Genomic DNA, 71,403 nt, shown 5'->3' on the forward strand with positions numbered 1-71,403 from the left:
TAGTCCCAGCACTTTGGGAGGTCAAGGCGAGCGGATCACCTGAGGTCAGGAGTTCAAGATCAGCCTGGCCAACATGGTGAAATCCCATCTCTACTAAAAATACATAAATTAGCTGAACGTGGTGATGCACGCCTGTAATTCCAGCTACTCAGGAGGCTGAGGCACAAGAATTGCTTGAAGCTGGGAGGCAGATGTTCCAGTGAGCCAAGATTGCATTATTGCACTGTCAGCCTGGGCGACAGAGGCTCTGTCTTAAAAACAAAAACATGGCCGGGCGCGGTGGCTCACGCCTGTAATCCCAGTACTCTGGGAGGCCGAGGCGGGTGGATCACGAGGTCAAGAGATCGAGACCATCCTGGTCAACATGGTGAAACCCCGTCTCTACTAAAAATACAAAAAATCAGCTGGGCATGGTGGCACATGCCTATAATCCCAGCTACTCAGGAGGCTGAGGCAGGAGAATTGCCTGAACCCAGGACGTGGAGGTTGCAGTGAGCCGAGATTGCGCCATTGCACTCCAGCCTGGGTAACAAGAGTGAAACTCCGTCTCAAAAAAAAAAAAAAAAAAAAAAAAAAAAAAACCCCACTACAACAGTGCCTAGAGAACAATATGTTTAATAATATTTAAATAATGGTTGTATGAAATTGAGGCAGCAAGGAAGCTGAAGGAGAATAGCTCTAGGGGACGGAGGTGGATGAGCATGCATGGGGGAGAGGCTATTCTGTGACCAGGTTGGGTCTGGAGCCTCTCCACTGTCCAGAATGCCTCCAAGCCCCTACAGCTTCTCCCATATACCGAGGCCTTGGAGATGTAATGCAGAAGTGAAGTGAGCAGGCTGAGGATGAGGGCAGGTGTCTGGAATACGTTCAGGAGTGGGAGAGGAGTAACATAGCTTACAGCCTAGGCAGAGCCGCAGAGGCTACAGATTTCATTTCTAGCCCTCAACTTATAAGACCTCAGGGACAGATACTGACTCCAGCTTGGATGTGCCCTTACCCTAAGGCCACTCACACTTTTTTTTTTTTTGTAATACAGGTAATCCATGTTTATTACAGAAAAATGCCACATTACTCTTTATTGGATGCTAGGGTCAGCTCCGGCCCCTTTCTCTCCAAGCACAGGGGCACGCAGGCAAGGGGCTCCATCCCCCAGCCAGGATGCAGTGGAAGCCTGGCTCCACTACCAGTCTCCTAGAGCCAGCACCCTTCTTGGTGCCTGGGGCTCAGGTCTGTTCAAACTCCTGCTCACAGTAGCCTACATTGAGGGGCTGGGCCTGGACACCTCGCCTGCAAGAGGATATGAAGAAATGGCAAGATGAGCCCCCCAGAAGGGGTCAGTCTTAGGCCTCAGCAACACTTTCTACACCACTCGTCTCTCCTTCCCCATTTCGGTGACTCTCAAACTGTCACTATACACCAAATGTACCTGGGAACCCCAATTCCGGAGATTCTCACTTGGAGTAGGGCAAAGTATTGGCAAGAATCTGCAAGTTGAACAGGTGCCTCAGGTGATTTTGATACAGATCTTGGAGATCCAGGAACATTGGGAACACCTCTCTGTTTCTAACCTGCCTATCTCTGTACCCTGACCCCGAACAACTCAATCCCTTTAGAAAATAGGTGGATGCCTGAAAGGCAGCCGATGCGCTTGGCCTACTTAGCCCTCTGTTGCTGACTCTAAAACGCTGTAAACGTGGTGGCATCGGGGCACTTAGGTGCTGTCCTGTCCATGAATATGGACATGAACTCCTGTCCCTGGGTCTCACACTATAACCTGACCAATCTCCTAAGGACACCTCTTGGCATGCTTCCCTTATTATCCAAGTAAGCAACATGCTTAGAGAACCAGCCAGAAGTTACCCAGTGAATGACATAGTTGAGGCTTAGACACCACCATGCTTGACTCTCAGCCCAGCACTGCTCTGCACTAGGCTGTGTCCCCTAAGTTCTCAAGGCCTAGCCAACGAAGGAATCAGGGATATGATTCTCTTACACAGGCACATTCCTGACAGAAGCAAAGGTGTCATGAGATCCTGTAAGTCAGCCTGGTTCAAATCCTGCTTTTTAGTGACTTTGGGCAAGGTACTGAACTTCTCTGGGCTTCAGCTGTCTATCTCTAAAATGGGGATAAAAATGCACCTATCTTATAAGGTTGTGGAGAAGACTAAATAAGACGATATGTGTAGCTGAGCACAGTGTTTACCACAAAATACAGTTGTCCCTCAGGATCGGCAGGGGATTTGTTTCAGGAACCCCCATGGATACCAAAACCGAAGGATGTTCAAGTCCTTTATGTAAAAATGACATAGTATTCGCATATAACCAATGTACCATTTCCCATATACTTGAAATGATCTTAGATTACTAATACCTAATATAATATAAATGCTATGTAAATGGTTGTTATATGGTATTTTTAAATTTTTATTTTTTTTATTGTATTTTTTTTTCTGAATACTTTTTATTGTTGTTGGTTGAATTCATAGATGAGGGCCAACTGTAAGCCTCTATAAGGGTTAGCTATTGTTATTATTCTCTTCCTCTCTCTAAGGGGTTCCCCGCCCTGGTTCTGCCCTACCATACCTTACGAAGGCCCCACAGCCTGCTTACCTCAGCAACTCACAGCGAAAGTGTGACAAACGTTCATGGGCAAACGTCAGGTCAGATGTCAACTCGTTGCTCCACAGCCTTTCGGCAACAGCCCCTGCCCTGGGCCTGGAGGAAAGGGGGCATGTGCCAGATTAGGCCCTGTATTCCCTGCAAAGGTGCTGGACATCCACAGGCTACCACCTCTTGTCTAGGCGCCCTGGACTAGCTCAGGCCAAAGGAAGTGATCAATACCTTGTTATCAGCCACAGCCAGGCTGGATGGCTCCCAGACAGTTCAGGGGCTCAGCTCCACCTTCATTAAAATGTGGGTAGCAATCCCCACTCTCTTCCTCTCCCAAAGATAGGGATAATAAGAATAAGCCTTAAAGGTATCATTAACCACTAATGACAGTGGCAGCAACAGATGTCCTTAAAATGTAAACTTTGCACACCTAACCATACTTGATAAGGCTGCAGTGGAAACAGCAGAGGGAAATCTTATTGCAAGAACCATGGATGCTTGTGCTGGACCCTGAGCAAGTCACCTGTGTTCTCCAGGCCTCATTATCTCTCTGGGAAGTGAGGTTAACAATCCCTATCCCACACACCTAACAGGTGGCTGGAGGGATATATATGGAAGTCATGTGGGGAGTGAATATTGCACACAAATCTTCAGAAGCCTTTTGCACTGCCTGCTCTCTCTCAGGCCTGAAAGGAGGGTACTAGTCTGGACGTGGCTAGGTGGGATTGAGTTTGTAAGGGAAAACCCCTGCTCTCAGGCCCAACCCTCCACCTGCCCCAGAAAACTCTTACCAGAGCCTGGGGACCAGGTTTGTGTTGTCCACATATTCTCCCCACATACAGGCCTCTCCACCAATCACCAGAGCCTTCTGCTCAGGGGTACCTGGGGGAAAACAAGCAACAACAGTCTGGTGATGGTGGGGTAATTCTAGGGTCCCCCTCAACCACCTTCCCAATGTGGCCCTCACCCCAGCTAAGTTGTTTCATTTCCTAACCTGAAATGTCTGGCCCAGACCTTCCTGCCTCAAATCCTGTGCCCCAGCCTAGCTTCCTCTGGTCAGCAAGAAGAGCTCCCTGCTTTCACCTTCAAATGCCAGGGGTTCCACTAGGTAGAACTCTTTCCAGTCAGGGCCGTAGGATATACGGTTCAGGTACCAGGGAGCAGAGAGAAGGGCCCGGAAGCTGGCCTTGGTGATCAGTCCCAGCTCCTTCGTATAGTTCACTGGAGTCTCTTCTCGCCACACCTGTATGATTGTGTCCGGCCGAATCTGTTATAAAAGGACAAATGGCAGTAAAGACACAAACCTGAGGAGATTCCTGGGCCTTATTCATACACAGGCAACATGGGACAACAGGTGTGTCCTCCCTCTGTTCCCCGGCAGCAAACTCTGTCTCTGTGACTCCTGACCACTGAGCTCACATCTCAGGACAAAGGCCAAGGAATCCAGGGCCCTAAGAGGCCTCCCTGCGGCTCTCCTCTCCCTGCTCCTCAGCAGCCTCCCTGTCCACACAGAGCTAGTAATACCCGCTGTGAGCTGAGGGAGGCAAACAGTGGGACCCACAAGCTGCCATGTCCAAAAGTCTCCAGATGTTTCTGGGATGGGACAAGGTTCCTGCAGAGTCCTTGGATGTGACAGGAGACTGGGATCTTACTGATAAAGGAGAAGGTAGCCTTGCTCCCACAGACCCAGCAGACCTTAATCTATGATTTAGGAAGAAAAAGCCAGCCTATCCAAGTAACCTAGCAGCAGAAATAGTTATTAATCAAGTTTGTAGTGAGGGAAGATAGAGACCCTGACACATAAATCCAGGGCTGATACCACTGCGGCATTTGTTTTTTTTTGAGACAGGGTGTCTCACTGTCTCACTCTGTTGGCCAGGCTGGAATGTGGTGGCACGTCTTGGCTCACAGCAACCTCTGCCTCCTGGGCTCAAGCAATCCCCCAACCTCAGCCTCCTGATTTTTGTAATATTTTTTTTGTAGAGATGAGGGCTTCGCTCTGTTGCCCAGGCTGCTCTTGAACTGTTAGGCTCAAGCAATCCACCTGCCTTGGCCTCCCAAAGTGCTTGGATTACAGGTGTGAGCCACCGCACAGAGCACTCTGTGGCCTTTCTAGAGAGAAAAGGAGAGTGCTCTGACCATTACAGCCCAATCCAAACCAGGAGGATGGGTCTCTGTAGAGGCAGGGAGGAGCTGGGGAGACCAGAGGGAGGTACCACTGACAGCTTCTTCTCTTCTCTGCCCCGGCTCACCTTTACTTTATTATCAAACACCTCCTGCCACACCACATAGCCCTTGCCATAAGAGGAGATGATGTCCAGCAGCCTGGAGAGGAGAGGAGCGTCTAGTAAGTGTCTGCTTAGCTCAGATGGGCTCTAGACTGTTTGTGCCAGTGCTCTAGGGCTTCAGCCTGGCCAGGGGCCTATTCCTCACTGAGCAGTGTCTTCCCCGGGTTGGAAACTGACCACTCCAAACTTGAAGGATGGGACAAAGGACAAGGGAACCCTGCAGGGGCCAGAAAGTGGCTAAGCAGGGCCTGACACTGGTATGGAAAGGGAGGACCCCACAGGAGGTTACCCCCAAGGGACCCCACCCCCCTCCTTCCTTCCTCACGTCTGGATGTAGAAGGACTCCAGCTGCCTGAAGTCTTCACCGAAGCCTTTCTTCTTCATAAAGTCCTGGATATCTGGGTTGGACTTCCTGAATCCCAAGAGAAAATGAAGATTGATCTTTCAACATACTGAAAGCCCAATGCCTGGGGATTAGTCACCTGGCCCTTATAACTTCCTCTTTTTATCTGAAAAACCAAATAAGCAAGGATATCAGAAGCCCTACATGTGGAAAATGTGGCCAAGTAAAGTTATGTGAAGTGGGCTGTTGACACAGGCTGAGAAAGGCTGGGTCTGGACCTGAAGAGTTTTAAGTTCAAACTCCCAAGGAGAACACGTTAATCTACTCTGGACCGCAACATGTGGATCCAAGGTTTTAACTTAAAGCTCCAGCACGCTGGATTCTGGCTTTCCTATCTGCTCTTGCAGGTGGATTAGAAGCCTTGCTGTCTATCACCTGCTGTAGAGTCCTTGCGTTACAATGTCCACATTTTGCTCACATTGCTCTTCTTCTGGAATATTGTCCCCTGCTCACGTCTCTAAAAAGCCAAGCGATTTTCCCAGATTCAGATCTAGCATCCTCTTCTCAAAGAAGCCGCTCTTACCTCTTTTGAACTCACTAGAACTAAGGGGTTTGGATTTTACAGCTGAAAACTAATTAGACACTGTCATCTATTAGTCTTGAATTCTGTGTCTTGACTCTTCAACCAGACACTTTTAAGCCTTCATACACCAGGATTATTTCTCTCTATTCTGAACTTTTCCAAGACAGTTCTGTTTCCAGAGCTGGTTTTTCTATCAATACCTCAAGAATATGAGAGTATGAAGGAAGAGGTTCACAGTGAAAGCCTTGCTCAAATCACGTAGGCTCTCTATGTAGATGGGCAGAGGAAGGCCTAAGACCTGAGCAGTGTGAACCCATACAGACCACTGAGAGCAGTAGCTGAGCTAGGCAGCCCCTCGGGTGCTAGCCTCTATTCTGGGTAAGCAACTGATCAGGCCACAATGGGAAGATCAAAGGGCTCATACCAGCAGGTGAAATCAACCTCATCTCCTCCAAGATGAAGATAAAAATCTGGGAAGACAGAGCTGACCTCCAAGAAGAATGTGCTCATGAACTCATAGGTAGTGTTGAGACTGGGATTCACTGGTCCAAAGGTGCCAGAGGGCTCAGACCCAGAGTAGCAAGGAGTCAATAATCCAGGGATACCTAGGCCAACAGAGAACCCCACATGAATGTCACAAATACATAAACCCCCATGCATAGTCCTACAAGTAAGGACATAAGTCACATAAAGTAAGACAAATGTATTCATAAACATCACACACATTTAGGTAGGCACACTCAGGCACTCACAGACACTGGTAGTCACCACCATTTAGTCACAATAAAAAGATACAAATACATCACAATCAGAGGCAGAGGCTGAGTTCCAGCCAGACAAATGTCAGCATACACACTCTTGCCTTGACACACTGCTTCTAGCAGGCGCCACCCTTGCTCCCAAGGCTGCTCTCCTCACAAGCCTTTCGACAGAAGGAGAGCCTAATCTAGCCAAATTGGCAAAATCTTTCTTCTCTATCTCCTCCTGTACATGCGGTCAACCATTACCCAGAATCTTCTTACATTTCCTTAGGGGCATCTCCCTTGGCCCAGAGTCTTTACTTCCTGATGCTGAGGCCACAGGGTATCTCCAGGGTTTTTTGTGTTGTTGTTTGTTGGTTTTTGAGATGGGGTCTTGCTCTGTCATCCAGGCTAGAGTACAGTGGCATAATCTTGGCTCACTGCAACCTCCCAGGTTCAAGTGATTCTCCTGCCTCGGCCTCCTGTAGCTGGGATTACAGGTGCCCACCTCCACACCTACGTAATTTTTGTATTTTCAGTAGAGATGGGTTTCAACATGTTGGCCAGGATGGTCTCAAACTCCTGACCTCAGGTGATCCACCCGCCTTGGCCTCCCAAAGTGCTGGGATTACAGGTGTAAGCCACTGTACCCGGCCAATATCTTCAGTTTTCTATCAGGCCAGTAGCCCTTTTCAAGCAGTGTTTAACCAGCGTTGAGGGTTCACACTGGAGGGCTGAGGCTATACAGAAGAAAGGGGGCAGGGGTAGTGACTGTCTGATTCCAATGTCGGCAGGCTTGCCTTGGGCTTCTTCCTTTTAGATTCTACCCTGGTGGTCAAATTCCTCAGCATCCACTCTAGGGTACAACTACCTGCAACGGCATCTGAGAAAAATGTGCCCTTACATATCTAATAGTACATATTTTGGTACTAAGAAGCGGCCTCTCTTGCCCAAAGTGAGTTCTTCCTATGTAAATTCCCAGGCGGAAGAAGTCGATGGAAAGCATTCTTCCAAGGACCAAGGCTGGGATATGCCACTTGATCCATAAGCCAGTGCCCTGAAGCTCTGAGCATAAAGCCAAGTCCCTTCAGTCTCAGACATTATTCTTACCTGGTCCCCAGGACAAAGTGTGGCCGGGAGTGTCAAACTCTGCAAGCACACGGATACCCCGGAGCCGTGCGTATTCAATGACCTCCTTCACGTCCTGTGCTGTATAGATGTGGGTGACAGGGTTGTAGGACCCCTGAAAGGCACAAGACACCCTTCAGTTCACATTTCCTGAAAGCTAGCTGAGTAGAAGATACTCAAAATGCCCACAAGACTCCCCAGATATCAGAAAACCTGCCCATAGCCCTTTGGAATCAAGGACTATCTTCAAAACACTTGATAATAATTTCCCAGAAGTTCTCACATCTGTTTTATCTGAGTATCATAATGCCAGTGAGATAATCATGGTGCATATTATGTCCATTTAACAGAAGGTACATAAATAAAAAGGGAATGAAGCTAGAATAGATTATCTCCTAAAGGTCACAAGGCAAAATTATTGGCAAAGTTTTGGACTTGAACTCAAGTCTCCTGACTCCAAATCCAGTGTTCTTCCCCTATGTTAGTCTAAAACTGGCTGGTTAGGATGAGAGACCCTGTCCTTGCCAGCAGGGCCACAGCCAGCCTCAGACATTGACTCATAAACTTGGCCTGGGTGAAATGGGGACATACCTTTCTGGTGAGCTCTGGAAAAGTGAAGCTCTCATATGGGAAGGAAGGATCATCTACCAGATGCCAGTGGAACACGTTCAATTTATTGTACGCCATGACATCCTGTAGGTTGAAGTGCACACTGTGAACCCATCGGTCTCTCACGTTTCAGTCTCAAACTTGGAATGCTGGGTAGGCTCTCAGGCTGCTCCACACACCCCTATAGGCTTGATCTGCCTCAGCTCTCAATTAAGTGTTTGTGGAGACTCTCTATCAAACCTTCCCATCAGGGAGGGATGGCATGGAGGACCCAGCACATTTCTACTTTTCCCAGGACACACCCAAAGATGGATGACAAAAGTGGTCTTTCCTCTTATTGAAATAAATTCTGGCCACATTAAGAGGAGGGCTGCAGCTACTGTGGCACTCTGGAATCTTCTAAAAGCCTGAAGATCAACACTTCCTCTTGCCATTTGTCCTGGTGTTAACCCCAACTGTGAGACCTCCTGGCAACTTAGTAGCCTCTTCTCATAATCTCAGAGGCCAAGGCTGGCAGATGTGTCTCCTCCTTTGGCTCCATCACAGGAGCAAAGGAAAAGACAGACACAGGAACTGGATGGGGAACTGTCAGATTAGGCTGTATATTAAACTCAAGAGAGTTGGAAACCTCCCCAGGTAAGGCTTTTTTTTTTTTCTTTTTTTTTTTTTTTTTAACAGAGTCTTGCTCTGTTACCCAGGCTGGAGTGCAGTGACATAACCTTGGCTCACTGCAACCTCCACTTCCCAGGTTCAAGTGATTCTCGTGCCTCAGGCTCTTTTATTTATTTATTTTTGAGACAGGTTCTCTGTTGTCCTGGCTGGAGTGCAGTGACGCAATCACAGTTCATGCCTCCTTGACCTCCCCCCAGCTCAGGTGATCCTCCCATATCAGCCTGCTGAGTAGCTGGGGCTACAGGCTCACACCACCACGCCTGACTAATTTTTTGTATTGTTAGTAGAGAAGGGGTTTCACTGTGTTGGCCAGGCTGGTCTCAAACTCCTGAGCTCCAGCAATCCACCTGTCTCGGCCTCCCAGACTGCTAAGATTACAGGTGTGAGCCACTGCACCCGGCCCCAAGGTAAGGCTTTGAACATCTCTCTCCTATGACCTTGACCTAACTAAAGTTAGCTCTGCAGGCCAGGTGACTCACGCCTGTAATCCTACCATGCTGGGAAGCAAAGGTGGGCAGATTGCTTGAGCCCAGGAGTTTAAGACCAGCCTGGGCAACATCACAAAACTCCAGCTCCACAAAAAATACAAAAAAAAAAAAAAAAAAAAAAATTGAGACCTTCTCTCAAAATAAATAAAGTTAATTTTGCCAATGAAGCCAATTTCCCTAAACATCTATATCCCTGGAAACAGTATGAACATTGATCTATAGTAGTCTGTAGGGTAGATTTAAGTTACTCTTTGTTATTTTTTGAGGCTTAGAGCAGGTCATCTTCTACATTGTTTCCCAGGAGCTCATAGAGTTACTTACTTTTTTTTTTTTTTTTTTGAGACCAAGTCTCACTCTTTCCCCGAGGAGGTTGGAGTGCAGTGGTGTGATCTCCACTCACTGCAACCTCCATCTCCTGGATTCAAGTGATTCTCCTGCCTCAGCCTCCTGAGTAGCTGGGATTACAAACATGTGCCACCATGCCCAGCCAATTTTTGCATTTTTAGTAGAGATGGGGTTTCGCCATGTTGGCCAGGCTGGTCTTGGACTTCTGACCTCAGGCGATCCACCTGCCTTGGCCTCCCAAAGTGCTGGGATCAGAGGCATGAGCCACCACGCCCAGTCCACACATTCTCTAACTCTTTAAGAATTTGAAACTTGGTCTGTCTGCTGCTCCGTCGCCCCAGAACTCTAAGTATGAAGAAGGCGTTAAGGCCTGGGTACCAGAGTGTCCAGGATGCTAGAGAGTGGCAGGTAATGGCGAGACGTATCCAACAGCAAGCCTCGGTGAGGAAAGCGGGGAAAGTCCTCGATCTCAGTCTTGTTGATAAAGAACTGTGCAGAACAAACATGAACATGTCAGATTCAAAGGGAATTACCATGGGGGCACAGGGAGATGAAGACAACTCTCCGAGGATTCTTAAAAAGCCAATCTGTAACTGTTCTCAGGGTCACTATCTCCCCAAATATTCCCACCTCTATCAATGACCATTAGCAGCCACCTTCCCAGAGAGCAACTGTCCAATGCCAGCCTAATACAGCGGTCCCATATACCACCCAGCCTACAATTTCTAGATTTTCCTGTTAACATAGTTTATTTTCTTCAAAGCAGTGGAGCCTTAATGTCATTATTAAATAATGACTCAGGGGGACAAAACTGCAGTGATTCCAAATAGACTAAATCTACCAAACCAGTTTTCCGCCCACATGTCCTCTTACGTTTCTACTGGGGCTATCTCAAACCACCAGGATCCTAAGGCAAAACAAGATTTTTCTAGGATTCTCAACATTGGGATAAAACCCCTAGGATGAAAAAGGAGCCCCTTTTGAAGATCCATACTTACTGTGCCCTCAGCAGATTTCCAAACAAGCTGGCTAAAAGTCTCCAGACCTAGGAATAAGTAGAGAGGCGGAGCAAAGACTCAGGGAGGGGAAAAAAGAGATTTATCTATTTGGAAGGTTCTCAGCGTGGCAGAGCATAACGTTTTGGTACACAGTGAAAATGGATGTAGTGTAGGCTTGACGATTCTCAACGCTGATGAAAAAGGGATACTGGCTGGACGCTGTAGCTCACACCTGTAATCCCAACACTTCAGGAAGCCAAGGCGGGCAGATCATGAGGTCAGGAGTTTGAGAACAGCATGACCAACATGGTGAAACCCCATCTCTACTAAAAATACAAAAATTAGCTGGGCGTGGTGGTGCGCACCTGTAGTCCCAGCTACTCCAAAGGCTGAGGCAGGAGAATCGCTTGAACCCGGGAGGCAGAGGTTGCAGTGAGCCGAGATCGATAGCACCACTGCACTCCAGCCTGGGCAACAGAGTGAGGCGCCATCTCAAAAAAAAAAAAAAAAAAGGAGAGAGAGAGAGAAAAGAAAGGGGAATATATTAGGAAGCCAGTATCCATCTTTACTCTGTATTTTATTTTTGGAGATGTCAGAGCAAGGGTTTTAGTGTTCCTTCTCACAATATATTAAACTTAAAAACCCACACACCTCTTATCTATATTGCCTGTGCTTTAACAAGAATATTGAGAGGCCAAGATGTATACTCATGAGGACAGACACAGGGACAAGTAGCCTGCAAGAGCTGGGCTTTCCATGGATAACCCTTATTAGGAACTAAGAGAGCTCAGAAAAGAGGTCCTAGATTAAATTACGAGAAAGTAATCATAAGCTTGGGTTTCCAAGGAGCCTGGGTTCATGGCTGGACATAGCATATAAAAATACCATCTACTCTTCCTCTTCAGAGACTGAGAAGAGTCCCAGCTCTAGGGAGCTGGGATGTGGTTGGCAGCAACTGCCCTGGAAGGACTGCCCTAGTCCACTGACACTGTCTTCTCAAGTCCGGCAAGGCCCACACACAGGCATGTTGCGTCTGGAGCATTGTATGTTCTCAACAGCTGGGGCCCCTCTTCTGGAAACCCTGCAGAAGCCCCGTGAAGAATTATCAGAGTCCCCAGTTTCAAAGTGAAAGAATCCATGAGACCTCAGTGGTCACTCAGCACCTGATCTGAGCAGACTGTGAGTGTACTCTTTTGGCTTCTTCCCACTCTGACTCTGACACCCAGCATTCTGGAGTCCCAGCTCCTCCTTTACCCCTAGTCTGACTCACCATCAGCACCTGCAAGAAAGGTGCAAGAAGGCAGGAAGGGGAGGCAGCATACTATTGTTCCAAGCACAGAAGTAGGGGAAGGGAATGAAGACAATCTAAAGCAAGGTGTGGAATTCTGAGAGAATTTCCCTCATCATTCACCAGCAGAGGGTTTACCAAAAGTGGGAGAGGTACTTGGCTAAGTCTGCATCTAGGCACCAAATACCTTCTCAGTAAACCCAGAGGAAGGGCAAGGCCCAATAATTTAGCCGGTAAACTCATTTTCTCCAGAAATAATGTAGTTCTAAATATTTCACGACTATTTGTCTTTTTTTGCATGTATCTATTTCTTTTGAAAGATTAAAAACCCCTTCTGGCCGGGTGTGGTGGCTCATGCCTGTAATCCCAGCACTTTCGGAGGCCGAGGTGGGTGGATCACGAGGTCAGGAGTTCAAGGCCAGCCTGGCCAAGATGGTGAAACCCGTCTCACTCAAAAAAAAAAAAAAATATATATATATATATATATATAATTAGCCAGGCGTGGTGGCGGGCACCTGTAATCCCAGCTACTTGGGAGGCTGAGGCAGAGAATTGCTTGAACCTGGGAGGTGGAGGGTGCAGTGGGCCGAGACTGTGCCACTGCACTCCAGCCTGGGTGACAGAGTGACTCTGTCTCAAAAAAAAAAAAAAACACCTTTCCAGTTACATGTCTTTAGCAAGAGCTGGACAGGCAGTGACTGTGATGGCATCATTCCCCCTGCCCCCCAGCTACCTGTTCCCCTGCTGGCACGTACAGCATCAGCCGGCAAACTCACCCACTGCTTCCCAGGGCCCCTGATTAGGGCAGCAGCTGTACAGGGTGAAACCTGTCAACTTCCAGGGACGGCTGCACGGAGATGGGAAAACACACCAATTGTTCCCATAAATAAAGCTTCCTGGCTGGGTGCAGTGGCACACACCTGTAATCCCAGAACCTTGGGAGGCTGAGATGAGTGGACCACTTGAAGCCAGAAGTTTAAGATCAGCCTGGACAACATGGTGAAACCACATCTTTACTAAAAATACAAAAATTAGTTGGGCATGGTGACAGGCACTGTAGTCCCAGCTACTAGGGAGGCTGAGGGGAGAAGATCGCTTGAGCCCAGGGGGCAGAGGTTGCAGTGAGCAGGGATGGGGCCACTGCATTCCACCAACCCCAACCTTCTCACATCATCCTTTCTCTCTCTCTCTTCATCAGCCTCAATTTGTTACCTCGGAGAGCTCCCCAGACAGTCTCAGAGAGGAGTAAACACTGGTCATCATTTATGCTCAGGGTATCTGAAATGACAGAAATAAAATCATTCGGTTGGTTAAGGTTTTCTATTCTCAGATTATAGACCAGGTATTCTACATAAATCTCTGGATTAAAAAACAGCAAGATAACATATTTTAAAAAAAAATCTTTCAATGAAATGTTCCCAGAGCAAGACAGCTGTAGGATGGCCTGGTGTGGTGCCGCAGTGGGAGGGTGGTCACCACAGTGACTCTGTAGACCCTGGAAGATGATGTACAGCAAGGGTCAGGCTGGAGCGGAGTTCTGTACAAAGCACCATCTACCTTGCCGGTCAGTTTCCACAGCAGAAAGATGAAAGAAGTCTTCTCCTGGCAAAGGGAAAAGGGATGCCTGCTGGGTGAGTGCAGCAAGTGATGCTCCCAACACCTTTGTAATCACCCTCTTTTCCCCTTGCTCTATGCTTCAGCTACCTCCTCCAATAATTGTGAGAAGAAGCCAAAACTACAATGTTCACTTTGGAGACTGAGAAGTCCCCAAATGCTGCTCAGGGAAGACGGGAGGCAGTCACTGGACTAATGGCTTAACTTGATCTCTGTATAAGTGACCAGAACCCCTTCTTTCCCCCAGTGTAGGGTCTATTAGAGAAAACTAGTAAAGTACACTTTCCTAAAATAGAAACGTATTCAGTCCAGCAGGCAGGTGTCCTATGGGACTCAGTGAAGAGGCAGTGTGATGTTCCACATCCCACCTTTAGCAATGGTTAAGCTTCTGCAGAGGAAAAACTCAGCACTTGGTGACCCTCGGTCCCCATGGTCAAAGGGGACTCCAGGCTGAGCATCACAGTTTAGGCCAGGCCATCCAAAAACGTACAGCTTCGGACAAGTGCTTGCTCTTCTAAGACAGGGAACAGGGCGGTACTTACAATTCTCCACCGACTCCAAAGTAGGAAGCTGGTTACATCCAGGTGTGACTACAGAGACAACCAACACATTCTTCTCCAGGGTATGACATTTTCCTGCAAAGACAGGGTATACTTGGTGTAGCTAACCAGCCATTAGAAGCAACAGGCAAAACCAAGGCCCTAGCTCTAGTCCCTCAGCTCATATGCCTGTGGTAAAGGAAAGGGAGGACATGGCATTTGCCCTTGGCATAGGCACTGCCTGATCATCTGTCTAGCTCTTTCATTCTGGTTGTGCCCCTTTTCTCCTCAGTAGCCACCCTGACCCATGTCTGAATGCTCTGGGTGACAGCTCTTCATAACCAGGACTCTGTATTTCTGGCTGGCCTTGGCCTTAACCAAACAAACAATTCCATGACCTCACCAACTGCTTCTGAATGAGAGGCAGTTCTAGAGCACTGCTATTCCAAGTGTGGTCTGTGGATTAGCTGCCAATGTGCAAACTATGTTACTGGTTGGTCACTACATAGAAAGCTTATATGAAGCCTGAAGGGGTAAATCGATTATGTCAGAGTAAACACATTCTCTAGTTCTAACTTTTTTTTTTTTTTTTTTTTTTAGACAGGGTCTTGCTCTGTCACGCAGGCTTGAGTCCAGTGGCATGATCTCTGCTCACTGCAATCTTCACCTCCGGGGTTCAAGCAATTCTCCTGCCTCAGCCTCTGAGTAACTGGGACTACAGGTGCCTACCACCATGCCCAGCTAATTTTTGTATTTTTAGTAGAGATGGGGTTTCACCATATTGGCCAGGCTGGTCTCGAACTCCTGACCTTGTGATCTGCCTGCTTTGACCTTCCAAAATGTTGGGATTATAGGCGTGAGCCACGGCACCCGGCCCTAACATTTTTTTTCATACAAGATTTTCTTGATGAAGAGATCAGTCTTACATTCTGGTACATACGCTTCTTATCTCATTGCAGATTGGCACTGCTCTTGAGGGCTCCAGATGAAAGGTTTCCAGTTTTGTAATAGCCCAGGAGCTAATGGAGCAGATAACAGAAGGCTCTCCCATGCAGAGGAGGCCTGAGATGATCCAGCTGATACCTCAGAGAAGGTCAGGGTCACCAGCCCATCTTGCTCCCTTCCTTCCTTTTCCCAAACAGATTTTCTATCCAAGGTAGACTTCACCCAAACAGTGGGTGAAGTATGAACCAACGTAGTATCTAATATAGCTTTACAAAAATGCCAAAGCCAAAATAAGAATACACTGTCTCTTCTCAGCCTCCCACTGGTTCTTCCCTGTGATTTTCAGGGTGGCTCTGATTTTATAGCCCAAGCCTTAACTTAATGAACCCCTCTCTATTCTATTCTTTCCTGGAGCCATATGCATCCCACTGGCATCACAACATCCATGACATTCCTATGGCACTACAAAGTCAGGGTAAGATGGCCCAGGAGAAGGCAAGGAGAGATAATTCAGAACCAAACTGGAATCTCAAATGTTACTCATCTCTAGACAGAAGAAATCCAAGGAAGCCTGCTCAGACCTCTTGAGCACTACCACATGGCTGTAACTCAGCTCTTAAGTGTGCCAAGAAGCAAGCTAATAAGGCTTTCCTACCATCATGAATAAACACATTCTTTCTCTTACCAGCCAATACTCTGGCTCCCCACACCAATACCTGCCTACATTCTGCAAAGAAGAGGGAATCTGAGGCAACGCTGGGCCAGGTCAACTCATAACTCCATCCTTGAACCCTAAAAATACATTATTGCAACACAAAAGAACAAGCAGACCTTCAGTTGATGCAAAGACCACACTCAAGGCAGAATCTGCAGGGCCATCCAGCTCTCCAACAAGACAGGCTGTGTCTACAAACCCATCTCTACAGGAAGACTCTACAGGGAGACCAATGAGAACTTAACCTAGGAGCAAGGGTGAGGAAAAACCATACCTCATCCTCAGCCTTTCTGTCCCCACTCCGCACATCATGGGGCCCCAGTATCATTGTGTGGAAAGTTCATCTCCATATCTACCCAGGCAGCCATCCAAAAGACAGCCAAAGTCCTGAGCTTTAGTGCTAATCCTCTAGGGCTCAGCCTGCCACATAAGGAGAAATCACAACTAATCCATACGTAACTACCGTGGCTCGCTGCCCTGATGACAAAACAAGAGAAGCTTCACAAGCACCAGGTTTATCTCAGCTATTATTTGGAAGACAGAAAAATACCTAATTTTTAGATTTTTTTAAAAAACTCATTTTTCGGCTGGGCGCGGTGGCTCACGCCTATAATCCCAGCACTTTGGGAGGCCGAGGTGGGTGGATCACGAGGTCAAGAGATCAAGACCATCCTGGTCAACATGGTGAAACCCCATCTCTACAAAAACTACAAAAAATTAGCTGGGCATGGTGGCGTGTGCCTGTAATCCCAGCTGCTCAGGAGGCTGAGGCAGGAGAATTGCCTGAACCCAGGAGGCGGAGGTTGCGGTGAGCCGAGATCGTGCCATTGCACTCCAGCCTGGGTAACAAGAGTGAAACTCTGTCTCAAAAAAAAAAAAAAAACTCATTTTTCTAAAACAAACCGGCACTCCATTCGCTAATCTGTAGTCTTTTGGAGAGTCACAGACTCCTTTGCAGATCTGCTGAATATGAAAGCACTGTTTTCCCAGAACGATGCTCCTAACTTAAGGGCTGTTTCTCCAGAATTACAATTCTTCCACTTCCTGCCAACAATCTCACAGTGAAGAATCTCTGTCTGAAGTTTTCTCAGTGACTCATCTGGGTTTGGGCTGAAAGAAGTAGATACAGGGGCATGGCTGCTGCTTAAACAAATTATGAGAGAGATGTTTGGGGGAGGTAGCAACACGAGAGCTGGCAAAACAGGAGGGACACGAGGTCATTTAAAAGGATGCAAATAGGGTATCACCACCGTGGTTTTCCGCCTCCAAGCTGCTACTTTGCCTGGCTATGAAGAGGGCAGGAAATAGGCAGGGGACAGTACAGCCGCCTCTACAAACACTCGCCCACACCCCGCACACTGAGAAGCACTGACGTGGGAAGCACAGTATGGCAAACAGCCTGGTCAGCCAGCAACGTCATGGCCACATGTGCCATGAGCCTGGCTAGGACAGCAGGAAATTAAGAAGGGCTTAGGAGGCAGCATGAAAAACAGACCAGAGGGCTGGGAAATCAGGACAGGCTACTTCTGGTTCTGGTTCTACTGCTGCCAAGCTGAGCAAGTCTCAGGGTTCCCATTTCCTCCCTTGTAAACAATGGCAGGGTGGGACCAGATTCCAGCTACTCCTCTTCAGATCTAAGACCTTGTGATTTCACAGATAGATAATACACTCCAGGGTCCAATTTCAGGACCACAGCCTCCTGCCTCCAGCTCACACATCTCCCTGCTTTCATGTAAACCCACTCTTCTCTTTGGGTTCACTGAAAACATTTTTTTTTTTCCTGAGATGGAGTCTTGCTCTGTAGCCCAGGCTGGAGTGCAGTGGTGTGATCTCAGCTCACTGCCACTTCCGCCTCCCAGGTCCCGGTTCAAACCATTCTCCTACCTCAGCCTCCCAAGTACCTGGGATTACAGGCACGAGCCACCATGCCCTGCTAATTTTTATATTTTTTAGTGGAGATGCGGTTTCACCATGTTGGCCATTCTGGTCTTGAACCCCTGACCTCATGATCTGCCTGCCTCCGCCTCCCAATTGGGATTACAGGCATGAACCACTGCGCTTGGCCTGTATCTTTTTTTAAATCAAAACGGTAGTATAGCTCTGGTGCGGTGGCTCACGTCCATAATCCCAGCACTTCGGGAGACTGAGGTGGGTGGATCACTTGACGTCAGGAGTTTGAGACCAGCCTGGCCAACAGGGTGAAACGCTGTCTCTACCAAAAATACAAAAAAAATTGGCCAGGTGTGGTGGTGAGCCCTGTAATCCCAGCTACTCAGGAGAATCACCTGAACCCAAGAGATGGAGGCTGCAGTGAGCAGAGATTGCACCACTGTACTCTAACCTGGGAAACTAAGTGAGACTCAACCTCCAAAAAAAAAAAAAAGGGTAGTACACACTATTTAAAAATATTCAAACAGTGCTACCAAACAGTAGAAAATGTTTACAATAAACAAAAGTATCTTTGGCACCCTTCCTTAGTCCCCTCAGTAAAGAGATAAACATCACTGGTAGTTTTCTACCCTTGTAGTCCCTTTCTGTGTAATTTTGCCTTATTCATCACACACAGGTAATCTCTGGACATGGAATTCTTAGGAGAAGGACACTCCTACCACCAAAGTCCTACTGTTGAACCTTCTGCAAACTCCAGTACTATGACCCCTCCATTTCCCTTCTGTTCTCGGTCCTCTCTCATCCTCGCTTCCTTCCCTGCTGGCCTACATGTGGTGATCCATCACCTCAAACGCAATCTAGCCAATACTCTCAACAGTCCGTCTCTTTTCTTCTGTCACAACCAGTGGGCAAAACTTTCAACCTTAGATCAATCTAACATCTGCCTGCTGTGCCCCTGAGCCTGGCTACTGTATTCTACTGGAGGGAAGGGAGAAATATCACAAAACAGGATTGGACCACTGCAAAATCATGGTCCCCATCTTGGCTGGGCCCTTGATGCTACCCTGGAAATGTTCTCTCTCCACCACTGCTTCATTCTATTTTCTACACCTTCCTCAAGTCTACTTGATCATCACCTCCCTTAGGCTCAGCAGACAATCAGAAGACAACTTTCAACTATCCCCATCCTCTTCGCCTCTACCCGCTGACAAAAATATCTGCAACACACACCTGCCTTTACCCTCTCCCCAACCTCCACCTCAATGGAAGGGGTTCCCTTTTACCCGTGCGCTGGAGCACTTCTCGATCCCCTCTTGTATAAATTAGTCCCCTTTTTCCCAGCCTTCAAATTACTTCTTTCTACTGATTCTCTTTCATCAGCATTAAAATGTTTGCAACCTTCCTGGTCTCAACTGCATGTCACCTCAAACACTCACTCTTTTGCCTTCCTGCCACAAAGACACCCTAGAGGAAATGTGGCCTGAGCAGCTAAGGACCTGAACTCCAAAGGGAGACAGATCTGGATTCAAATCTTGGTTCTACCACTTTCTAGCTGCAAGCCTTCCCTAGGCAAGTTACCCTCTCTGAGCTGCAATTTCCTTAACTGTAAAGTGGGGATCATGATAATACCTATATAATTGGGCTGCTGGGAAGGGAAAATGAGCTAATACATGTAAAGTGCTTAGCTCAGGGCCTGGCACAAGGTAAGTGCTCATGATGTTGGCCGTGCTTAGTATTCTCTTTGTAGCTGCTTCCTTACAACCTCATGTTCCTCAATCCACTATCATCTGGCTTCTTTCACTACCACTTCTCTCAAAATGGCTTCACCAAAGTCCTGTGGTTCTATAAATAAATTCAAGGGACTCTTTTCCTTTCACTCATTCGTTTGACAGTTATTCACCGAATGCTTCTTATTTGCCAGGGTGTTAGAAGTGCTGGGGATACAGCAGTGGTCAAAACACAAAAATCCCTGCTGTCAGAGCTAATAGAAACCACCCACTCCTTTTGGGACCTCTTGGCAGCATTGGACATCCCTGACCGTCTTGAAACTAAACTCCCTTAGCGTAGGGGACATTGTTCTCTTGGTTTTCCTTCTAACTCCTTGAATATGTTTCTTCATTCTACTTTTCCTTCAGCAATCCCAACGTGCTAGTGTTCCCCAGGGTCTTCAGGGCTCCAAACTTCTCTTTTTTCTCTTCACTTATGCTCTCCATAGACAATGTCATTCACTACTCACAGTAGGCTGATGACTTCCAAGCAAATTCTGCTGGAGATCTAGACTTGTATGCCTCCACTCAAATGTCTCAAAAGCAACTTTGAATCTTAAACACAAAACTGACCTAACTTTTCATTCCTCCTCCTGGCTGATCCTCCCTCTCACTTTGATAACAGCCCCATCTACTTACGTAGGCCAGAAGACTCCTTCTTTCACACCTTCCAAGTAGATCACAAGTTCATTAACTCAAAATGACATTTACAGACTGTCTGCTATCTCACACACTGTGTTAAGCACTGAGATTAACAACAGTAAAAAGACTTTTAAAAGTCTTACAATTATACAATCCTTATAATCTCTTAACACAGCAATGTTTTCCCAACCCCACTGGGCCAAAGCCTTAATTCAGCCTCTTGTAATTTCCCACCTGGATGACTATAAGAAATCTCCCAGGTGGTCTTTCCCTGCCTCCCTGAATACCCATGTCAATCTACCATCTTCAAGGATATTAGAATATGAAGATCAGAGCATGACAATCTCTGCTTAAAACCTTCCAATGGCTCCCACAGCTTTCAGATTAAAGTCCAGAATTCACTGGGTAATCATAAGAAAAACACTTTGTTTTTTTCTGCTCCTGTGCAGGAACTCTCACAATGAACAATGAACTCTTAACAGAACCCTGAAAATGCCATATTTTCTCCATATTTTTCTTCACACATATTGCTTCCTCCAATTGAAACAAACTTTGCCTCCCCTCCATATCTCTCCTAATTAAGAAACAGCTCTGTTTTCCTTTAAGGAAACTTTTTGTTATTCCCCTGCCCTTTCCTAAGAGACCCTCCTATGTGATCACAAAGCAATGTATACATACATTTTTCAAAACACTTAAGATATACTGTTTATTTGCCTATCTCCTCACTTAGGCTGTGAGTTCCTCAACAGCAGGGACCAATCTCAGTGTCTTTGTATTCCCAGTGCCTGACACACACAGTCATTCAAAAAATGTTTGCTGAAAAAATGATGTTGGAATTTTAAAAATGCATATTTAATGTTATGATTGTGCTACATGATAATCAGGTATATATAGCAAGTAGTTAATGTAGAGATTACTTTTATATCCCCAAACCACGTATTTCTGAAATCCTGAGACTGGGGTGGGTGGTGCTAAGACACCCAGACTGGCCAGGCACAGTGGCTCACGCCTATAATCCTAGCACTTTGGGAGGCCAAGGTGGGTGGATCACCTGAGGTCAGGAGTTCAAAACCAGCCTGGCCTTCATGGTGAAACCCCATCTTTAAAAAAAAAAAAAAAAAAAAAAAAGAAGACACCCAGATTTACACAAAGTGCCTTTTCAGACACTGCTCTGAAGACCTCTGGATCCATAAATTCTAAGATTTAGGTCTTTCCACTTCTCTGAAAGGAAGAACTCATTGCTATAGTAGGGTAACTAATAACTATTAGGGTAATCTGGAAACTATCAATCTTTACCTCAGTGTATAACAGCCTTTCCCTCTCCTAACCCTGTTCCCTCCTGAATCAAAACAGTTCCATGTATCAATGTATTTGAGTCACAGAATCCTAGCAGTATGAAAAAAAATTGGTTTCGGTTATAAAGTGGTACTTGATTTTGCTTCTGGATTGGAAGAAAGGCAACCCAGCCTTTGCCACTTCCCCACTCTTTAATGTCTACCGTGCCCCCGTATTCCCTGGGACCCTCCTAAGCTGGTGCCAAAGATGCCCACTTTGCTCTCTTCCCCTTCCCACCTTTATACACATCATAACCAGGTTTCATCTCCCCCATATTTAGAAAAGCCCATCAAATAATTCATTTCCCACTAATTTATTCATTCCAACCAAGATATATTGAGCATTTGATGTGCATCTGAAGCTGCTAGGAGCTGGGGCAACTAAAAAGAAAACAAGCCCTGGTCCCTACCCCTGAGGAGATCACAGTCTAGCAGGAGAGATAAACACAAACACTAACTACAAACATTGTGATAAGGGCTGTGGTGGATTTAACAGCCACGTCCAGGGAAGGTGCAAGAATGGGACTTGACATTGAATGGGACTTCTAAGTAGGATCGTGAACCCTGAATTGGTGTTCACCAAGCTACACCAATAGGGGAAAGGGTATTCCAAGCCCGGGAAGTGAATTCCAACCACTAGGAAGTAGCTAGAAGAGAAGTCAATCAAGGCCAATCTTGTCACATTTCGTATCCCAGTAAAGCAGGAGTTTGTGAAATCAGGTGCCCTGAGCTGGGGCCTTCTCCTTAGTGCTACTGAATTCAATCTAGATCACGGTGCCTCCTCCTGTAAGATTCTTCACCTTTCACAGATTATTAATATCTACTTGGAAATATCACTCTCTCCAGCCCACAGATGAATCCTGAATGTTCTTCCTTCCTCTCATTCCCATCTCATATTTTTTGGGTAAAAGTTGCACCCATCTCTTTTGGGGAAAAGTTGTCATAAAAAATTTTCTATATTTCCCTACTTTTAAAACTGATCTGTCCCTCCCACCTCTATCCCCACTGAAATGATAACGTTCTCCCCAAAATTCTAGATCTCAAGAGATAACTTTAGTTATAACATTTTGCACAATCTTCCAATAGTTTATAAATGTATAAATGTATTAGTTTTAAAATAAAAACAGGGCCGGGCACAGTGGCTCAAACCTGTAAACCCAGCACTTTGGAGGCTGAGGCAGGTGGATCACTTGAGTTCAGGAGTTCGAGACCAGCCTGGCTGAACACACCAAAACCCTGTCTCTACTAAAAATACAAAAATTAGCCGGGTGTGGTGGCAGGCACCTGTAATCCCAGCTACTTGGGAGGCTGAGGCAGGATAATCACTTGAACCTGGGAGGTGGCGGTTGCAATGAGCCAAGAGATCATGTCACTGCACTCCAGCCTGGGCAACAGAGTGAGACTGTCTCAAAAAAACAAAAAACAAAACAACAAAAAAATAAAAATGGGATCCTAATACTACGAGTTTGTAACCTTTTTCTCCTTACCAAAATGAGCTGTAGGTCTGTTAATGTCAATATATATAGATTAACATCCTTATTTGTAAAGGTTGAATAGAATTCCAATGATGAGATATACATTAACTTCTCTAACTTCTCTTCTGTTTGTGGACATTTGGTAATGTTATATATATATATGTGATTGTGAAAGATATTTGGAGGTGGAAATGCTAGGTCACAGATATGAAAAGTTTTGGTTTTGATACTACCAAATTCCTCTTCCAAGTTACTGTACTGACTTACACCCAAATCCACATATATGGGCCTATCTCTCCACATCTTTCCAACATTATACCATCTCAATTCTTTTTCATCATTGCCAGCTGCATTAACACACACACACACACACACACACACACACACACACACACACACAGGCACACAGTTTCAATTTGCATTTCTTATTAAGTTTTATTTTAATTTAATTTTTTTTTTTTTTAGAGAAAGGGTCTTGCTGTGTCACCCAGGCTGAAGTGCACTGGCACAATCATAGCTCACTGCAGCCTCAACCTCCTAGGCTCAAGTGACCCTCCCTCAGCCTCCCAAGCAGCTGGGACTACAGGCATACAACAGCATGTTAGGCTAATTTTTATTTTTTGTAGACACAGTGTCTCACTATGCTGACCAGGCTGGTCTTGAACTCCTGGCCTCAAGCAAATCAATCTGCATTTCTTGTAATGATGGAATTAAGCATTTCTTCACACTTGCTAGCCAAATTCTTTCTACTTTTTAAAGTTATTTTTCTTTTATTGACTTGTTGCAAATATCTGCCTATTATCCTTTATTTTTTACCTTATGCTTTCTTTTGCTTTAATTTTTATGTAGTCAAAGCTATGACTCTTTTCCTTTATGGTCTCCTTTATTTGCTTACTTAGAAAGGGCCCCTCTACCCCAAAAATTATAATAATAGTTTCCTTCATTTCTATCTAATATTTTTATGATTTATCTTTTATCTTTAGATCTTTAATCTACCTGGAATTTGCTTTCGTGTTTGGTATGAGGTAAGGATTTAATGTTTTCCTAATTGGATAACCAGTCATCCTTACGTATTTATTGACTAATACATCTTTTCACTTCTGATCGGAAGTACTTCTTTGATCATATATCAAATTCCCACATATATACATAGACTTGCTTGTCTCTGGAATCTATTTTCTTGGCAATCTTATTGTCAGGGAGCTCCACCATGTCATATCTCTACCATCTTTTGTCACTTTGCCCACTTCTAGTCCTGCACTTCTGTTCTTATACATGCTGCTTCCTCTTCTCCACCAGACCACCTGTACGACACATCGCTCACCTTGTAAATCCTCTGAGATCTTTTTGTGTAGCTATTTAATTGCCTCAGCCTCTTCTATTTCCTCCCTAACCGAAGCCTTGCTCTTCCCAGGAATACCACACACTTCCGCTACAACATGCTCTGAGGGGCAGCCACTTCCCACATCATAGGGTTGAGGTATGGGGCTGCTTCTGGGTTACCCATTCCACCACCACCACCAAGTAGTAAAACACCTTTCTTCTGTGGTTCATGCCATCCAGCTGTTAAATCTCCAGCTCTCCGTTACAACACTCTGCAGGTTCTTGATCACTTCTTTACTCACTTAATTTTTTTTTTATTTTTGAGATAGAGTCCTGCTCCATTGCCCAGGCTGGAGTGCAGTGGTGCAATCTCAGCTTACTGCAATCTCTGCCTCCCAGGCTCAAGCGATCTTCCCACCTTAGCCTCCTAAGTAGCTGAGATTACAGGTGTACACCACCATACCAGACTAATTTTTGTATTTTTACAAATCAGATGGGGTTTCATCACATTAGCCAGGCTGATCTCGAATTTCCTTACCTCAAGTGATCCATCTGCCTCAGCCTCCCAAAGTGCTGGGATTACAAGTGCTGTGAGCCACTGTAACCAGCTTTACTTACTTAATACTTTGGATCCTGGTGCCCAGTATTCCTCTGCATCCCAAGGCTGGCTATCATCCTAGATTATTTTTAACACCCAAGATGAAGAACTAACCCATGTTCTGGCTTAGCAGTCATCCAACAACATCCTTCTCCTCCTCAACGAACCTCCTGTGGTTGCCTTTGGATCTTCTTCTCCTCAGGAGGTGTTCAAACTCATCCTTCTGAGCTCTAGTACTACACAGCTAACTGTTTGCTAGATACCTCATAGTCAACACGTCAAAACCAGATTTACTTTTCATGATTCTCACTCTACCTCTCAACCTCTTAGTCAATTTCGCTCTTTTCACTCCTTCCCTTCCTCTCCTACTATTTTCCCCATCTTTGTTAATGGCAGCACAAGTGAATGAGGGCCAACATTCAAATTGCTAAGTCAGAAATCTCTGAGTCATCCTCAGCACCCTCTCCTTCCAACCTCACTCCCACTTCCAAGCAGCCACCTCCTAAATCACCTCCTAAATCTCTCTTCAGTCTTTATAGTTTTCTTTGTCCTTACAGCCATCAACCGGACTTCAGTCACTATTCTCTCTTATCTATACCACTGTTAGCCTTTTAACTGGGTTTCCCACCTCGAATCCCACTCTCTGGCAAGCCCCAACGTAGCCAGAGTTTAGTCACATCACTTATCCTGTTGAATGGACTTTACCTTCTTTGACCTCAGGATAATGCTCTCTTCCTTACCAGGGCTTATTAGGCCATTTCATGACCTTTCCATCTATCACCTCTTTAGCTTCAGAACTTGCTGATCCACCCTAGAGTTGTGTACTTCAGCTAGACATCCTGAGTCCCTTGAATATGGCATGAAGGCTTCTTGCCTGCAGGCACTTACCATGCATCGTTCTTTCTATGTGGAAAACTATCTTCACCCCATCGACTTCTACTTTTAGATCTCATTCAACAGCTCTCTAGGAAAACCTTTTCAATATACACCTTCCCCTTTTTCCCCCACACACTTACGTCAGGTGTTCCTCTTCTGCACTCCCAAAGCACCCTGCACTTCAGTTAGCATAGAAAAAATCACACTTTGTCTGTCTGTATCCCCATTTCCAGGAATTGTAAATTCTTTAAGGATGAGGGTGGGGGTGGGTGTGTTCAATTTAACATTCCCTGGGCCTAGTGCTATTGACAATTAAAGTTACTTGATAAATACTATTTGTACTAAGAATGGATGGGAGGAAGGAAGAAATGCTACTGGAATCTGGTAACAGTGGACCAGGGATAAAAATATTCATAACCTGAGTGCCAATGAATAAGCAACTAGATGTTGAAAATTATTACCTATTTGAAGTAATTAATGCTAAGATGTGATCAGAGCTCAATCCTGCCAGAGGCCAGTAGTTTTCCAAATTGCTAACTGGCTTGACAAAGACATATATGAGTGTACCACAATTTTGTACAGTGACAAGAGCAAAATCTATGCATGATTGGAATTTCTGCTCCACCCCTAACAGCTATGTAACCCCGGTCATGTTACTTAGCCTCTATGTGTCCATTCTGAAAGACTAGGATAACACTGACCTCACATAGGTATGATGAAGATTAAAGGGCAATAACATATATCAAGTGCCTGACAGTCAATAAATGCTAGTTTCCTTCTGTGTTCTACTTCCCTTTTCCCAATAAGACAGTTTTGCCCCAGCAAACCTCTGCTCTCTCATTTGGCCAGAAGAGTCCTGGGGCAGGGTCTCCTATGGCAGAGCCGCACTCTAGAAGCAGCTTCCTTGAAGGGCTTTTCATAAACTTCTTAAGGCAACTGAAGGCTTCACTACTGTGAGATGCCACTCTGTATGAGAACAGGCTGACACTTCTACATATAAAAGGGACATGGCCTTGGAACTCTGAATCTCCAACCTAGGACTGCAGCTCCAGGCAAAACAACAAAGCCACTAATGTGGAATCCTAGTTACAACAAGGACAAGGTTGAAAAGTACAGTAGTTAAACTTTTCATGCATAACACAGTGTATTTAGTAAGCCATCTCCCTACCCCCCTCAATCCCAAGAGCTTTACAAAAGAAGAGAAAGGCTGCTTAATGACAGCCAAGCTGACAAGCACCCTGCATTTGAGTATACACTCCCACAGGAAGGAGGTCTACACCACACCCAAGCCTAACCAGTCTCAAGATGTGGACACAACAATAACATACCACAGTTGGCTGGGGATCAGGGCTGAGTGTGTGGCCAGGAAGCTTCAGCAAATGCCCATAGCTTAAAACAGGAACAATGGACATGAAGAGAGAAGACTCAAGTTCCTGACCCAATAATGAGTTTTATTCATTACAGCCACGAATAGAGAAGAAAATATAATCCACTTCTCTATTACAATAGACTGTAAACACATAAAACTTGAGACAGTTCACACCACAGAAAACTCTTCAAACATGTGCCTCTCTTCAGCCCCTACCTCATTTCTTCAGCTGACTTTGCTGGCAGTGGCCCCACAAAGGTTGTGAAACCTCTTGAGGATGATGTAAATTGACTCTATTTTATCACTTATTTTCAGGGCCAGTAGAAGAAATTTAGGAAACTGCAGAAACATAAGAGTGACTGCTTTTGTTTGTTTTTGTTTGTGTTTTTTGTTTTTTGAGACAAGGTCTGGCTCCGTTGTCCAGGCTGGAGTGCAGTGAAACCATCTTGGCTCACTGCAACCTCTATCTACCTCCTGATCTACCTACCTCAATCTACCTACCTCAATCCCAAGAGCTTTACAAAAGAAGAGAAAGGCTGCTTAATGACAGCCAAGCTGACAAGCACCCTGCATTTGAGTATACACTTCCACAGGAAGGAGGTCTACACCACACCCAAGCCACACTTTTCCCATCCTTATCCCTCTTTAATCCCAGCCCCCACCCTCATCACATCCACCAGACCTGAACTTTGAGCTCAATCATAACTCTTTGTGCCTCTATTCAAGCCTTTCTTCCTGCCTGGAATACCCTCTTTTCAGTCCTGGCTAATCACATCTACCACCCCATTCCAAGTGGCCGCTGGAAACTCACTTTCTTACGGAAATGTTCTGTGATTTCTTTCACAGCTTACACGTTTTTTTTTTCTTTGAGACGGAGTCTCCCTCTGTCGCCCAGGCTGGAGTTCAGCGGCCAGATCTCGGCTCACCACAACCTCCGCCTCCCGAGTTCAAGCCATTCTCCTGCCTCAGCCTCCCGAGTAGCTGGGACTACAGGCGCGCACCACCATACCCGGCTAATTTTTGTACTTTTAATAGAGACGGGATTTCACTATGTTGGCAAAGCTGGTCTCGAACTCCTCACCTCGTGATCCGCCAGCTGAACATTCTATGTGTTAGACACTTGTATGTAACTTTGCATAGTTCCCGCATTATGTCTCCCTGACTTGGAGTGTTTTCTCTGGTCTCCTCTACCCAGACCTTGGTCACAGCCTCACTAGGATCCCGCATCGCTTGAACATGGTCAGAAGCTTGGATTTCTGCTGGCACAGTATTTTCAATAAATTGATCTCCTGATTGACAGTAGTAGGCATCTCTGGAGGAAAACCTAATACAGCTCCAGGAGGAAGTGGAGTGCCTGCGATCAAGAGGGCTGAGCAAAAGCCCAGAGGGCGTCTCCGGAGCCTTGGGGGAGCTGACCCCAGGCAGGCTCTCTCAGGGCCTGGGAACAAGGCAGGACAAGTCCAACTCACCTGTGAGGTAAGGACGGGGCCAAGACCCGGAACCGAAAAGCAGGTCCCGATAGCGTTGGAAGGCCTCATCGAGGACAGAGCAGCCGGGCTGCGCGGCCGAACTGACATCATACTGGAATTGAAAGTTGTTCGGGTAAAGGACGTAGCGCCGGTCGGAGGTGTGGATGTTCTGGGGCCAGGGCCATAGGGCCGTCACCCGCCCCGCGAACGCTGCCACCAGCAGCAGCGAAAACCAAAGCCTAGAGCTTGCCATGGCCCGCCGGTCACCCGTCTCGGAGGGGGCTGGCCACGTGGGACCCTGGTCAGGTGAGCGGCGCCCCCGTGACTATCGGCGTATCACGTGACCAGCGACGGCTCTGCGCCTGCGACCCCGCGAGGACCCACTCCCTGCCCTTTCACTTCCGGCCTGGAGGTGGGGCTCCCGCTGCGGGTAGCGGAGCACGCTGAGCGTCTGCAATGGCGCCGCTGCCCGGGCGGGTCACGGGCCCGGCGGAGCAGTAAATAACCCGCCATCCCTGCGGCTAGACAGCGCACCCGACTCGAGAAGCGCGGACTGGGAAGACGAGACCGCAGGGCGAGCTGGAAATAAAGTTTCCCAGATGGCTCTAGGCTGAATCTTGAACGTTGTGATAGAGCTTGCCAGGCCTACTGGGAGGTAAAGGACTTCTCAGACTGAAGTAACTTCAGAAGCAGAAACACAGAGGATTAAAACCACAAGTCACTGTGATGTGAAATTTCGTGGGGCAAGAGAGGGCTGGAAGTAGGTCGTCTGCACGGCTGTGCTAGAGGGGGGATCACAAGATCACACAAATGTGATTTACTTATGACTGGAAAAAATACGTACTTTCAGAGCCAGCTTGAGGCATTCCATTGCCTGCCTACGACATGGACTCTTCGCTTCAAGACTGACTGTAAATCTAGTTGATCCTCACATCCCTTTTCTCCAAACAAAACCCTACAGACCCTGCTGTGTATTTACTGCAAGCAGTAAGATATTGCTGGGGCTTTGGGTTCAAGATGGAGAGTGCCCAGAGATCATGACAGGGGCCTGGTCCTGCAGAGGCTTACATAGGAAGTCGAGGAATTTATTCTGTGAGCAACTGCAAATCATCCCGAAAGATCTGCATTTTAGAAATATGCTGAATTGTTGCATGGATAAGAAACTAATTAGGAGGCCCTTTTTTATTGGAGGTAGAGGATAATGAGAGACTGAACTACAAAAGTGGGGAAGGGAGAGAGCTGTAGATCCAAGAAATAGTGGATATCCAGAAAAGAGGCTTGAGAAGGGATCAAGGAGAATTCCACAATTATCAGAGACCCTGTCTTCCTTGTTTACCACTGTATTACCAGAACATAATACAAATAATGCTATTGTTATTGGGTAGCATTAATTGGTTAGTAGGTACTTTAAAAAAAATTTTTTTTTTTTTTTGAGACAGAGTTTCGCTCTTGTTACCCAGGCTGGAGTGCAATGGCGTGATCTCGGCTCACCGCAACCTCCGCCTCCCGGGTTCAGGCAATTCTCCTGCCCCAGCCTCCTGAGTCGCTGGGATTACAGGCACACGCCACCATGCCCAGCCAATTTTTTGTATTTTTAGTAGAGACGGGGTTTCACCATGTTGACCAGGATGGACCTCGTGATCCACCCCCCTCGGCCTCCCAAAGTGCTGGGATTACAGGCTTGAGCCACCGCGCCCGGCCTTTAAAAATTTTTTAATTGAATTTTAGTATTAAAATACATGTACAGAGCAGGAAAATGAACTTTTTAAAATAAAGGGCTTTCACTGGGCATGGTGGCACATCCCTGTAGTCCCAGCTACTCAGGAGTCTAAGGCAGGAGGATCACTTGAGCCCAGGAGTTCAAGTTTAGCCTGGGCAATATAGTGAAACCCTTTCTCAAAAACAAAACAAAAAACAAGTAAATAAAGGGCCACTGAAATAATGATAATTTATATTCAGGTTACAGGTACCTAATTACTAGTTATACATACATGGCTTTGATGAGAAATCAAAGAAACATTCTAACAATACAGACATTCATCAAACAATTTGTCTTTGAAAGTCGATTATGATAGAATGGAGCCTGTAGCAAAAGAAGCAGAAATTAGATCCCACAGTCATCAAGTTTCAGATCCCAAGGCTTCTTGCATTCTTTTTTTTTTTTTTTTTTGAGACAGAGCCTTGCCCTGTTGCCCAGGCTGGAGTGCAATGGCGCGATTTTGGCTCACTGCAACCTCCGCCGCGGGTTCAAAGGATTCTCCTGCCTCATTTCCTGAGTAGCTGGGATTACAGGCGCTCGCCACCACGCCCAGCTAATTTTTGTATTTTTAGTAGAGTCGGGGTTTCACCATGTTGACCAGGCTGGTCTTGAACTCCTGACCTTGTGATCCACCTGCCTCGGCCTCCCAAAGTGCTGCGATTACAGGTGTGAGCCTAGCCGCATTCTTAAACTAATTTCTTCTTTACTTAAATCTTAATTTTCATCAGCACTAGTAAGTGTCTGGGCACTCTGCCAGTCAGGAGAGACGTTACCAAAGGTACAAAGGTAGAGGTTTGGAGAAGCATTGTCAGAAGTCAAGTTCATAATCAGGCCCATAGGATCAATAATTTGGGGAGAGTTCAGAGCAGTTTCAAAGATGAGAGCAGTAGATCAAAGTAGAATTTCAGGACTGAGCACATGCCAAGTCACCCTTTTATGTGTACCAGTAGGGAGGAGTCATTTACTTAAAAGAGTCACACAGGATGAAAGAGCTAGATCCAAATAAAGACGTTATAAACAATTACTAATGGGGCCACGCATGGTGGATTACAGTGATTCAGTTATTTCATTACTACTGAAAGAGTTCTTTTAGACTTAACCAGATTTTTTTTAACCAAATATCATTCTTATGCATACATAAAAGTAAGTGGCACAAGATAAATTTGTTGATCTTTCAAAATATCCCCCCTTACTATACACTAGAGTGTGGTTTTGGCTTGACAGACAAATAAATGGAACGAAATAGAGGGGCCAGGAAAAGATCCATTTGATTATTACTCAATTTCAACAAAGACACCAGTTTAGTGGGGAAAGCAAGTTATTTTCAATAAAAGGTGATGAAGAAAATAGATATCCCTATGTGGGAAAAATGAACTATGATCCCCTACCTTACAGCATACACAAACTTAATTAAAAATGGATCACAGGCAGGCCGGGTGCGGTGGCCCACGCCGGTAATCCCAGCACTTTGGGAGGCTGAGGTGGGTGGATCATGAGATCAGGAGATCAAGACCATCCTGGCCAACATGGTGAAACCCTTTCCCTACTAAAAATACAAAAAAAAAAAAAAAAAAATTAGCTGGGTGTGGTGGCGCATGCCTATAGTCCCAGCTACTCAGGAGGCTGAGGCAGAATTGCTTGAACCCAGGAGGCAGAGGTTGCAGTGAGTTGAGATGGCACCACTGCATTCCAGACTGGGAGACAAGAACGAAACTCCGTCTCAAAAACAAAACAGAACAACAACAAAAAAAAGGAAGTATTTCTTTTTTCTTTCTTTCTCTCTCTTTCCCACCTTTCTTTCTTTCTTTCCCTCCCTCCTCCACTCCCTCCCTTCCTTCCTTCTTTTTTTCTGAGACAGGGTCTCACTTTGTTGCCCAGGCTGGAGTTCACTGGTACAATTACAGCTCACTGCAGCCTGGACTTCCTGGGCTCAAGCAGTCTTCCCACTTCAACCTCCCCAGTAGCTAGGGCCGCAGGTGCCTGCCACCATGCCCAGCTAATTTTTAAAATTTTTGAAGAGATGGCATCTCACCATGTTGCCCAGGCTGGTCTCAAACTCCTGGGTACAAGTGACTCTCCCACCTCAGCTTCCCAATGTGTTGGGATTACAGGCACAAGCCACCATGCCTGGCATAGTATTTCTTGAATCTCCTACAGGTGTGCTGAAACAGCAAGCCCCTCAGTCCTTGGGGTGGTAGGGCTGGGGTGGCTAGTCATCCTTGGCCAGTCACCCCAGTCAAGAGCAGTCTCTTCCTGTGTGTGCTGTGATGTGGGAAAGGGGGAAGCATCACCTCCTCTTGGGTGCTTTTTTATTGTACCCTCATTATAGTCTCTTTACTTGTCCATGTCCTCCGCAGCCCACACGCTGAATGAATAGTATCCTTTTCACAATTGTATCCTTACTGCCTAAGCCAGGACTCTGCACACAGTAAGTGTTCAGCAAGTACTTGCTGAATGAATGCATGAAAGAAGCATTTGTGTTAAATTTTGAAATAGTCTAAATTTCAATGTGTAAAGGAAAAGAGCAGTCTATAGAGGGAGACCACAATCTAGAAGGACAACTCTATGTAACTTGTTCACTTCAGGATCTCCAGGTTCTGGAAGAGTGCCTGGCACATAGCAGATGCTTAATGAATACTTTTTGGATACATACAGTGAAATAGCAAATGAACCCAGGCAGAGATATCCAAAGCATCTGGAGAGACACTAGAGAAGTAAGCAATTCTGTTTGGCTAGAACAAATAGTGCATGAAGAGAAATACTAACAAAAGGAATGTTAGAAAGTAGGTTGAAACTGGATTGTAAAGTAAGGAAGGTAGGAAATTGAGTGAGGTAGCAGACATATTTGTCTTATTTATCTCTCTCAACAGCTGTGTGAAAATGAGTCCTAGCTACATTTTACAGATGAGGAAATTGACTCAGAATTAAAATAACTTGACCCAAGTCTCAAACAGTTGTCAGAACCAATGTTTGGACCAGGTCTTCTGTTCCAAAGTCCATTTCTTTTTATATCTATCACAGTTCCTTGAAAGCTAGGCTTTTTTCCTGAAAGCAGATTTTATTGAGATTTTACTCTTGAGTCCATGGCAAGTGAGAGAAATTTCTTTAGTTGAGGAACAACAAGGTCAGAGCTAAGATTCACTAAGATTTATCTGTTAATGTATGAGGGAGAGATTGAATGTGAAAGCCAAGTGCATGGAAATTATCTCTGAGGCTATTAGCTAAGAATTTAACAACCTGACCATCCTTATGTGCTGTGGGACTGAGAAAGTGGAGACTTAAATTCACTTGGGAATGATGGCTTCATTTCTTTTGTCCCACGTTAGGTGGCCAGACCAGCAACACTTAAGCTTTTTTTAACTTGTCAGTGTTTACAGAAGTGGAGGTTGCCAAAATTCTCTGTGCACCCTGACTCCCACTCCCTTTTTAATTTTTTTTTTTTTTTTTGAGATGGAGTTTTATTCTGTCGCCCAGGCTGGAGTGCAGTGGGATGATTGGCTCACTGCAACCTCTGCTTCCTGGGTTCAAGCTATTCTCCTAACATAGCCTCCTGAATAGCTGGCATTACAGGCACCCGCCACCACGCCTGGCTAATTTTTGTATTTTTCGTAGAGACAGGGCTTTGCCATGTTGGCCAGACTGGTCTCAAACTCCTGACCTCAAGTGATCCAGCCACCTCGGCCTCCCAAAGTCTGGGGATTTATAGGCATGAGCCACCATACCCAGCCACCTTTATTTTTTGTTAAAAAAATTTTTTTTTTTAGAGACAGGGTCTCCTTCTGTTACCCAGGCTGGTGTGCAGTAGTGCAGTGGCACAATTATGGGTCACTGCAATCTTGAACTCCTGGGCTCAAAGGATCCTCCCACATCAGCCTCCCAAGTAGCTGGGACTACAGGCAGATGCTACCATGCCAGGCTAATTTTTAAAGTTTTTGTAGAGATGGGGATCTCCCTATGTTTGCTAGGCTGGTCTCAAACTCCTGGGCTCAAGCGATCCTCCTGCTTCAGCCTTCCAACGTGCTGCGATTATAGGTGTGCGCCACTGGCCCAGCCATCCTGACACTCTTTAAACCCGTTCCATTTCACGTGCCTCTGCCTCTGCTTTACCCGGTTGCCTCCAAGCTCTTCAATCCCTATTTCTAGATTTACAAAACTCTATCCAATTTATTACTACTGATCATGTACAATTTTCTGTTGGGTTTCTAAAAATGTGTCCAGGGCCCTGTGTGGTGGCTAATGCCTGTAATCCCAGCACTTTGGGAGGCAGAGGCAAGAGAATTACTTGAGCCCAGGAGTTCAAGACAAGCCTGGTTAACATAGGGGGACCCCATCTCTACCTCTACCAAAATTGTGTCCAGTGTCCTTTCTCTTTTAGCCCAATCCCTTCCTGTCTTCTAGTCTTATAATTATCCGTTATCTTAGTCAGGTTTACTCAATAAGTCTTAGCAGCCTTTCCTAAAACTAAACATACACACCTTGCAGTAACTGGCTTTGTCCTATATCTATTCCAATCTGAGGATATAAATGACTTTTCTTTTCTTTTTTTTTTTTTTTTTTTGTAGAAACTTGCTGTGCTTTTTAAGGGTTTTGCTATATTGCCCAGGCTGGTCTTGAACTCCTAGCCTCAAGCAATCCTCCCACCTAGGCCTCCCAATGTGCTGAGATAACAGTTGTGAACCACCACACCCAGCCAGGCTTTTATTTATGGCCTGAATTTTTTACAAAGGATTTTTTGTGTGTCATAAAACTAAAGCTCCAGGGGAACTTTCAACAGATCTGAGCTAAAGGAGTGACAGTAGAAAGGAGGCTGTGGGACAAATGCAATATTTCAGATACAGAATTATGGAAGTCAGCAGCTAACTGGCTGCTTCGGGGATGGGGACAAAGGAAAGGGGAGGGGAAAAGATGTGAGCGTGTACCCACTTGGAAAGGAAAAGAGCATGACTTTAGTTATTCATTAAAGGAGTATTTTGTTTTTTTCTTTTCTTTCTTTTTCTTTTTTTTTTTTTTTTTGATTGTTGTTGTTTTGAGACAATATCTCACTCTGTTGCCCTGGCTGGAGTGCAGTGGCATGATCACAGCTCACTACATTTCCCAGGGGAATGATGGTACACTGGCTCAGTACAAACGGAAGAGCAGATTTGGGAAAAAGAGGATGAGCTCTGGGACATGCTGTTTTGACGGATTTTTTTTTTTTTTTTTTGGGACAGAGTATCGCTCTGTTGCCCAAGCTGAAGTGCAGTGGCACAATCTCAGCTCACTGTAAACTCCACCTCCCAGGTTCAAGCGATTCTCCTGTCTCAGCCTCCCGAGCAGCTAGGATTACAGATGCATGCCACCACATCTGGCTAATTTTTGTATTTTTAGTAGAGAGGGGTTTCACCATGTTGGCCAGGCTGGTCTCGAACTCCTGACCTCACGTGATCCACCCGCCTCAGCCTCTTAAAGTGCCGGGATTACAGGTGTGAGCCGCTGCGCTCAGACCATTTTGAGGGATTTTAACAGACAATTAGGATGTCCAGCAGAGCTGAGATTGGGAGCTCACCAGAGAGCTTTAAGAGTCATCTGCCCAGAGATAACAGTTGAAATCATGAAAATATATGATATAGCCAAGGGAAATTGGGAAAAGATGTCAAAAATTAGAGGTAAAGATGAGAGAGAAGTTTGTGAGAGATAAGAGAAAAGAGTAGAGATGGAGAAGAGTAGACTCAGATCAGAGATGATGTAGATGAGGGGAAAGGCAAGAAAGGACCTTTTCAAGGTCTCCTCAATTCAGCCTCTACATGGGGGTCCCCAACCCCTGGGCCATGGACTGGTACTGGTCTGTGATCTGTTAGGAACAGGGCTTCACAGTAGGATGTGAGGATGTGATCAGAAGACCAGCGAGCATTACCACCTGAGCTCCACCTCCTGTCAGATCAGCAGCAGCATTAGATGCTCATAGGAGTGTGAATCCTATCGTGAACTGCACATGTGAGGTATCTAGGTTGCACACTCCTTATGAGAATCTAATGCCTGATGATCTGAGGTGGAACACTTTCATCCTGAAACCATCCCAACTCATTCTCCCCCTCCCTATCCCACCATTCCGTGAAAAAATTGTCTTCCTGTAAACCAGCTCCTGGTAGCAAGAAGTTTGGGGACCACTGCCCTACACTGTTGTCAGAGTTTTATTTATCTAAATTGTATGTCTGATCAAGTCATCTTCCTTCTCCAGAACTTTTAATGGCTGTGCAGTGCTATCAGGATTAAATCCACTGTTAGGATTAAATCCACTGTTATGATCAGGGCCTTTTGCTTGCAAGGAATAGAGACTTATGTTATTTCAGGAAAACAGAAGTCTATGAAAGGGATATACATAGCAAACCCAGAAAAGCACAAAACCAAACTTCGAAAAGGGCAGAAATCAAGGGCCTGGCTACTCTCTCAACTCCTCTCTCTCAGGGTTCTTCTGCTTCTCTTAGAATGCCTGATCAGTTTTCCTCTTTGCTTGTCAGCTACTTCAACTGCCTTAAAACCTCTATTTTCTCCTGATTGGAGCGTTGCACAAGATACATAATGGCCACCTCAGCCCTACTCCATCGAATTTTCCAGCTCCAGGACCCTCTCATTCTCCCATCTATGCCAGTGGTGATCCTACTGTCCTCCAAAGCTCTGTGCAAATCAAGATTGTTCTGATCCTCCCAGTCAGAGTTAATCCCTCCATTGTGATTCCATAATCTGGATTCCACAAATACATCTTTTATCACAGCCAAACTTGTGTTATGATTATTTATCCACGTTTAGCACTCCTATGTATCTAGGAAGGCATACGCCATCTTAGGTTTTTTAACTGGCTTTATCACTGCCACTGTAATTGGTATATACACACACATATATGTGTATGTGTGTGTGTGTGTATCTATATATATATGTATATGCAGTTTGTCTGCTAACAATAAACTATTCCCATGAATTTACACATTGGAGCCCTTAAAAGGCTGTTTTTTAATCTGTGTGATGACGGTGTTGATTAAAACATATATAGGCTGGGCACAGTGGCTCATGCCTGTAATCCCAGCACTTTGGGAGGCCGAGGTGGGTGGATCACGAGGTCAGGAGCTCGAGATCAGTCTGACCAACATGGTGAAACCCCGTCTCCACTAAAAGTACAAAAACAGCAGGCTGTGGTGGTGCATGCCTGTAATCTCAGCTAATCAGGAGGCTGAGGCAGGAGAATTGCTTGAACCTGGGAGGCAGAGGTTGCAGTGAGCCAAGATCGCTCCACTGCACTCCAGCCTGGGTGACAGAGACTCTATCTCAAAAAAAAAAAAAAAAAATACACATACACACACACACACACACACACACACATATCCACTCTATGATTTCATTTTGTTAGAAAAAATTAACACACCTTCAGTGGTCATATTTTTAAATAACATTTAAACTATTATTTTTTTTATAGTGTACTAGGCTGAGAGCCTTGGAGATCTATAGATATAAAATGAAACAGCAACTACCCTTCATTCTGTCATCTTCAGGATGTTTTTCCTCCAATGGAACTTCAGGGCTATTTGTATCCACATCTCAATTACAGGCCAGTAGAATATGAACAAAACTAACAACTTGTATGCAACTCCTGACACTTGAGGGTTTTAAAGCTTTTACAAATAAGGGACAACAAGAGTGGACCCATTTTAGGGACACAAAGTTCCACTCAAGATAGAAAGTGACTCAAGATATACCTTGGAAACTTTGCTAGTGCAATTAGGCCACACTGGGTGATGTCCTCAGCACTTTTTTTTTTTTTTTTTTTTTGTGAGGCAGCGTCTTGCTCTGTTGCCCAGGCTGGAGTGAAGTGGAACAACCTTGGCTTACTTCGACCTCCACCTCCTGGACTCAAGTAATCCTGCCACCTCACCCGGCTAGTAGCAGGAACTATCGGCGTCCACCACCATGCCCAGCTAATTTTTGTATTTTTAATACAAGACAGGCTTTTACCATATTGGCCAGGCTGGTCTCAAACTCCTGGCCTCAAGTGATCTGCCTGCCTCGGCCTCCCAAAGTTCTGGGATTATAGGCATGAATCACCAAAACTGGCTGTCCTCAGCATCTTTATGAAAATGCATTGAGTAGGCATCAGTGCTGAGCAAGGCACTAGCAACAACAATAAGAAATTACAAGGTTTCTATCTGGCGTTATAACGAAGGAAATGCTATTGAAGGAAGGAAAATATGTGATGTGTGTATTCATCTGTATTAGCATAGACTATGTCTCAAAGCACATATATGAAACCAGGGCCTCTGGAGAGCAATATTGGGTGGGTAAGGTATAAGATGGCAGGGAGACTTTCCTTGTATGTCCTTTTTTATGTTTTGTATTTTGTACCATGTAAATATGTTCCACCTATGACATTTTTTAGTTTATTAAAAAAGTCTTATGTCATTTCCTTTAATTCTCACAATAATGCCATGAGGAATGTACTTTTTTTTTTTTTTTTAAAGATGGGGTTTCACCATGATGGCCAGGCTGATCATGAACTCCTGACCTCAGGTGATCCACCCACCTCGGCCTCCCAAAGTGCCAGGATTACAGGCATGAGCCACCTCGCCCGGCCACTTTTTTTTTTTTTTTGAGACGGAGTTTTGCTCTTGTTGCCCAGGCCAGAATGCAATGGTGCGATCTCGGCTCACTGCAACCTCAGCTCACTGCAACCTCTGCCTCCTGGGTTCAAGCAATTCTCCTGCCTCCAGAGTAGCTGGGATTACAGATGCCCACCACCATGCCCGGCTAATTTTGTATTTTTAGTAGAGACAGAGTTTCTCCATGTTGGTCAGGCTGGTCTCAAATTCCCAACCTCAGGTGATCCGCCCACCTTAGCCTCCCAAAAGTGCTGGGATTACAGGTGTGAGCCACCACGCCCGGCTGAGGAATGTATTGGTAATATCTCCTTTACCATGGGAGCTGTTTAATCAGGGCTCTTCCCACTTTAAGCTTATATCAAGGTTGGCAAAACTCATGGAAAAACATCAAAAGTCCCATCCAGAGTTAGACCAATAGTCCAGGGACTCTGATATTAGGATTTTTAGATCGAAATGGGGCAAAGTTATAGGGCTATGACAGCTATGTATGGTTTAAAGCCCTTTCAGTGGGGACTCCTTCTGCCTAGACTATATATATCCTCCTGCCCCAGGCAACCTGAGAGCGGCTCCCAACTAGGGTTATCTTGAGCCTAACTTGGATCTTAGGCTTCATTCCTAGAGACTTGATGGTGATACATTTTGTGGCAGGGCTCCTCATGTTGATCGAATCCACAAAAATAATCTGAAACCTCCTGAAGGGAGGTGGGACAATGATGAAATGGAAACACTGAGTATCTAAATCCTTTACAGAAAGGATTCAGATCTTTGTTATTGTGCACTGGAATTTCCCAGTGGGCCTTGCTCACTCCTTGCCTTCTTCCCATTCTCTTCCTGCTTGAGTTCTCCATATCTTATTTTCCTCCCTTGACTAATAGCCAGGCTACAGCCTCCAGGAACCTCAGAGCACAGATCCTTGTAACTTTTCTGTACTTTGGCCATCCACTAACATTTGGGTTCATAAAATGTTAGTGACATTACTGTCATACAGGTTTCCAAAACACATAATTTCACTGATGCTAGGAGTGGACTCTTCAGTGGTAAGAGCACAGTCTAAATGTCTTACTCCTGTTTGGAGTGCCTTTTGGATCTTTCTCTTGGATACCTTTTTTTCTGAGATGAGTCTTGCTCTGTTGCCCAGGCTGGAGTACAGTGGCGTGATCTCAGCTCACTGCAGCCTCTGCCTCCCAGGTTCAAGCAATTCTCTGCCTCATCCTCCTGAGTAGCTGGGATTACAGGCACCTGCGACCATGCTTGGCTAATTTTTGTATTTTTAGTAGAGACCGGGTTTCACCATGCTGGCCAGCCTGGTCTTGAACTCCTGACCTCATGATCCACCCGCTTCAGCCTTCCAAAGTGCTGGGATTACAGGTGTGAGCCATCACGCCTGGCTGGTTATTTCTATATATGACCATCATTTTCCTTTCTTTTCTTCTTTTCTTTCTTTTTATTTGAGACAGGCTCTTGCTCTGTCGCCCAGGCTGGAGTGCAGTGGTGCAATCACTGCTCACTGTAGCCTCGACATCCCAGGTTCAAGTGATCCTCCCAACTCAGCCTCCCAAGTAGCTAAGACTATGCCTGGCTAATTTTTGTATTTTCAGCAGAGACAGGGTTTTGCCATGTTGCACAGGCTGGTCTTGAACTTCTGTGTTTAAGAGATCTGCTTGCCTCGGCACTACAAAGTGTTGGGATTATAGACATGAGTCGTGGCGCCCAGCCTGACTATTTTCTGTATACACACATTTATAATGCTTCAAAACAAAAAATCAGGGCACGATATAACCACTATTTTGCAATTTTTTGATAACTTATTTTGCAAAAAATTTTGATAAATTATTTTGCAAAATATTTGATAATACATTGGGGGCATCTTTTCATGTGTGCATATAAAGAGCTAATAGTCTATTTTTATTTCATTTTTATTATTTATTTATGTATTTATTTTGAGACAGGATCTCACTCTGTAACCCAGACTGGAGTGCAGTGGCATGAACATGGCTTACTGAATCCTCAACCTCTCTGGCCCAAGCAATCTTCCCATCTCAGTCACCAGTAGCTGGGACTTCAGATGTTCAGCACCACACCTGGCTAATTTTTGTATACTTTGTAGAGATGAGGTTTCACCATGTTGCCCAAGCTGGTCTCGAACTTTTGGACTCAAGCCATCTGCCCACCTCTAGCTTTCCAAAGCACTGGAATTATGGGCGTGAACCACCATGCCAGCCTATTTTTAATTTTTATCAAGTGGAGAAAAAATTAACAAGAATAGAAACAACCTGGATACTATTATTGACAATTTTAATGTGATAGATTTAGAATCTTATATTCCACACAAATATATTGAAAACTTTGTATCTGACATTGTTTATAAATGCCTATAGGACATTTAGAAAAACTGGCTAAATGACAAATGTTACAAAATTCCAAAAGGAAAAGAGTTCATGTAGGACATTTGACCATAATTTATTAAAACTAAAAAAATTAAATATCTAAACATGGGAATATATTTTAAAAATTCTAGATTATCCTTGGCTTGAGTATATAAACAAATACTCCTAATATTAAAGAATAATGTGCTGTGTTCATAAACATTTTATAGGAATGTAAAATTAGATAAATGTTAAGAAATGTAACAATGCAATTTTTACACTAAATAGATTAAAGAAAAAAAGCCATATTCTAGAGGCTAAGAGGGAATTTGATACAGCCATTCTAAATTTTAAAATCTTGATTAAATAGAAATGGAATGGAACTTTAATACAAAAATAAATATACAAATGAACAAAGACCAATAAAGCCAGTTCCATGAAAGTCAAGAGTGAGATAATGATGCCCACCACCCTTAATATTTCATGAAGACTATTCTAAAAGGTATAATCAATGCAATATCACTTTATTTTTTTTGAGATGGAATCTCACTTTGTTGCCCAGGCTGGCATGCAGTGGCTCAATCTGAGCTCACTATAACCTCTGCCTCCCGAATTCAAGCGTTTCTCTTGCCTCAGCCTCCCGAGTAGCTGGGATTACAGGTGCGTGCCACCATGCCCAGCTAATTTTTTTTGTATTTTTAGTAGAGACATGGTTTCATCGTGTTGGCCAGGCTGGTCTCAAATGCCTGACCTCAAGTGATCCACCCACCTCAGCCTCCCAAAGTGTTGGGATTACAGGTGTGAGCCACCATGTCTGGCAATATGACATTTTGGAAAGGGAGAAACAGAATTATCATCATTTGCAGATGATAGGATGTTTACCTAGAAAATCTAAGAGAAATTGCCCAAGAGTATGATTAGAATTTAAATAATTCAGTCAAGTGATCAGATAAAAGGTAAATACATTGAAGAAATAATTTATTCATTAGCAATAATGAATCAGAAAATAAAGTGAAAAATTGTGATTCAAAAAGCAAGTAGGTTAATCATTCAAAAAGCAAGCAGGTTAAAAAGCACAGTTCCTGGTAGACAGGATGTTATAGAAGTAAGCTGTAATAATCTTAGTTATTGATTTTATAGATTTTTAGGGGTGAAATTACTGAGACAAAAGATACAAACATTTTTAAGCTTCTTGATGCATATATTCAAATTATTCTTTTAACTTCCTTTTTTTTTTTTTTTTTTTGAGATAGAGTTTCACTTTTGTTGCCCAGGCTGGAGTCCAATGGCCTGATCTCTGATCACTGCAACCTCCATCTCCTGGGATTAAGTGATTCTCCTGCCTGAGCCTCCCCAGTAGCTGGGATTACAGGCATGCACCACCATGCCTGGCTAATTTTTGTGTTTTTGGTAAGAGGGAGTTTTACCGTGTTGGTCAGGCTGGTCTTGAACTCCAGACCTCAAGTGATCCACCTGCCTCGGCCTCCCAGAGTATTGGGATTACAGGCATGAGCCAGCATGCCCAGCCTGTTTTAACTTTTAATTGAAGTATAACATGCATATAGACACTTTGGGAGGCTGAGGCGGGTGAATCACTTGAGGTCAGGAGTTCAAGTCCAGCCTGGCCAGCATGGTGAAATTTCACCTCTACTAAAAACACAAAAATTAGCCGGGCATGGTGGTGGGCACCTGTAGTCCCAGCTACTTGGGAGGCGGGGGCAGGAGAATTGCTTCAACCTGGGAGGCAGAGGTTGCAGTGAGCCAATATCATACCACTGCTCTTTAGCCTAGGTGACCGAGCAAGACTGCCTTGAAAAAGAAAAACAAAACAAGATAAAACAAAAAAAAACCCCATGCAGATAGAAAAGCCATGCATATAGAAAAAATGTGCATATACAAAGCTGGTCATCAGTCCACAGATCAAGAAAGAACCTTTCTAGTACCCCAAGAACGCTTCGTATGTCTCCTTCTATTCCCTGGCCATCTTCCTCCCCAGAGTGTTTCTGACTTTAACAACATACTTTAACAACATTGCCTGTTTTGCACTTCATATGAATAGAATCATACATATGTACTCTGTGTTTGGATTCTCTTGCTCAGCATTATGTTATTTTTTTTTTTTTTTTTTTTTTTTTCTTTTTTTTGAGACGGAGTTTCACTCATGTTACCCAGGCTGGAGTGCAATGGCGCGATCTCGGCTCACCGTAACCTCCGCCCCCTGGGTTCAGGCAATTCTCCTGCCTCAGCCTCCTGAGTAGCTGGGATTACAGGCACGCGCCACCATGCCCAGCTAATGTTTTGTATTTTTAGTAGAGACGGGGTTTCACCATGTTGACCAGGATGGTCTCGATCTCTTGACCTCGTGATCCACCCGCCTCGGCCTCCCAAAGTGCTGGGATTACAGGCTTGAGCCACCGCGCCCGGCCTCAGCATTATGTTATTAAGATTCATCCCTCTTTGCTCAGGTGGTTGTAGGTTACTTGTATTGCTGTATATTATTTCATTGTATAAATAGACCACAATCTTCTATTCTTTTGTTGATGGGCATTTGGGTAGTTTTCAATTTGGGGCTATTACAGAGTGCTGCTTTGGAGGTCATATGGAACATTTTGAACCCAGCACTGCTATGGTATCTTGAAGAGCAGTGACTTTTAGCATATTGGCTTATAGTCTTCTGGACTATAGATACTGGCATATTCATAGTGGGTCCTGTCAGCAGTGGCAGTGGCATAGCAGCACCCTTAAATGGCTTCGTGAGTAGAGGGCATTGAAAAGAGGGAACCAGAGCAAAAAAGGAAGAAAAAGATGGATGCTGTATGAAGGACTATGACTGACAGACTGGTTCATGAGCCTAGTGAGACAAACCTGTTTTGAACTCCGGGCTACTGGCTACTGATAGGAATATAATTTTAAATTAGAACTACAACCAATAGAGTTCTGGAAACATCTGAGTTGCCCCCTTTTTAAACTTATATTTTAAGTTCAGGGGTACAGGGGGGATATGTTATATAAGTAAACCTATGTCATGGGGGTTTGTTGTACAGATTATTTCATCACCCAGGTATTAAGCCTAGTATTCATTAGTTATTTGTCCTGACCCTCTCCCTCCTCCCACCCTCCGCCCTCTAATAGGTCCCAGTGTCTGTTGTTCCCCTCTATGTGTCCATGTGTTTTCATCATTTAGCTCCCACTTATAAGTAGGAACATGCAGTATTTGGTTTTCTGTTCCAGCATTAGTTTGCTAAGGATAATGGCCTCCAGCTCCATTCATGTTCCTGCAAAGGGCATGACATTGTTCTTTTTTATGGCTGCATAGTATTCAATGAGGGATATGTACCATAGTATTTTATCCAGTCTACCATTGATGGGCATTTATGTTGATTTCATGTCTTTGTTATTGAGAATAGTGCTTCAGTGAATGTACACATGCACATGTCTCTATGATAGACTGATTTATATTCCTTTGGGCATATACCCAATAATGGGATTGCTGAATCAAATGGTAGTTCTTTCTGTCTTTAGGTCTTTGAGGAATCGTCACACTGCTTTCCACAATGTTTGAATTAATAATTTGCACTCTTATCAACAGTGTATGTGTTCCTTTTTCTCCACAACCTTGCCACAGTCTGTTATTTTTTGTCTTTTAAATAATGGCCATTCTGACTGGTGTGAGATGGTATCTCATTGTGGTTTTAATTTCTCTAATGATCTGGACACAGGAACCAGCAAAGATTTCATGATGAAGATGCCAAAAGCAATTATAACAAAAGCAAAAATTGACAAATCGGATCTTATTAAACTAAAGAGCTTCTGCACAGCAAAAAAGCTATCAATAGAATAAAAAGACAACTTACAGAATGGGAGAAATTTTTTACAAACTATGCATCTGACAAATGTCTAATATCCAGCATCTATAAGGAACTTAGATAAATTTATAAGAAAAAGACAACCCCATTAAAAATGGGCAAAGGACATGAACAGACACTTTTCAAAAGAAGAAATACATGTGGTCAACAAGCATATGAGTTCCCCTTTTATTATTTGCTATGAGGGAACTGTGTCTTATTAGTTTTTGTGTCCCAGCACAAAGCCTGACACCGAGCAACTGCTAACAAAATATTTGTGGATTTATTTAATGAGAGTTGGGAGGAGGTGGAGAATGGAGGGTGGGGAGCATCACACATAAATGCGCATGCTTCAAATGTGATGATCTCTTCCTGATGTGATCAGACCAAAAATACAAAACAGAAACACGATCTGTGCCATGGGTCCTGGCCCTTTTTGCTTCTGCCAGTGTGTGTGAGGAGATGCAGAGGCAAATTCCGTGGCAGTTAGAAAGAGAACTGGAGGCCAAGATGGAGCGGAGGGAACATTTAACCTTAACTTTCCACAGTCCTGAGGTTCCCAAAATAAAGGGGGACCGGAGATACCAAAGGGTGAGGAGGAATCTAATTGAAAGTCAGATGGGAAGAAGAGGACTTACTTAAAGGTGGGGCTAGACAGAGCATCCTAAAGAGAGAAAAGATCACCCTGAAAATTTTGTGTGTTTTTTTTAGGAGTAGGGATAGATATCCATAAATCAAACACACATGGGAATGCTTGAAGTAGAGAAGAGTAGGTGACCTGGGGGATCAGAGGTTATCCTTTCAAGTAGGCAATATTTCCCTCATCCTTGTAGCCTACCCTCCCTGCCAACAAACATCCAAGTGCCTCGATGTCATCCCAGAGGCGGCAGCAGCATGTGGATCAGGCACACATTTACATCCGAATGCTCTGTGGCAGCCTCTGTAGTTTTAGCCTCTTAATGCTGATCAGCATGTCCCCACTGAACTGGGTGCAGTTCCTGGTGAACAGGAATGGCCTTGAGCTCTACGCAGGACTCTGGACCTTATGCAACCATGAGCTGTGCTGGAGCCACACACCCAAGCCACCCTGTGAGTGACATCAAATTAAATGCCACAGGTCCCCCACAATTGCAGAGCTTTCTGTCCACACAAATCAGCCCTTCATCCTTCTTCCTCCAAGATCTTTTGGCCTTCACCTCTCCTAGTGCAGGATGGATTTCACCAAAGTTGTCAATGTAGCCGTTTCTTTGGTATCCTCAGTGTACCCCTTTTCCTTCCTATTCCAGGTTGTTTTCAGTCCTAAATAATGGGTTATACTCTCTTTAGTCTATGGGAAGAACAGTTTGTTTGTTTGTTTTTAGAGACAGGGTCTTGCTCTATCACCTAGCCAAAGTGCAGTAGCGCTATCATTGCTCACTGCAGCCTCCACCTCCAGGGCTCGAGCAATCTTCCCACTCAACCTCCTGAATAGGTGGGACTACAGATGTGTGCCACCACTCCTGGCCAATTTTTAAAATTCTTTTCTAGAGACAAGGTTTCATTATGTTGTCCAGGCTGGTCTCAAGTGAGCCTCCCAAAGTACTGGGACTATAGGTATGAGCCACACTATACCTGCCCTAGGAAAAACTATTTATTTTGTTATTTACAAGGTGTTACTGCTAAGCATTGTGATTGATATTCTAATGTGGCTTGCTGAATTAGAAGAGAAGTGGCAGATCATAGCTGGAAGATAAGCAAATATCTTTTTTTTTTTTTTTGAGACGGAGTTTCACTCATGTTACTTACCCAGGCTGGAGTGTAATGGCGCGATCTCGGCTCACCGCAACCTCCGTCTCCTGGGTTCAGGCAATTCTCCTGCCTCAGCCTCCTGAGTAGCTGGGATTACAGGCACGCACCACCATGCCCAGCTAATTTTTTGTATTTTTAGTAGAGACGGGGTTTCACCATGTTGACCAGGATGGTCTTGATCTCTTGACCTTGTTATCCACCCGCCTCGGCCTCCCAAAGTGCTGGGATTACAGGCTTGAGCCACTGCGCCCGGCGATAAGCAAATATCTTAACCTCTGTTACATTTAACATTCAAGGGCAGCTTGTTCTTCTCCTAGCAGGGGAAGAGAACTTAAATCTATGTTAGATATGTGGTATAACAAATGCCCGCTATGAAGATAATATTATTTATGTGAATTTAAATAAATCTGAAAGTGCAACACAAAATATTTCAAAATAAATTTTTGGGGCTAAAAATATCATATGCATGAGTTTTCCAATCAAACCAAAAACTTAGAGGAAAGATAACATTACACTGACAGTTTTCCCATCACCCACAAGATACAAATTTACACAAAGAAATTTATATCTTGTGGGTGATAGGAAAGAAAAGATGCGGGCTGTCCTCAGCATCTTTATGAAAATACACTGAGTAGGCATCAGTTGGGCACAGTGCTGAGCAAGGCACTAACGACAACAGTAAGAAATTACAAGGTTTCTATCTGGCGTTAAAAAGAGGGAAATGCTATTAAAAGAAGGAAAATATGTGATGTGTGTATTCATCTGTATTAGCATAGACTACATCTCAAAGTGCATCTATGAAACCAGGGCCTCTGGAGAGGAATATTGGGTGGATATTGTGAAAGAAAACATGTATGAGTAAACCGTCTATTCTCCTCACGTAAGCAGGAGTCCCATCTATTCTCTTCACATAAGCAGGAGGAGAGCACCTGAGCCCTACTCTGAGGTAGAGCATCATTTATTTGGCCATGGGGTGTGACATTTGAAATTAAGGGGCAGTATCCTGCATGATCTTGAGAAGAAACTAAAAGGCAGGCAGACAATTCAACGGCATAAAAAGAAAAACTAGAGAAAATATTTGCAACAATTATGAAAGACAAAGGTTAATGGCCTTAATATAGTAAAAGGATACACAAAGTATTAAAAAATACACAAGTTCTCTTTGAACAGACATGCGCAAAAACAAGAACTATTACTGTCTAATAAACATGGTAAAAGTAATTTAACCTCAATCAATCATGAAAGAAAGGTAAATCGAATGAATAACAAGATGTAACTTTTTAAACACCATATTAACATATTTTTAAATGATAATGCAACTGTTATACACTCCCATACATACCATACTTACTGTACATACCATGCAATGGTATAACCAAAGCAGTATGATTAGGTATATCCAGAGACTTAAAAATGTTTATCTCCGGCCGGGCACAGTGGCTCACACCTGTAATCCTAGCACTTTGGGAGGCCTAGGCGGCAGATCACATGAGGTTGGGAGTTTGAGATCAGCCTGACCAACATGGAGAAACCCTGTCTCTAGTAAAAAATACAAAATTAGCCGGGCGTGGTGGTGGATGCCTGTAATCCCAGCTACTCAGGAGGCTGAGACAGGAGAATCGCTTGAACCCAGGAGGCGGAGGTTGTAGTGAGCCGAGATCACGCCATTGCACTCCAGCCTGGGCAAAACAAGAGTGAAACTCCGTTTCAAAAATAAAAATAAAAATAATAAAAATTAAAAAAGTTCATCTCCTTTGAGTCAATAATTCCCTTTCTAGAAATTAATTCCAAGGAAATAACTAGAAATGGATTAAAAGATTTAGGCAAAAAGATTAAGCTACAGTTATATTTATGTAACTGGGTGCCCAGGCTAGAATTTAGGCCTTAGATTATTATTTAAATCTTTAATAAATTAGGGCTGGGTGTGGTGGCTCACGCCTGTAATCCTACTGTTACCAGAAAGGGGTCCTGATCCAGACCCTATAAGAAGATTCTTGGATATTTGGCAAGAATGAATTCGAGGTAAGTCCATAGAGTAAAGTGAAAGCAAGTTTATTAAGGAAGTAAAGGAATAAAAGAATGGCTACTCCACAGGAAGAACAGCCCCGAGGGCTGCTGGTTACCCATTTTTATGGCTATTTCTTGCATATTCACAAGGGGTGAATTACTCATAAATTTTCTGGGAAAGGGATGCGCAATTCCTGAACTAAGGGTTCCTCCCCTTTTTAGATCATGTAGGATAAATTCCTGACATTGCCATGGCAAACTGTCATGGCCCTGGTGGGAGTGTCTTTTAGTGTGCTAATGCATTATAATTCACATATAGTGAGCAGTGAGGATGACCAGAGGACACTTTTGTTGCCATCTTGGTTCTGGTGGGTTTTGGCTGGCTTCTTACCATAGCCTGTTGTATCAGAGCAGTCTTTTATGACCTGTATTTTGTGCTGACCTCCTATCATCCCATGACTAAGAATGTCTTAACCTTCTGGGAATGCAGCCCAGTGGGTTTCAGCCTTATTTTACCCAGCTCCTATTCAAGATGGAGTTGCTCTGGTTCAAATGCCTCTGACATCAGCAATTTGGGAGGCTGAGGTAGGGGGTCACTTGAGCTCAGGAGTTTGAGACCAGCCTGAGCAACAAGGTGAAACCCTGTCTCTACAAAAGGTATAAATATAATTACAGGTAGTGGGCACCTGTAATTCCAGCTCCTGAAGAGGCCAAGGTGGGAGAATTGCTTGAGCCTGGGAGGCAGAGGTTGTAGTAAGCTGAGATTGTGCCACTGTACTCCCCGCCTGGGCAAAAAGAGTGAGACGCTGCCTGAAAAGAAAAACAAAACAAAACAAAAAAAAACTTTAATAAATTAGAATCCTGAAATTATGTCACTTAAAGCAGTTTATTTCTTGGAGCCCTGGATTCACCTTTATGCAGATAAAGAAAATCAAGAAAATCAAGCCAGTCAGTCACTCAGATTTTCTAGAGTCACTTTGTCAATCATCTTTGTTTATGCTTTGTTTTATCTTTTTTTTTTTTTTTTTTTTTTGGGGGGGGGGCGGAGTTTCGCTCTTGTTACCCAGGCTGGAGTGCAATGGCGCGATCTCGGCTCACCGCAACCTCCGCCTCCTGGGTTCAGGCAATTCTCCTGTCTCAGCCTCCTGAGTAACTGGGATTACAGGCACGCGCTACCATGCCCAGCTAATTTTTTGTATTTTTAGTAGAGACGGGGTTTCACCGTGTTGACCAGGATGGTCTCGATCTCTTGACCTCGTGATCCACCCGCCTCGGCCTCCCAAAGTGCTGGGATTACAGGCTTGAGCCACCGCGCCCGGCCCGCTTTGTTTTATCTTTACAGACTATAATTGTTTAGAGAAAGTCAACTGAGTCCTCAAGGTACATAATTATAAATCAAGTACCCACCTTATTTTCCATGTTGTTATAACTAGTTCTAATTCAAGAGTCAGTAATTAGTCTGCAATACAGATCTCATAAGGAATCCCCCAAAATGTAATCAAAATGTCCAGGCCTCATCTTCCTGTGACAATAATATAATGTTATTATTGCCTGAATGCATTATTATTATTGTTTGTTTATTTATTTATTTTTGAGATGGAATCTCATTCTGTTGCCCAGACTGCAGTGCAGTGGCGTGATCTTGGCTCACTGCAACCTCTGTCTCCCAGGCCAAGCAATTCTCGTGACTCAGCCTCCTGAGTAGCTGGGATTATAGGTGTGCACCACTGCACCTGGCTAATTTTTGTGTTTTTAATAGAGATGGGGTTTCACCATGTTGGCTAGGCTGGTCTTGCTCTCATGACCTCAAGTCATCCGTCTGCCTCAGCCTCCCAAAGTGCTGGGATTACAGGTGTGACCACCGTGCCCGGCCTTCAAATACGTTATTATCTAATAATTATTGTCCAATTCAATGACTTCAAACTTTTACCTACTGCATTGCGAGAATTTAGCTCCCCTCCCTGACAGTTTCCTCAATCATTTTCACAAGTTTCACAGGGGCTATCTCAGGTGTGTTCAAGAATGTGCATGCACATATTCCTATTCCCTGGGCTCGTTTCAGGGTGTTGTGCTTCTGTCTCTGACTTCACCTGGGTCTAGATGACTGATAGCCTCTCTGCTGTGGCTGTTGCTAATGGGATGAAGAAGGGATGGGGAGGAGTGGACACTATCCATCACTTTTACTAGGAAGTCTCAAGTGTAGAACAGACCCGTCTCTTATTTTCCCATAGCACTGGTGAGATCAGGCGGAAATGTAAACGATATATTGCCACAGAGAGTAATTTGAACTGTTTTGCAGAGCGTGGGAAAAAAAGGATAAGCCTTTTTTAGTCAAGGCACTGGGCACTCTAGAGTTAGTACCCTAAGAATACAATACACATTGGCAAGCTGTATAGGGATTCTGGCACTCCAAATGGGTTACAGGGGAACCTAAATACTAAGCAGATTTCATAGACACCTCTTAAGGGTCCTAAGTCTCCACCAGGATCATTTCCATTCCAAAACCACCCCCTTTGGGCACTTCCTCTGAGCCTGGAGAAGTCATGTGTTGGCCTTCTCTTCCTTGAATGCAGTCACAATGGCAGCAGCATGGAAGTTCATATTTGGCTAAATAAGTGAGCTGATTCCCCATCTTGTCTCCAGCAGCACCACTTTCCCAAAACTCCCTGTCCAAGTCTTACCTCCACAACAGTAGAAGGAGATCCAGCCCATTATTTACAAACTGCCAAGTGGTAAATGTTCTCATTTCACTGAGATCTGAGGGGATGCCACAAAACACTACTGTTTTCTGGTTGGGTGGTGCCCCCTCCAATCTTGGTAGCTTTCACATCCTACCCAATGGTACTCTGAAGTGTGGCATCCCTGACTGATACTGGACTGATCCTGAGAACATCTACAAAAATCTTCCCCAAGTTTTTCAGATTATTTGTACTTCCTCCCCAAATTGAAAGTGATATCGTTTCTTTTCCCAAGGTATTAGCTTGGGAGGGGTGCCTTGGTATTATTGTAACTTAAGTCCACATTAAAGTATATCACTAAGGAAAACTTCAGAAATGTTTGGATACAGTTGACCCACACAGGTAACACATGGGTGTTCATTTTATCTCAGGCACTCCTTTTTTCTAGACCAAGGCTTCTTACTGAAACATACAACCAGGGCCTTTTGTAACTTAGATCCTAAGATTTTTGAAACTTTGATGAGTAACCTGCTGTAAAAACTGTTGTTTAAAAGCTGAAATTAGTTTTGGTGTTACAGGAGATGGAAGCTTGAAATCAGCTTTTGGACATTTATTTATTTATAGTAATATTAATTTAAAAACTATAAAGTTAACCAAATGCAGATGTCTTAGACTCTGAACCTAAGTGTTTAGTTTGTTTATATAATTTGTTATACATGATTATTCCTAATAGGCTTGGTTACTTGGAGAAAGTTAGGCTCTTCTATGTTGCAAATCTTTAATTGTTCCTGTGGAGTTGTTAGGATCTTGTTTATGTAGTTTTCAGGAGATGAGAAGGTAACACAGAGAGAATTGTAAGAAATATATAAAGTTGCAGTCTTCCTCTCCTGGTAGAAGAGGGACTGGACTTTATACATTAGACTGGAGTTGGACAGGAAATATTCTTGACAGTGCTTCTTGGTGTTTTGAATATTAGAATCATTTGAATTAGCATAAGGTAAAGAGTCAACTTATTTATAAAGATTCAGAAGAATCGGCCAGGTGTGGTGGCTCAAACCTGTGATCCCAGCACTTTGGCAGGCAGAGGTGGGCAGATCGCTTGAGCTCAGGATTTCTAGACCAGCCTGGGCAATGTGGTGAAATCCCATCTCCACCAAAAATACAAAAAATTAGCTGGGTGTGGTGGTGCGCAACTGTGGTTCCAGATATTCAGGAGGCTGAACTGGGAGGATCACTTGAGCCTGGGAGGCAGAGGACAGTGAGCAGAGATCATGCTATTGCACTCCAGCCTGGGTTACAGAGTGAGATCCCATCTCAAAGAAAAAGATAAAGACAAAAAAAAAAAGATTCAGAAGAATCACACAGACTCCCAAGGCAGGAAGTTCACTGGACCTTAGAGGATTCCAGAGGAGGCTGGGATCTCAGATAAAGAAAATCAAGCCAGCCAGTCGCTCGGATTTTCTAGAGTCACTCTGTCACTCATCTTTGTTTATACTTTGTTTTTATCTCTACAGCTCAGTTTTTCCTGTTTATTAGTGTGTAAATGCCTAAAAGGTGATACCCTGGTCAAATTTTACATCTTCTCAGTTCAAGCAAGCAAAAGAGGAAATCCAGATTTCCAAGCGTAAGAATAAAATTGTTGCAGCATGGGTCAGGTTCCTTTCCTTAGTCCAGTTTGCTATAGTCAGAGGGTCCAAAACTAGAGACAAAGGCTGCTGGAGCCCATGGAGGACTGTGGACTAAATACCACAAAGGATGCCCGTTACCCTGGGCTTCATACAGCTCAATCTGGGCTTATGTTCTGGCTGGCTACATATACTGCTAATTCTGAATAATCCAGTCTTCAGAAAATGTGCAGCTTGTGAATTATTATGTTTTAATGTGGCTCACTTGTTGGGGGCCACAAAGGAACTTAACCTCTGTGGGTAGGGGTGTGGTTTCTCTTAATGGAAATTCCTGTAATTCATTGTATTACTAAATGGCAGGTTCTAGAGAACAAAATGAAACAACGAGGCAGATATTAAACCAGATAAGCTTGATACATAATTTCTGCTCTCTGGGTTACTCAGCAGCTGGGCTTGGATTCTTAGGCATGTAAGTGGTTAGAGAACTTTCAGTAGTGGGGGCGACTGATCCCCTGTCATTGGGACAGAAAAAGAAGCTAGACAAGGAGGCACCTTATAAAGGACACTGAAGATATTCCTGGGTCTCTGGTAGCTCAGAAAAGCTACAATTACTTGTAAGTTACCTTCTAAATATTCAGTAAAATATTGCTGGGGAAGTCAAAGGAAGAAACTGATCCATTGTAGGGATGTGGTAGCAAAAAAGTAAGGTTGAGCATGTCCCTCCTGCTCTCTTACCAACATCCAGTCCACAGTGGGAAAGCCAAGGAGAAGATACCTAGATCCAAGACATGGAAGAAGGAGAGGTGTGGCTCTTGGATAAGGGCATTGGAGCAACTTGAACAAATATGAGATAGGACTTTGTGGGGACTCTCAGAATAAAAAAAAAAGGAGACATTTTGTGGTAAGTTCCTGCAGTTTGATAAATTGGGGCTTGAAATCATTATAATATGGGAATTAAAGTAAATGTGGCTGGGTGCAGTGGCTCATGCCTGTAATCCCAGCACTTTTAGAGGCCAAGGTGGGCGGATCACCTGAGGTCAGGTCACTGACCAGCCTGGCCAACATGGTGAAACCCCATCTTTACTAAAAGAAATACAAAAATTAGCCAGGTGTGGTGGCATGCACCTGTAATCCCAGCTACTCAGGAGGCTGAGGCAGGAGAATCACTTGGACCCAGGAGGCGGAGGCTGCAGTGAACCTAGATTGTGCTGTTGTACTCCAGCCTGGGTGACAGAGTGAGATTCCCTCTCAAACAAATAATAATAATAAAATAAATAAAGTAAACATGACTTCATTTTGTAGTCATAGGCTGACAAGGCCTGTACATGCCAGATACAGCTGAAAGTGAAAGACAAATGGAAGTAAGCAATGGGTAAATCATTAAGCAAAATATATTAATAGGATAGAATATTTTGTAGCCATTGAAAATAATATTTACAACAGATATCTGAGGAAATCAAATCATATATTCTTAAGAAAAAAACCCACATGACATCTAGTATCATATCTACTATGTACAGAGGGTAGAAAAATAAAATATTAACAATGGTTTCCATGGGGGGGGGTTAAAAAAAAAAGGTTTCCTCTAAGTAGTGGGATTATGGCTGATTTTCTTCCTGCTTCTTTGTTCTTTTGTAGTCTTCAATACTTATGTTGAATGTGTATTACTTTTAGAATTAGAAACAAGAAAAAGGTTTAATCTGTTTTGTCATTGGTCACACCTTTTATAAGCTAGTTTATATCTAAATCAATGCACACAGGAGTATTTGAATATTATCTTCATTTTAACAATCATAGTAAAGAAATTCCAAGCAAAAAGGATGCCACGTAGCAAGCTCTGCTCCATCCTCCTTTGTCCGTATATCCTTCTCTAAGAGTCTATCTGGCTTTCTTAAGGGAAGGTCCCTCACTGGACTAACCACACTCTTCCTTTTCTCTTCTTCATGCAGATTATCTCCAATATTCCAGGGCCTTCTTTCTCATCTCTATCTTCACCATACTCATTGGCCTTGGCTGGCTCTTCAGCTCTTGCCTCCCTAGTAGAGGAAGCATGACCACCAACTTGGATTTGAAGGTATCCATGCTCAGCTTCATCTCAGGTACAGACCAAGACTGGCAGGGAATACCATGGTAAAATAGTCAAGGTAACAAAGTTTCTCCATGGAACTCTCATACTCTTTTTCTTATCTCTTTGCTCTTCTTCAGTATCATGTCAACTTGCCAGCTACCTGCCTTATCTAATTATATAGAACACATCTTAGCTGACTTTACCAGGGTATAAATCCCATTCTCTCATCTTGGTCAATCCCCAAGTTTTTATCTTTTTGATCCTTGCCATACTTATGGCCTCCAGAGGCCAAAGAGCTGGGTGGTGGCAGGGAAAGCAGACTGAAGATGCTGATGGATTATGACATCTTTCCTTCTGGTCCTAGCTACCTGCTTGCTCCTCTGTCTCAACCTGTTTGTGGCACAGGTTCACTGGCATACTAGGGATGCCATGGAGTCAGATCTCCTATGGACCTATTATCTTAACTGGTGCAGTGACTTCTGTTACACGTTTGCTGGTGAGTCACTCCCCTGCTCTATGCTAGAAGGATGGATAGGGAAATCACTTCTGGAAAGGGAGGCATAATCTAGGAGAAATAGAAACACTGACTATTCCTTTTCAGAACACTGATACTTGGAGGGTCAGTATGGTGTAACGAAGGAAGGGTGAATTTTGGAGTGTGAAAAGCTAGCATTAGCAACTTGTTATATCACAAAGTGAGGCATGGACAAGTTGAGAAACTTGGCCAAGACCACACAGAAAATAGTGGAACAGAAATCAGAATCTAGGAGGTTCAAGCTTTGTCCTAACCAGTCTGAGAAATACTATAATGCAATTGGAGCCCAGGAGGGTAAAGTAACTGTGCTGAGGGAGAGAAGGGTTCACTGAAAAGATGCCTCTTAAACTGGTTATTAAAGGATGGGTAAGAATTTTAAAAGCCAAAAGACCATTGCCTACTGAACCTCACCTCAAATTATTCTCTTCCCCTAGGGATTGTCTTTCTTCTCAACTACTTTACTTCCAGATCTCCTACCCGTGATCAAAGCATCACTGTGATTCCAACAGAGATATCAAGGCTGGGGTTTGGTCCAGTGACTACAGTATCACCTGCTAAAAATGAAGGGCCAAGGTCTAAGATGAAATCTCTAAATGTGAAACAGAAAAATTTACCAAAGGCAGGACTGTGATGGTGATAGGAAAACCTAACTATTGCTTGTCTTAAAAGCAGGGGAGAAGCTGAGTTGGGAATGATTGCATAAATTCTTGGAAACCCTCTTAATATCATGTCCATATTTCTGGAGAAGACAGCATTAAAGCTAATGAAATGTCTTTTGTGTGCATTGGGTCAAAAATATATATGATAGTCACAAAGTAAGTAATAGCTCACTTAAGAAAAATATTTCTTTAAAAAAAAAAAAAAAAACGACGTTGTTTAGAGTCATGAATGAAAGAAACTAATGAAAGATGCAGTGTGTAGACCAGAGATCTCTTTGGGTGTCAGGGAACTCATGGACCAGAACGGCCCATAGAAAAGCACGTTAATTACTTCTGTTTGGAATTTTCTTTTTTTTTTTTTTTTGAGACGGAGTTTCGCTCTTGTTACCCAGGCTGGAGTGCAATGGCGCGATCTCGGCTCACCGCAACCTCTGCTCCCGGGTTCAGGCAATTCTCCTGCCTCAACCTCCTGAGTCGCTGGGATTACAGGCACGCGCCACCATGCCCAGCTAATGTTTTGTATTTTTAGTAGAGACGGGGTTTCACCATGTTGACCAGGATGGTCTCGATCTCTTGACCTCGTGATCCACCCGCCTCGGCCTCCCAAAGTGCTGGGATTACAGGCTTGAGCCACCGCGCCCAGCTTGGAATTTTCTTTATTATATGCGGCTTTGGGTATACTCAGGATGGAAAGCACTGGGACAAATACTGTTGAATATGAACTTGACAGCATACCAGAAATAGAATAAATATCAATGGATATAAGACCTACTCCTCAAAGGAACTGAGAGATGCTGGGTAGATTATAGGGAATCCATGGGGTCTTACTTCCTGTGAGGATTGTTAATTTGAAATCTTTACGTAAAACCTATTACATAAAACCACTGCTTCTCCCTAGGCAGGGAGCTACCTTAACCAGGCATCCACAAACTCCCTGAAATTCTATACAAAACTTGTATATGTATTCTTCTGTGAAGAGAGCCAGAGATTCCATCAGATTCTCCCCTGTCCCAAGAAGATAGGCTCATGTAAATTACATCAAATTCTTGACAGGCCTGTGACCCCTTTGATTCCTTAAGCATCAACTATGTTTTACTGAGCCAAATGGGACTAAAGGGCTTCCTTCAGCAGATGTATAGTAGATAGATCGATAGATAGATGATAGATAGATAGATGATTGATAGATAGATCTATATATCTATATTTATAATACATCTACATCTTTATCTATGTAAGCTGAAAGATTTTCCATATTTTATATATCCTGTAAAACGAAGTACAGGGGAGGAAGTGGTATTTTCAGGCAATCATATAGGTCTTTTGATGGCTAAAGATCCCTTTCACACTCAGACTAGATTTCATGCATAAGGTCCCTGATACTTATTTTGTCCTTCACATCCTTAGTTGCTGCCACTACTACTCTATTGATTGAGATCTATTCTTCTCCCCAAAGCTGGCAATAGAGTGGACTACAGTATCCAGCTTCCCCTCTTGCTGGATGTAAAGATAAGCCTTTGGGTCATTTTGGTTTAATTGAGAGATTCACTAGTAATCTTTGCAGAAAACAAAAATAATAGACATTGAGCAATTATATAGTTCATTTTTTTTTTTTTTTTTTTTCGCTCTTGTTACCCAGGCTGGAGTGCAATGGCGCGATCTCGGCTCACCGCAACCTCCGCCTCCTGGGTTCAGGCAATTCTCCTGCCTCAGCCTCCTGAGTAGCTGGGATTACAGGCACGCGCCACCATGCCCAGCTAATGTTTTGTATTTTTAGTAGAGACGGGGTTTCACCATGTTGACCAGGATGGTCTCGATCTCTTGACCTCGTGATCCACCCGCCTCGGCCTCCCAAAGTGCTGGGATTACAGGCTTGAGCCACCACACCCGGCCAATTATATAGTTCTTATAATCCTGGTCCTGATCAATAATTCTCAAACATTTCCAAATAGTAGCTGGAAGCTCTTTAGGTTAATACTTAGGCTTTTATTCCTGTGGGTAGGAGCTTACATACAGTGACTGCTACATGCTACTGGAGAATTATCTTTTAAGCAGAGACAATCTTTCATTGCTCCTGTAGAAACTGGATGCCTTCCGTTTTCTTTTTTCTCCCTTTCTTTGTGTGTATGCACCCACACACAGATACACATACATATATACACATACCTCATTTGATCCTGCCTTAGAAAACCCTTTTCTTCATGCCCCTCTTCCAACCAGGTGAATTTTGTCATGGCAGAATTACTGCTGCCTCCTTACTTCAAGTGGCCTCAGTTCAGAGGCTCTTCAGGCTGTTCCTGGACCTTTGTCTGGTTGTAAGAACAGACATGGAGTCAAAGCCAATTCCCCTTCCTCACATTACCACTCACACACAAACTCTAACCTGTACATTAACTGGTTGCTTACTGGGTTCACAATCTTTATTTGTAATTTAGTTTGAATACTTTAATTATGTGACTAAGTTAACAGGATGCTGAACACGGATGACTCTTCAGGGAACAAAAGTTCTAAATGGGGTGAAGGGAAGAAAGCAAGTCTGAGTGAAGGGGGAAGAAGTGAGATAATAAGAAAGCAACAAGTGCCCTGGCTATTAAAGGATAATTGGCAGTAATTATAGTTAAGTTCTCCACTTTGCTACTGGAGAATTATCTTTTAGGCAGAGATAATCTTTCATTGCCTCTTTAGACACTGGATGCTTTCTGTTTTCTTTTTTCTCTCTTTCTTTGCTTGTAAATGATTTCTTAAAAAGCTTAACTGGGCCAGGTGTGGTGGTTCATGCCTGTCATCCCAGCCCTTTGGGAGGCCGAGGCGGGTGGATCACTTGAGGCGAGGAGTTCAAGTCCAGCCTGGCCAATGTGGTGAGAACCCCGTCTCTACTAAAACTACAAAAATTAGCCAGGCGTGGTGGTGAGTGCCTGTAATCCTAGCTACTTGGGAGGCTGAAGCAGGAGAATTGCTTGAGCCTGGGAGGCAGAGGTTGCAGTGAGCTGGGATTGCACCACTGCACTCCAGCCTGGGAGACAGAGCAAGATCCTGCCTCAAAAAAAAAAAAAAAAAAAAAAAAAGCTTAAGTGGATTTCCAGTCAGATAGCAAATTACCCTTTGATACACTCCCTCTGTTTTATATATAATTTATAACAGGTTAAGTGGGAAGAGAGATAGAGATGGGGAGTGGGGGAAGAAGAGAGAAGTATAGTCCAGTTAAAACAAGACAAACATTTTCATCGACTGGAAAAAAAAAAAAGCAACTAATGCTATGATTCAAGCTAAGCCCTAGACTTCACAGGCTCTAAGTCCCAAAGAAAGCACAGGTAAACAGGGAGATAGCTCCTCTCAGGTGAAAGGGACTAAAAGTGCTTCTCAAGAAAGAGACCGTAGCTAGCTTCATAACCCTACGTCAAAGAAGAGCTCTAGAAAAGAAGCTAAACAAAAACTGTTACCCAGCACTAACTAGCTTATCTGGAACTGCAGACCTAAAGAGGGAGAAGGACACAATATAACCTTGCTAAACTAAGCAGCCTGTTGGCTTATTAACTGTGTCTGTGATATTCCTTGGTAACATAATAGAACAGAAAATTGAAATACCACATTATGAGACCTGATTCTGGACTGAGGCCTTTGGCCAATGTAAGGAAATCCCAAAACTACTAGGTATGATAGAATAAGCATAGAGGGAGAAACAAAAACAAGTAAACCAAATGTGCCTACCAACAGAAATTCCTTTTTTTTTTTTTTTTTTTTTTTAAGATGGGGTTTCACCCTGATGGCCAGGCTGGTCTTGAACTCCTGACCTCAGGTGATCCACCCACCTCAGCCTCCCAAAGTGGTAGGATTACAGGCGTGAGCCACCATGCCTGGCCAGAAATTCCAAACATATAAATAAATGTTCAGCCAGGGGCTCACACCTATAATCCCAGAACTTTGAGAGGTCGATGTGGGCGGATCACCTGAGGTCAAGAGTTCAAGACCAACACGGAGAAACCCTATCTCCACCAAAAATAAAAAAATTAGCAGGGTGTGGTGGTACATGCTTGTAATCCCAGCTACTCAGGAGGCTGAGGCAGGAGAATCACTTGAACCTGGGAGGCAGAGCTTGTGGTGAGCCAAGATGGTGCCATTGCAATCCAGCCTAGGCAACAAGAGCAAAACTCTATCTCAAAAAAAAAAAAGAAAAGAAAAAAGAAACGATCAGCAGATGTGGTGGCTCATGCCTGTAATCCCAGCACTTTGGGTGGCCAAGGCAAGAGGATTGCTTTAGCTCAGCAGTTTGAGACCAGCCCTGACAACATAGTGAGACCCTATCTCTACAAAAAATTAAAAAATTAGCTGGGTGTGGTGGCGCACTCCTGTAGTTCTAAGAGCTTGGTAAGTCCTGTGGTTTTCGAATCCTTGAGGCTGCGAGGTCAGGGCTCCAGTGACCATGGTTATGCCACTGGCATTCCAGCCTGGGCAACAGAGCAAGACCCTGTCTCAAAAAAAAAAAAAAAAAAGGTTCAGAAAAAAATTAACAAAGTCAACAATAAGAATATGAATTCATTCTAGATTAATTTGGGGTATAATGTGATAAAGACTAAGTATTCTTAGGATGCACAAACAGATATATGACAGAATCATAAATTAAAAAGACCCAAAACCATGAAACAAAAATAGGTAGAAATAAAGCAAGAACAGGTTTAAATAAAAAAGAACCAAGACGCTGGGCGCCCTGGCTCATGCCTGTAATCCCAGCACTTTGGGAGGCAGAGGTGGGCGGATCACGAGGTCAAGAGATCGAGACCATCCTGGCCAACATGATGACGCCCCGTCTCTACTAAAAATACAAAAATTAGCTGGGCATGGTGGCACGCACCTGTGGTCCCAGCTACTCGAGAGGCTGAGGCAGGAGAATTGCCTAAACCCAGGAGGCACAGTGAGCCTAGATCGCACCACTGCACTCCAGCCTAGCACCTGGTCACAGAGCGAGATTCTGTCTCAAAAAAAAAATAAAAGAATCAAGAACCAATTATAAATCATTAAAATGAAAAAGTAGTAATTGGAATAAAAAATCCAATAGGATAAAATGTAGATAGCACAAGCAACAGAGAGAAACTATTCTATTTTTAGATATATCTAGAACATTTACAAAAATTGACCAAATACTATATAGTTTCATTAAATGTCAAAGGATACATCAGTCCATGCATCCTGACCATAATGAAATTAAATTAGAACTCAATAATGAGAGTGGTTAGAAAAAAAATACTTGGCCAGGCATGGTGGCTCATCAATGTAATCCCAGCACTTTGGGAGGCTGAGGTGGATGGATTGCTTGAGGCCAGGAGTTTGAGATCAGCCTGGCCAACATGGTAAAACCCCATCTCTACTAAAAAAAAAAAAAAAAATTAGCTGGGTGCAATGGCAGATGCCTGTAGTCCCAGCTACTTGGGAGGCTGAAGCACGAGAATCGCATGAGCCTGGGAGGAAGAGGATGTAGTCAGCTGAGATCACGTCACTGCACTCCAACCTGGGTGACAGAGTGAGACTGTTTCAAAACAAAAAACAAAAATAAAGCTCTACATCTTTTAGCACAAAATAATGCTCCCTAAAATGATGAAGTAAAAGGAAATCACAATGGAAATGATAAAATAGTTAGAACTAAACAACCATGAAAGAATTATTATAACCAAAATGCATAGATAAATTGAAAATAAAACAACCAACAAAAATAGTTTAGAATAAATGAGTTATGCATTCAATTCATGAACCTGTAAAAGAATAACTAGAAAAGCCAAAAGAAGGAAGAAAAATTTTTAAAGTAAACCTTGTGAAAATATGAAAAAAAACTTAAGGTTCAAGTGATAGCCTAAAATCTAGTTCTTTGGTCAAAAACTAAATGAAAGGCAAACTATAAGCAAACCCAATTAAACAAAGAAAAAAAAAGAGATAGAGAAAGCATGAAAAAGACACAACTAAAGTATATACATAGATATAATATTTATATATACATTACCCAGGCATAGTTTATTGTTTAAATCTTCTGTTTCTTTACTACTCTTTGTTGTTGTTGTTGTTTTTGAGATGGAGTCTTGCTCTGTCTCCCAGGCTGGAGTGCGATAGTGTCATCTTGGCTCACTATAGCCTCCACCTCCTGGGTTCAAGTGATTCTCCTGCCTCAGCCTCCCTAGTTGCTGGGATTACAGGAACTCACCATCACACCCGGCTAATTTTTGTATTTTTAGTAGAGTCGGGGTTTCACCATGTTGGCCAGGCTGGTCTCGAACTCCAGCTTCAAGTGATCCACCCTCCTCGGCCTCCCAAAGTGCTGAGATTACAGGTCTGAGCCACCGCACCTGACCATCTTTACTACTCTTTGTGTTTTTCTGTGTTGAGTCTCCCATGATAGCTTCATGTTTTAAATTTTTTCTTTGTAATACTATCAAAGTCTGCTTATTATTTTGAATCTATATCCAAATTAACCTGTGGATTCAACAAAATTCACAACAAAAAATCTCATAGATTTTTTTTTTCCTGTGGAAAATGAATAAGAGTCAGGTCCCCAAATTCAGGACAGCTCATTCTGTCCTCTTTGCAAAGGGCCCAGAAGGGCCAAGATAATTGTGAAAAATAAAAGGAAGGGGACATTTACACTCCCTGAGGTGAAGATGACTTATCAAACTATTGTAATTAAGACTGTGGAAGTCGGGTGAGTGGCTCACATCTATAATCCCAACTATTTGGGAGGTTGAGGCAGGAGGATCACTTGAGGACAGGAGTTCAAAACCAGTCTAAACAACAAACACAGTGACATCTGTTTCTCCCTCTTTCTAAAAAAAAAAAAAGATAGTATAGTATTGGGACATGATTACACAAACAAACAGAACAGAATAGAAAGCCTAGAAGTATAGGAAAGCCTAGAAATACAGAAGAAACATTAAAAAAGCATAATGAGGAAACTATGGACTGTCTACCTCAGGGGCTGATACGGCTAGTTAAATAGGGGAAAAACATGAAACTACAACCTGCTTTGTGACCCTGTTTTTAAGTTCCAAAAGATGAAAGGCCTATATGTGAAAAGCAAACTTTAGGGACCTTCACTGGCCAATCTGGAGGAAATCTGAGCATCAAGAAGAATAATGAAAGTAACAGATTATTATACTTTAAATTTTGTGTTTTGGTTTTTTTTGAGACAGAGTTTCAGTTTTGTTGCCCAGGCTGGAGTGCAACGGCACCATCTTGACTCATCACAACTTCCGCCTTCCGGGTTCAAACGATTCTCCTGCCTCAGCCTCCCTAGTAGCTGGGATTACAGGCATGTACCACCATGCCCTGCTAATTTTGTATTTTTAGTAGAGATGGGGTTTCTCCATGTTGGTCAGGCTGGTTTCAAACTCTTGACCTCCGGTGATCCACTCACCTCCACCTCCCAAAGTGCTGGGATTACAGGCATGAGCCACTGCACCCAGCCACACTATGAATTTAAAAAAAAAAAAAAAAAAAGAAAAAGAAAGCCGGGCACGGTGGCTCAAGCCTGTAATCCCAGCACTTTGGGAGGCCGAGGCGGGTGGATCACAAGGTCAAGAGATCGAGACCATCCTGGTCAACATGGTGAAACCCCGTCTCTACTAAAAATACAAAAAATTAGCTGGGCATGGTGGCACGTGCCTGTAATCCCAGCTACTCAGGAGGCTGAGGCAGGAGAATTGCCTGAACCCAGGAGACGGAGGTTGCGGTGAGCCGAGATCGCGCCATTGCACTCCAGCCTGGGTAACAAGAGCGAAACTCCATCACAAAAAAACAAAAAAATCCATGTGTCCACAGTGACACTCCACAAAAGAAAGAATAAATGAAAAAGGAAAAAAGCAGAGGTAGATTTTTTTTTTATAGAAGGATGCTGGCTAATAAGTATAGAAGGAATGATAGTAATTGAAAACCATTATTTTATAATCCCCAGCATAATTAAGGCAAGGATCACTGATAGGTCATTATTAAATGGTTATTTGGAAACAGGGTATCAAATTATCACTCCATTAAATATTTATTAGTTTCAAAGAGGAAATGTACCTTTGGAATCAAAATATTTGGCAATCACAATCTTAATTAAGTGGTTGTCATAGCCTTTTTTTTTTTTTTTTTTTTTGAGATAGGGTCTTGCTGTGTTGCCCATGCTGATGTGCAGTGGTGCAATCATAGCTTACTGTAGGCTTGAACTCCTGGCCTCAAGTAATCTTCTGCCTCAGCCTGCTAAAGTGCTGGGATTGAAGGTATGAGCCACCACACCCAGCACATTGTGTGTCTTTAGATATGATACAGTAGGAGGTATACACTGCGTGGTGTTTTGCTAGAAATGTCTGACTTGAATCTAATGATAAATAGTCACACAAAAATACAGACTATGGGACAGTCTACAGGATAACTGGCCACTATTTAAGGATTTAATATTATGAGGAGCAGAAGGTAATAGTATTGTTTAAATTGAAGGAGACTACAGGCATATAACAGTCAGATGAAATCCATTAAATCTGGACTTTTAAAAAACGTATATACCGAGAAGCCGCTGAGCTCTTTGCTGGTCGTTGCACGTCTAAAGGCTGAGCCTCCCCATAGCTAGGATGCCATGTGGAAGCCGAAGCCGCACCTCCTGCCTGGCCCCTCCGGCCAGCGGGGCCCCTCAAATGAGAACTGTGCCCAGGCCAGCACCAGCCGCGCAGCCACCAGCAGTGGCACCCTCATCTGCCGCTGGCTCTCCTGCTGCTGCACCCCGGCAGCCAGATCTGCTGGCCCAGATGGCAACCACTGCAGCTGGCGTGGCTGTGGGCTCTGCTATGGGGCACACCCGGGCCACGCCATTATTGGGGGCTTCAGGGGAGGAAGTAATCCTGACTCTGCGAGGCCTGACATCACTTACCAGGAGCCTCAGGGAACCCAGCTGGCACAGCAGCAGCAGCCTTGCTTCTGTGAGATCAAACAGTTTTTGGAGTGTGCCCAGAACCAGTGTGACATCAAGCTCTGTGAGGGTTTCGGTGAGGTGCTGAAACAGTGCCGACTTGCAAACGGGTGGCCGAATCAAGAAGTTCAACCTGGAGAAATGGAAAACCAGCTCTCATAACCAAGTTAATTTAATATAAAAATTTAATTAATAGTGAAGGTGTAATAGTGAAGGTGTAAAGCCATCAGTTAAACCTCTCCTGTCATTCCTAGCTTCCTTGCTTCAGAATTAAAATGGAAGGGGGTGTTCCTACTCTGTTGAATTTGGAGCTGGTCAAATGTTTGTGTGGCCTCCTTAAACTAGCTGTTATGATTTTATTCTTTGTGAGTTAATTAGAATTAAGTGATTTTCTTCCAAAAAAAAAAAAGTATAAACCTTTTTCTTTGACAATTTAGGAAATCTGAGTGTGTAAAGAATGTTGGAAGTTGTGTTGAATTAATGTTTTTTTTGCCCCCTCAGGTGTGGTAATGATGCTGTGGATATGTAGGAGAATGTCATTGTTTCCTGGGAAATATGCTGAAATATTTATCTTTTTTTTTTTTTTGAGACACTGTCTTGCTCTGTCCCCCAGCCTGGAGTGAAGTGGTTTGATCTTAGCTCACTGCAACCTCTGCTTCCTGGGTTCAAGCGATTCTTGCGCCTCAGACTCCCAAGTAGCTGGAATTACAGGCACGCACCACCACCCCCGGCTAATTTTTGTATTTTTAGTAGAGACGTGGTTTCACCATGTTGGCCAGGCTGGTCTCGAACTCCTGACTTCAAATGATCTGTCCACCTCAGCCTCCCAAAGTACTGGGATTACAAGTGTAAGCCACTGTGCCCTGCCAAGATATACTGAAATATTTAGAGGTAAAATAGCACGATGCCTACACTCACTTTCGGATGGTTTGTCAAAAAGTAAAAAATATACATAGAGACAGAGAGAGAGCGAATGTATCAAGATGTTAATAGTTGACAAATATAGGTGAGAGGTATAACAGTATTCATTTGATTGTTCAGCTTTTCTCTGGGTTTGAAATTCTGCAAAATAAACAAGAATATTTTAGAAGATAGAAAATTAGAATAATAAAACAGTTTTATGAATTTTGTTGTTCTTAAGAGAAACAACATTTACAAACCACAACAAAAAAATCTTGATAAATTTTACTGTTTTTAAAACTAAAACTTCGGCTGGACGCGGTGGTTCATGCCTATAATCCCAACACTTTGGGAGGCTGAGGCGGGTGGATCACCTGACGTCAGGAGTTCGAGACCAGCCTGACCAATATGGTGAAACCCCGTCTCTACTAAAAATACAAAAATCAGCCAGGCGTGGTGGTGTGCACCTGTAGTGCCAGCTACTCAGGAGGCTGAGACAGGAGAATTGCTTGAACCCAGGAGGTGGAGGTTGCAGTGAGCCAAGATCACGCCACTGCACTCCAGCCAGGGCAACAGAGCAAGACTCCATCTCAAAACAAAACAAAGAAACAAAACAAAACAGAACAACAACAACAACAAAAACTAAAACTTCTATGCTACAAAATATAAAGCAGTAAAAGAGATAAGCTCGCCTGTAAAAATATATTTACTATATTTAACAAACAAAGGATCAGTATCCAGAATATGTAAGTAAATTCTATGCAAAGAAAACGGAGGGATGGGACCAAATTACCCAATAGAAAAATTGGTACATGGGCCAGGTGTGGTGGCTCATGCCTGTAATTGAAGCACTTTGGGAGGCCAAGGCAGGAAAATTAGCCAGATGTGGTGGTACATGCCTGTAGTCTCAGCTACTCAGGAGGCCAAGGTGAGAGGATTGCTTGAGCCCAGGAGGTCAAGGCTGCAGTGAATTACTATAATCATACCACTGCACTCCAGCCTGGCCAACAGAGAGAGACCCCAACTCTAAAAAAATAACAGCCAGGTGCGGTGGCTCAAGCCTATAATCCCAGCACTTTGGGAGGCCGAGGCGGGTGGATCACGAGGTCAAGAGATCGAGACCATCCTGGTCAACAAGGTGAAACCCCGTCTCTACTAAAAATACAAAAAATTAGCTGGGCATGGTGGCGCGTGCCTGTAATCCCAGCTACTCAGGAGGCTGAGGCAGGAGAATTGCCTGAACCCAGGAGGCGGAGGTTGCGGTGAGCCGAGATCGCGCCATTGCACTCCAGCCTGGGTAACGAGCGAAACTCCGTCCCAAAAAAAAAAAAAAAAAAAAAAACAGAGAGAGAGAGAAAAAAAGGAAGATTGGCAAAGAATCTGCATAATCAATTTACAAAAGGAAACCCAAATGGCTAATAACACAAGAAAGATGTTTGCTAAATTAAAAATTTTAATTAGGGAAGTAAAAAACAAAACACTAACAATAAAATGTTATAATAAAATTTTAACACATGTTATGAGATTATTAATACAATGTTATAGTAAAATGTGTAAATACATAATACAATTATTGTATTTAAAAGGCTCACATTATCAGACTTTTTTTCTTCCCTTATCTACTGATAAAACAGGAATTTTTATACACTGCTGGTGGGAGTACACACTGGTTAAAAACATTTTAGGCCAGGTACAGTAGCTTATACCTGTAATCACAACATTTCGGGAGGGTGAGGCAGGAGGGTCACTTGAGTTTAGGAGTTCAAGACCAGGCTGGGCAACATAGTGAGACCTCATCTCTACTAAAAAAATAGTTAGCCAGGCATGGTGGTGCACACCTGTATTCCCAGCTAACTTGGGAGGTTGAAGCAGGAGGATTGCTTGAGCTCAGAAGTTGAAACTCTCCACTGCACTCCAGCCTAGGTAACAGAGTGAAACCCTGTCTCAAAAAAAAAAAAAATTAGAAATTAATTCCTTAACAGTAATCTAGGAGATACATATATCTTATGACTCGGCAATTATATCTCTAGATAGTTTCATTTCCTACTGTTCTCTCTGTTCCTCATGGTGCTTCGGCCACATTGCCTTCCTTGTGGTTCCTTGATCCTTTCAAGCAAGTGCCCATCTTGGGGCTTTTTCATTCACTGTTCTCTCCACTAATCTTGATTCTTTACTTTCTTCAGAACTCTGCTCAAGTGTCACCTTTTCGGAAAAGCCTTTACTGACCCACCCTATTTTAAAGATTACTCCCTTCATTTTCTATGCCTTTAACTTGCTTTATGTATTTGATATATATTAATTTACTTTCTGTCTTCCACTCTTCCTGATGGTAGATTGGATCATTGTTTTCAATTCTTAAAAAAAATTGTTTTTTAATTGAGATGGGGTCTTGCTTTATTGCCCAGGCTGGTCTTGAACTTCTGAGCTAAAGCAACCCTCCAAGCTCAGTTTACCAAAATGCTGGGATTATAGGAGTGAGCCACCACACCTGGCCCATCGTTCTCAACTGTCGACTGCCCCAGTCTAATATTAGATTATCCAGCCATGCCCTTTACCATGTGACTTTGCAAAGCCTCCCACTATAGTTGATGGAATATATTTCTCTGCTCCCTTGATGTTAGGCATAGCATGGCATGCTTTGGCTAATGGAACGTAAGCAGAAGGGACTGTGAAAATCCTGAGTTGAGACCTTAAAAGGCATTATGTATTTCTACCTACCTCTCTTGTACTTCTGTCACCCACTGTGGGAAGAATGTATCTCAGGTAAGCAACTTGTCATAGAATGATGAAGACATGTGAAGCAGACACAAACTTGATCAAAGATTGGAGTCCAGCTTTGCCCAGCCAAACGTAGACAAATCCAGCCAAGATCAGCCAAACTTTGTCTGATCTGCAGACCTGTGAGTGAGAAAAATAAATGTCTGTTATTGTATGCTACTGAGAACATTTGAAGTGTTTATTGTGCAGCATTGTTGCAGCAATGCAGCTGACTAACATATACTCCCCTGGAATGTAAACTTCAGGACAGAGGTATTTTACAGTTTTGTTCACTGATGTGTGCTCAATGAGTTGAACAATGTCTAGTATGCATGGGTGTTTAACAAATATTTGTTGAACAAACTAATTAATGCATTTGTGCTAAAGCCGTAAAACTACTTATAATCCCAAAGAGCAAGGCAAGGGTTCAAGTGTGCAAAGAAACAGATATAATTGGCTCTGTGATAAATGTAGTCAGAGTTGGCACCAATGTATAGTGAATGCCCCCTGCTATCAAATGAACAAGCAGCTTAAACTGGCAATAGATACATATGAAACCAAAGAATAATTGATAAGAGGATCAGAAATAGAAGGTTCCACAATAAAATAGATATTTACTCAAATACTACTGTTGGAAATAGATGCTCGGTGCTGCAAAGAGAAATTTGCACTGAGACAAAGGATCTTTAGACAATGCAGTTTTTACTTCCTGGGCCGCAGGAAGGGTACTCTCACTAGCCATCTTGCCATGAGAGTACAATGAATAAAGGAAAACAGACAAATTTATCCCTTACACATTTGGGGTTGTCCTTACTGCTGTGTCTGATCTCCATTGGCTGGAGTCGGACCTCACATTCTAAACTAAAACCTGATTGACTAACAACTTAAAGCTTTTTTAAAACAGATAAAAGCAATGGAGAGCTGAGACATGCCTGTGAGCAGGTGCAGCACAGATATCTTCATTAAAGTACAAGGACATAGAGTGTACTATGTGCCTGCAAGCATGGCATGTCTAACAGCTGCATAGGATAGGGCCTAACGAAGTTATTAGCACACTTATTCTTTAACAAGAAAGGAAACTTTAAAAAGGAACTTTTCTACTTCCCACAATTATCATCATCTCTGAATTGGAGACTATTTTCAAAAATAGATGGGGCATCCGCCCAGTGTCCCACAGAATAAAGGAAATGGCTATTGTCATCCATGAGCTGGCTGGTGGCAAACACAGAAGTCAAGGAGGCCTTATAAAAGAGCCCAACACACACAGATAAATCAGGGGAGCAAATGTTAAAGTATAAGGGAAAAAGTGAGTTCAGGTAAAGAGTATAAGGTGTTTTTGAACTACCGTAACTTTTTTATTAAGTATGAAATTATTTCCTGATTTTTTGTAACAAGTAAGAAATGGTGGCTGGATGCGGTGGCTCACAATTACAATCTCAGCACTTTGGAAGGCTGAAGTGGATGGATCACCTGAGGTCAGGAGTTCGAGACCAGCCTGGCCAACATGGCAAAACCCCATCTCTACTAAAAATACAAAAATTAGCCAGGCATGGTGGAGCACACCTGTAATCCCAGCTACTCCAGAGGCTGAGACAGGAGAATCGCTTGAACCTGGGAGGCAGAGGCAGCAGTGAGCTGAGATCACGTCACGCCACTGCATTCCAGTCTGGGTGACAGAGCAAGATTCCGTCTCAAAAAAAAAAAAAAGGTTTGTTCCAGTATTTCCAGAAAGAAACCAAATATGACTAATCCTAAACATGACAACTTTTGTGGTCTTGATTACTTAGGTAGCAATTGCCTAGTTTTTGTGTGGTGGGACAATGGTACATATATTGCCAGAATAACCATAGGCAGATTGCTTCCCACCAGAATGATCTTCTCCTGTCTGCTGTTTGTACATTCTTTCTTTCTTTTTTTTTTTTTTTTTGAGACAGAGTCTCGCACTGTCGCCTAGGCTGTAGTGCAGTGGCATGATCTCGGCTCACTTGGCTTGACTACAGGTGTTTGCCACCACACCAGCTAATTTTTTTGTATTTTTAGTAGAGACGGGGTTTCACCATGTTGGCCATGATGGTCTCGATCTCCTGACCCCATGATTTGCCTGTCTTGGCCTCCCGAAGTGCTGGGATTACAGGCATAGGCCACTGCACCTGGCCCTGTATGTTCTTTACACTGTCCTTTGACATACTGGAGGTATGTTAAGGAACTATCAGACTGTTTCTTTT

The 71,403-nt window shown here is 43.8% G+C and overlaps 2 protein-coding genes and 1 pseudogene across 9 annotated transcripts; 2 read left to right on the plus strand and 1 right to left on the minus strand.

The window, feature by feature from the left end:
• Positions 1-1,028: 1,028 nt before the first annotated feature.
• HEXA (hexosaminidase subunit alpha) lies at positions 1,029-30,045 on the minus strand. Its single transcript, XM_032244732.1, has 14 exons — positions 28,648-30,045; positions 14,249-14,341; positions 13,305-13,370; positions 10,805-10,851; positions 10,185-10,295; positions 8,284-8,385; positions 7,675-7,807; positions 6,249-6,429; positions 5,224-5,310; positions 4,863-4,935; positions 3,694-3,877; positions 3,402-3,492; positions 2,611-2,715; positions 1,029-1,287 (listed from the first exon to the last, which is right to left on the minus strand). Exons 1-14 carry the CDS (start codon positions 28,898-28,900, stop codon positions 1,224-1,226), a joined length of 1,590 nt encoding a protein of 529 aa, XP_032100623.1. The 5' UTR covers positions 28,901-30,045; the 3' UTR covers positions 1,029-1,223.
• On the plus strand, positions 29,102-56,715 carry TMEM202 (transmembrane protein 202). Of its 8 annotated transcripts, none has more exons than XR_004258649.1 (5): positions 29,102-29,302; positions 32,764-32,834; positions 55,289-55,413; positions 55,772-55,903; positions 56,377-56,715. XR_004258649.1 is itself a non-coding variant. In XM_032244733.1 (5 exons), the coding sequence occupies exons 1-5, from the start codon at positions 45,704-45,706 to the stop codon at positions 56,571-56,573; spliced, it is 864 nt and encodes a 287-aa protein (XP_032100624.1). In that variant the 5' UTR covers positions 45,354-45,703; the 3' UTR covers positions 56,574-56,715. The 8 variants fall into 8 exon arrangements, 1 of the variants encoding a protein (XP_032100624.1); XM_032244733.1 differs by lacking the exons at positions 29,102-29,302; positions 32,764-32,834 and adding exons at positions 45,354-45,832; positions 46,075-46,330 and having other exon boundaries at positions 55,289-55,438; XR_004258644.1 differs by having other exon boundaries at positions 55,289-55,903.
• An 8,424-nt stretch (positions 56,716-65,139) lies between these two features.
• Positions 65,140-65,702, plus strand: LOC116527707 (annotated as a pseudogene).
• The last annotated feature ends 5,701 nt before the right edge of the window (positions 65,703-71,403 follow it).

This window comes from Sapajus apella, unplaced genomic scaffold, assembly GCF_009761245.1.
Source record: "Sapajus apella isolate SASKATOON/1434 unplaced genomic scaffold, GSC_monkey_1.0 scaffold55, whole genome shotgun sequence".
NCBI classification, from domain to species: Eukaryota; Metazoa; Chordata; class Mammalia; order Primates; family Cebidae; genus Sapajus; species Sapajus apella.

Bases quoted from the DNA above. Each gene is read 5' to 3' on its own strand.
- HEXA (XM_032244732.1), bottom strand. From the start codon at position 28,900: ATGGCAAGCTCTAGGCTTTGGTTTTCGCTGCTGCTGGTGGCAGCGTTC. The intron at 14,342-28,647 runs GTGAGTTGGACT...CTGTCTTTGCAG, and splicing joins GCCCCGTCCTTACCTCACAG to GAAAATGTCATACCCTGGAG. The intron at 7,808-8,283 runs GTATGTCCCCAT...TGTGCCTTTCAG, and splicing joins TTCCAGAGCTCACCAGAAAG to GGGTCCTACAACCCTGTCAC.
- TMEM202 (XM_032244733.1), top strand. From the start codon at position 45,704: ATGCAGAGGCAAATTCCGTGGCAGTTAGAAAGAGAACTGGAGGCCAAG. The intron at 46,331-55,288 runs GTGAGTGACATC...TTCTTCATGCAG, and splicing joins CCACACACCCAAGCCACCCT to ATTATCTCCAATATTCCAGG. The intron at 55,439-55,771 runs GTACAGACCAAG...TTCTGGTCCTAG, and splicing joins CATGCTCAGCTTCATCTCAG to CTACCTGCTTGCTCCTCTGT.